General features: G+C 41.1%; 2 protein-coding genes across 2 annotated transcripts; one reads left to right on the top strand and one right to left on the bottom strand.

The window, feature by feature from the left end:
* The first annotated feature begins 12,637 nt into the window (after positions 1-12,637).
* Positions 12,638-13,567, top strand: LOC131238777 (uncharacterized). The gene has a single exon (XM_058236383.1). The coding sequence runs from the start codon at positions 12,653-12,655 to the stop codon at positions 13,355-13,357; it is 705 nt and encodes a 234-aa protein (XP_058092366.1). The 5' UTR covers positions 12,638-12,652; the 3' UTR covers positions 13,358-13,567.
* Positions 13,568-26,704: 13,137 nt separating this feature from the next.
* LOC131241335 (probable membrane-associated kinase regulator 2) lies at positions 26,705-28,630 on the bottom strand. The gene is made up of 2 exons (XM_058240142.1): positions 27,328-28,630; positions 26,705-27,179 (listed from the first exon to the last, which is right to left on the bottom strand). The coding sequence occupies exons 1-2, from the start codon at positions 28,520-28,522 to the stop codon at positions 27,073-27,075; spliced, it is 1,302 nt and encodes a 433-aa protein (XP_058096125.1). The 5' UTR covers positions 28,523-28,630; the 3' UTR covers positions 26,705-27,072.
* Between the last annotated feature and the right edge of the window lie 43,459 nt (positions 28,631-72,089).

Raw genomic sequence — 72,089 nt, 5'->3', positions numbered from 1 at the left:
TACGTTTCTTATCACATTACCATTTCCAATGATAAGATAATCATTATCTACATTGTCAGAATGGAGAGAGAGAGAGAGAGAGAGAGAGAGAGAGAGAGAGAGATTACTAAAATATGATGTAACATGGTTTGCAGCATCAATATCAATGAATTATAGTAGTCTCACCTTACTTAAAAGCATCCATTGCTTCAGGCTTATGGGGGGGCTGGAGTCCTTGAAATAAAAGGTCTAACCTATGGAAGCAACTAAGGAAGTGACCAACTCGGTTACATATTTGACACGCAAATGCATAAGTAGTCTTGAATTGATGATAGTGACCCAATTGTGTGGAAGGGAAGTTAGCTCATCCCCCTTAATTGTAACCCCATCCACGACCATGAAAGATGAATCAACCCTGAGATCCTCCATGTGGTGGAGAGGTCTTAGTTGTATATAGGGCAGTTGTTAGTAGCTATAAGGTAGGGCTAGAATGATGCTATTCTAACCGCATTTCAAAGGTAAGGAGTTAGCTAAATGAATCTTTGAAGCTAATCGGTACATCACAGTTGGTGAGTTATGTGTGGACTGAGTCATATTCATGGCTCAAGCCATTAAGAACTTAATTGCAAAGGTCATAATTTGTGACCGTTTAGCCAGTGACTTAAAGAGTATCATCATTATTTACTGATATGATTGATTCACATCATTGCTTCGATCGACCCTATTAAGTATATGCTTTGACGATCGATCCTAAGGGGGAGTATTGGAAAATATGTCCTTCTCAGTGTGTCATGCTTCAAAATTCAGAATTCGAGTAAGTACAGTGGCCCTGATCCTAAGTTATAAGGTTTGAACTTATGTTCCATGCATTGATGTTCCAAATCATCATTCAACCAAATCAAGCCATAATTAAGTTATTTAAACCATGATATCACAAACTTAAATATTAAATTAAACTTTATAAAACCCAAATTCAATTCATCTACTCCTAGTAAATCTCCTTCAACATTCTCTTCTTTTAGTTCAATAAAATTTCTCAATTAAACAAAATAATTAACTAAAAGATTCTAATTCATTGGAAGTATCCAACTAAGTATTCTTCATCTCCAACTCATCCCTCACCTTGTAAACCTGTAAAAGTAATTTATTAGGTGGAGCTAGAAGCCCAATGAGATCATATCGACCACAAGTTTAAGACAAATATGATGAAAGCAAGTAAAATGCAACCTAGATTGAATTAAAACAAGATATAAGAATGTCATGAATTTAAAACAGACATAATAGAAGCAAGTAAAACATATACAATGCAATGCTATGATACAAGATTCATAAAATAAGTATAACGTCATTCTGCATGAATCATCCAATGTATACAATGGAAGTCATCCCAGAGATGATCCTCTAGGGAACCCCCTCTCGATAATCCCACCAATGCATAAGATGCAAATTATCATAGAGATGATCCTCTAAAGAACCTCCGCTCGATAATCCCATCATGCATGAGATGTAAGTCATCCCGTAGATAATCATCTAGGGAACCCCCTCTACATAATCCCACCAATACAATCATCCTTACCATATAAGCGAAGGGAGCCTCGCTCGTTAATCTCACAAAAAAAAAAAAAAAATATCCTTGCCATATTGGTCAAGAAAACTCCCTCTCGATAATCAAACCAAAACAATCATCCTTATCACGTGTATAAGGGAATCCTCGCTCGCTAATCCCACCAAACAATCATCCTTGCCATATGACGTAGAGTGGGTGGCGGACACTTTCATGTCCAAGATGGACAAGAGAAGGCCCGATCGGAGGCAAAAGTAATCAGGACTATCAGAACCCTAAAACAAACATATCTTGCAAACCAGAATGTTTTATTCGATGTACCATATATGATTTTAGGGTAGGAGAAGCTACTTTAGACACCCAACCCCGCTATGCCGAATTTGTGAGATTCCATCAAATCGATAGTTGGAAATCCTTTTTAATTTCATTTTTAATATTTATAGTCATTTTAGTACGATCATAACTCTTTATCCTTTGAGCTTTAGGAGTCATGCCCAACATGAAAAGGGCTTAGAAAATTTAGCAGAATAATATAGTTAGGTCAAATTAAACACTTACTATTTTTGGCCGAAAACCATGAAGTCTAATAGAAATCATGACCATCTATAAATAGTAAGTTTATTATTTATAGTAAGTCACGAATTTTGGGGAGTTTGAATTTGAAAGTTCTTCCTATGTTTGGTATCACTATTTAAAGGGTTGTAATTCATTTTTATGATCAATCAAACTATTTTCAAATTTATTAGAATTTATTTTTATTTTTCTATTTTTCCTCATGGATTCAAGGAATCTCTGTGAGTATCTAGAGAAGCTCCATGGATTCAGAGTAATTATCCCCTTGAGGAAGATGACAATCGACCTCATCACGTCCATCCTTGCATCACCATATAGGTCAAGGGATCGATCACTCTCTCGATAATCTCACTAAACAAACATACTTGCCATATAGGCCAAGGAAACCCTCTCTTAATAAGCCAACCAAACAATCATTCTTGCCATATAGGCCAAGGGAACCCCCTCTTGATAATCCCATAAAAATAAGTAATTAAAATTAAATGCATTTCATGATAAGACATGCAATTCAATTATCAAGCACCGCATATTTTCAATGCAAGAGTTTAGCTAATCCAAGTATACATGTTCAAGCACTTACAATCATAATGCATGTAGACATAATTAGAATCAACCATATTATTAATAAATTTCAAGGAGATGACAATAGGCATATTATTAATAAATTACAACTATAAAAATATATCCAAACTCAAGAATTTAATAATTCAAAGTTGAGATAAAAGTCTTGGAGTCAAAATGAAGAAAATAGCTATTCCCAAACCACAAAAAGCAATCTTCAAAGCAAAAATAGTTAAACCTAAAGCAAGAGAGCTAAATCCGAGATAAAAGAGCTAAACTCAAAATAATAAAAATCTATTACAACTTTATGTACATGCGAATGCAATTCAAGAGTACAGGAGAATCCTTACATACGATTGCAAAATGCATGGTAAAGAAAGGATTTCAACAAAGGAGGTGAATGCAAGAACTTCAATTGAAACACAATGGAGTTGAATTGAAAAAGAAAATTGAAGATAGGAAATTCAAACAAGAGGAGAATCACTCACAATCTAATTAATGTTATTAATTTTCATCCAAAATCAGACCTGTATTCTTTGTGAATTGACCCAACTCGTCCAGACCAACAGTTGACTCTCTCTCTCTCTCTCTCTCTCTCTCTCTCTCTCTCTGTTTCTTCTTGTTTTTTTTCCTCTTTCTCCTTTTCTTTTCTTCTTTCTTCTCCTTTCTTTCCCTTTCTTCCTTCCTCTCTATCACATCTAAAAATAGGACTTCGGACTCGATTGCACAATGAGCCAACAAGTTACTCGTTGGCTCTCTCTCTCTCTCTCTCTCTCTCTCTCTCTCTCTCTCTCTCTCTTTCTCGTTCTTCTCTCTTTCTTTCTCACTCTTTCTCGAAGTCTCCATACTAGTGCCACAACCTCTTAAGAGTTCTTTTATAGAGCTCTATCAAAGTCTCTTGATGACTCCAAAAATCAAAATCTAATTCAGAGAAGGGTTCTTGTAATGGCTACGAAGGAAGGTTCTAGTGCCGATTTTCGACTTAAATCATTCGAATTTGTAGAGCTATGTGATGGTTTAGATTTTAGTCGAAACCTAGTGTCCGAACATCGATCATGTGGGTCTCACATCAATCAAATTGGCCTTAAATCACCAGCTTTAAAAATCCAATGGCTGACGTTCATTGGTGAAGAAAATGGTTGCGTCTTAATGACGATTTCTTGCTCGATCCTTGTTTCTTCATTCTAACTATTTTGAATAGTTTGGATTGATTGTATGATGGTTGTGGTCATTAAAAAAAATAAAAAAAATAGAGCTCTAATGAGCTTTCAATGATGGGTGCGCTTTGGGTGTTCTCACGCCGCCACCACACATGGAGAGGAAGACACGCATCGTGACTTATTTCTGATGATCTATTTTGGTCTCCGAAAGGTAGCAATGGGTCTCATTAATCAAATGGTCGAGATCCTTGATGATCTCGAGATTTTTGGATCTCATTTGAAGGAAAGATTCGGAGAAAATGGAAACTCTGTTTCTTGAAGGCTGTTGGTGACGTGTTCCTCATTCAAATGGGTGAGAGATGCTATTTGAACAACCTAGATTCATCAGAGAGGCTTCACACGAATCCTATTTTTTATAGTTTTAGGCCAATGGGCAAGTTGAGTCAACTAATAAAATTTTGAAGAACATGCTGAAGTGAATGACGAGAAGATAACCCATGGTTCTGAAATAAAACATCAGTTGAGGTTCTTTAGGCTTACAAAACATCTCAAAGGAAAAGCATAGGAGTCATGTCATTCACCCTAACGTATAGACATGACGTTGTGTTGCCCGTAGAGGTGAATATAATATCTCGACATTAGTTAACTCCATAAGAATTTACCGAGTCAATGATGATTAAACTAGAGAGGTTAGATCATGTCAGAATGCAAGCCCTGGACTAGTTGAAAGCTCATATGTCAAAGGTAGCAATCGCTTATAATAAGAAAGTTAAAGGAAAGTTGTTTGGTAAAGGACATCTGGTATGAAAAACCATACTTTTCATTGGTGTCAAAGTTCCCAAAATTAGAAAGTAGTCCCCAACTTGGCAAGGATCACTTATCATAAAGAAAGTATTATAGGGAGGTGCTTATCTATTGTAAGATTTAGATGACAATGAGAGCAAGAACCTCATCAACAATCATTATTTAAAGAAATATATACCTAGTTTGTGGGAATCCATGCAAATGTAGATTGAAACAGCTGAAGATCAGACTGAAAAGGTAGATGCTCGTCAAAAGAGCTGATGCTCAAAATCATACGCATGACCAGGACCTGAAAAGGCAACCATCTTTCTCGTGGCACATGACCGATGTATGCAAGACATGTGCAATCCATTACGTATTACGAAAGTTTCTAAAAAGATCTGTCATTGCCAGATTATCTGTAACCAGCATACGCACGACATGACCATCTTGAATAAACTCAAAAGGATTTTTTCTTTTTTCAAAGGGGAGTCCAAGATCTTCTTAGAAGTTGCAAGAAATTATGAGAAAATAATGGAAGGATATCCAAAAATCAAAGCAGATCGCATATGATAACATAACTTAATAAGGAATCCAAATCCTATTAGGATACGTCCATTGCATAATTAAAAGATTCATGCGTAACTCACGGAACCCTATGCATGACCACCGCCTCTTAGAAGTCCATAAAAACAACACTTGAAGCAGAGCGCATGGTCCTCGCCAACACAAATCAATCAATCAATCCTTCAAGCTCTATGTTACTTATCCCTTTTATCCTCCATTTATATTATTAATTTTAGATTCTTAGCTTAGTTCTTCAACTTTCGTCTAGTTATGTTGCAACAATTTCAGAGTTATTAGTTCTTAGCTTAGTTCGTTACTGTCCAGCGCATCATTGTAGTACACACGTAGGAGTAAGATAAATATCCACAACTCAATTGTCAGATGCTCAGATTATCAAGGTTTCTCTTGATATATCTTCAGTCAAATCCTGCTAACTTCACGTCATGACTATCTCATGACTGTCTAGTATTTGCGACGATTGTTTTACCAGCACAAGTCGTTGTAGGTATTTTATTCTTTCATCTACTTAGTTTATTTTCTTTTTTTGCTGACTGTACTACTTTGGCATTCAAATCAATAAAATAAGCAATCCAACTTTATTTTAATTTTGTCCAATCTTTATTGCTCCATTGAGAAATATTAAATGTTATCATTATTGGAAGAAAAGTCATTATTTTTAAGGCAAAAAGATCTCATTCAAAATGACTAAGCATCTCATTCTAAAATTGTCTAATCACTCTAACAATTGATGGCTGAACACAGAGGTCCTTACTCATGGCTCGGTTGATAGACTCACAAGAGAATCAACATGGAGGTTATGGGTTCGAGTACCCATTGTGGGGTGTATGTAAAAAAAATAAAAAATGATGGTTGATCCATCAAGCCAATCTAATCTGGCCCTAGTAAGGCTTCTTTGGTCCTTGGGGTCATGGTTGTTCAATCGATTTGAGTCAATTACGTATGACTCTAGCTAGCACACCTGACACTAAATCTAAATGCACATGTTTAACTGAATTTGGGCTGTTCGTCACATGTGTGGTCACATGTCTAGATTCAGCAGAAACATGGACCATATGATAAATGGCTAGAAGATGGACAATCAAGATCACTTATAAAAAGTAGCTTCAATATTATGAAGCATCTATTTGTAACAGCTTATCGAGAACCGCTTACCAAAGAATCACTTCTAACAGACCATTCTAAACATCCTGCCATGGCATGGAAAATGAATAGCCAGCCATTTTTTTTAAAAAGAAAAAAAGCAAAAAGGCCAGCTCAAAGATGGACCAGGTAATTCGATCGCATCTGATTTTTGCTAGGCTGCCCACGAAAAGTGCATTGCCTTTAATGGACAATTCAAAGTGATCCATTGGATTGCAAAAGAGTCGCCATGAGCACTTCCCACCTACGCAGCTTGTTGTTGAGAAAGGATTTGGTAGTCCATTTCTCCACAGAAATTGTAGTTCACCTGATTGGATGGTTCGATGCGTCCAGTTCATGGATTAAGGGCTACCATGGGAGAATATATTAGGAACACACATTTGCTACTTCCAGGATTCGAACACTTGATCTTCCTCTTTAATACAGGTTCAAATGACGAATTATTTTAAAAGCTTGGTGGCGTATGGATGGATTTTTACACAAGTGTAGTTTTCACTTGTCACTTTGCAAATGAGTTACAGTTTAGAATATTTTGCAAGGAACTCATCACCTACGAGCAACTTTACCACAACTTGTGGTACAGAGTCATCTTTTCCGCTAACACGCCATCCATTTAAAAAATTTGTACCGGGAAACTGATAAGCCCCACGATGAATATGATTTTCTAAAAAAGATGAGGCTGATTCATTCTCGGTGGGCCAAGCCTGTTTATTGAGTCATTGTCGGTTGCCTGTTGTTTCTAATGGTGCGGACCATCTGATGACAGAACCATGAAATTTTTTGTGTGTCAAGTCATTTTCAATTTGAAGCCTACCACTTCAATGATACAGATGTCCTGTACAAATAGTAGCATGCTACTTGGAAAAGATGGTATGGTGTCACCAGTTGTGGTACCTTCCCTCTAGGTGGACGGTTATCATGTTGATAAAAATCATGACTCTCTTTGTAAGAAACCTCTTGAACTAGGGATTGCGTGTAAATCCATTGTCCTAATGAGAAGGAACAAACAAAATCCTATCCGATCGCCTTTCCTTAGCGAAGGATATGCACCTGATGCATGTGACTAGGCATCATGGAAACGAGAGGAAGTGCACTCAACTACCCTTCACACCATTCATCCACTTAATGTCGATTATCTTGAAACTCACGACTACTCATCTCCATTGTTACTATTATTGTAATGGGAATTAAGATAGCTTTGCTACACACGGGGATTTGATCGTAATTTATATATTTTATCCACTCCGTCCATCCATTTTACAGATAATTTAGGATGCCTTTTGCCCAAAAATGAATTAAGTATATCCAAAGCTCAAGTGGACCAGATCACAGGAAACAGTGTGAATTAGATGTCTACCGTTGAATTTTTTTGGGCAGCAGAAGTTTTAGATCAACATGATATTTTTGTTTTTTCTCCATCCATGTATGTGTGATCTTATGAACATGAGTATCCATAGGTGGTGAAATTCCACTAGGCCATGGGTGTGTGGGGGTGTGTGTGTAAAAAAAAATAAAAATAAACATCATTGTAGGCCCTGGGAAGGTTTCTTTTTTTTGTTAGCTTGTTAGTACATCCATTGTAAGTTCACACTTCACTGTTAGCCACCCCCACTAGGGATCGATACCAAGACCTCAATGTTGAAACGAGGTATCTTTAACTCAGTCAACCACTTAAGCTATGGATCAGGGTGTCCCTGGGAAGGTTTCAACAGTGGAAATCATCATTCCCAATTATTCCCATGGTATGGTCCATTTGAGCTTTGGATATGCTTCAAAATCAACCCTAAAATGAGCTGGAAAAATGGATGGTTGGCAGCGTGGATGAACCACATACATTCATGGTGGGCCCTTCAATGTTTACTCGTATGCTCCCTACCGAATAAATTGTGCACTCCACGACACAAATTTTAACATGTGGAACTTCTTTAGCACACCATGGTTTATGTGTTATATCCACACTGTCCATCAACTTTTACAGGTCATTTTAGAGCATGAGCCCAAAAATAAAGCACATCCAAAGTTCAAGTAGACCACACCACAGAAAGCAGTGTGGATTGAAAAAACCATGGCTGAAACCTACCTAAGCCAACCATGATGTTTATTTGTCACTGTGAACGCTGGGAATTGGCGCCCACGCTGATCGGCATGTTTTTGGTTTTGATTTGTGGGGGTGATCAAGTTGATTTGCGGATGTTGGAGTCGCCACTAGCCAATTAATCTCAGAATCCCGCAGTCGGCTAGAACCCGCGGAATATGTAAGGTTGGAAAAATTCAAAGACTCTCCTACCTTAGATAAACTCCTGGTTTGCGATCCGGGATTCCGGGTAAGGTACATCAGTTATAAAGAGGGAAGGTGTTAGATACCCTCTCTGTCCGCACAGATGTACAATCTTTAATTTATGTGGTAAAACAATCTCAAAGAATGATGGATGCTGTGGTCAAGATAAGAATAGGCACACACGCAGATTTCTGATGTGGCAAGATCCGAGATTTCGGTAGGCCACAGAGCATATGTCTAACGGCGTGTCTAGAAGGCAGATGTAATAATACTTATGCAAAGAGATGAAAGAAATGGACTAGATATTAGGAATTTCTCATGTGACAGGATCCGATGGATGACAAGTCACAGAGCATACGTTCACTAGATATCTAGAGGAGAAGGGAATAAATATTATGATGAATGCTTGTATATGAGATGAATGAGTCTTTTGGCTTGAACTTGAATATGCTAAAATATGGACCGAACAATGGCCAATTTGGGCTAGGTCGAAGGGTTGAGATGGTTGAGGTGAGGCTAGAAGGTGGCTGAAAAAATCTGAAATTTAAGGCTTGGAAGCTCCTCCTCACCCTCACTCTCACTCTCTTCTCTTCTCTCCCTCTCTTTCTCTCACACTTGGAAAGTGGAAGTTGTTGTTGTTGTGAAAATGTGAAGAGGAGAGGGCTATTTATAGCCTTCTCCAATGGCAATGTAGTAATTGCTGAGTTTGAGAGGGGTAAATGCTGACATAGCAGCTTGGGATTGGTTGAGGAGAGAGGGACGCCACGTGACGTACCCCCATTGGCTCTTGGGGTTGGTAAAAAGGTAAATAATGTTGGTTGGAGGGGTAATTTCAAAAGAAAGTTGACTTTCGGGTGCACAGACAACTATTTCTTGGAGGACACAAGCGCCCCACAAGCGGAGGTAATCCGAGTACCGCCAGCGGTAGTCAAACTATCGCCTGGGCTGGGATCGGGCCGAGCTTTGTCTATTGGGCCTCGTTTGGCGCGCTAGTTCGTCTAATAGTCTACTTCTAGGCTTTTGGGTTCAAATAGGTGGGTTTCCATGCTTAATTGCATGTATATTCTAATTAGGTTTGGATTGGAATTCAGGTCAGGCTAGGTTTAGGGTCTAGGCTAAGGTTAGAAGTTCGGATTAAGGTTTCGGGGTGCAGATTAGGGTTTCGAGGTTCGGATAGGATCATGGTTCTCAGACTGTCTTAGCCTTCTCAAGATATTAGCTTGGGTGGGATGTCTACAGCCACCTAACCTCATTAAGGTTACAAAGACCCTGATGAAGGTAAAAACCAACTAGTAGCTTGATCAGATCCTTCCATGGCCCCATGAAGTTTTCAATGATGGGCATCGATTCCTATAGTTTCCTTTGGTAAGGTTTACTTGAGCTTTGAATTCGACCAGTTTTTTGGCTCATATTCTAGAATAATCTAAAAAATGGATGGGCGGTGTGGATCTAAGAAATACATCATTGTGGGGCCTATGGGACCATGGGAATTTCACGCATCAAGAAATTCAGTTGCTTTATGTGTGGTGCAGCCTATTCCCGGGAAAGATGAAAACCCCAAGTGTTGATATGCAGAACTTCCATGGCCCCATCATGGTGTACTTCTCAGATCCACACCGTCCATCCAATGTTCCATATTATTTGAGGGCATGAGACAAAAATGAGATAAATACAAGGCTCAAGTGGGGCCACACTATTGGAAGCAGTAGGAATTGAATACCTACCATTGAAAACATTTTAGGACCACAAAATTCTCTGATAAAGCTGATATTTGTTTTTCCCTTCATCCAGGTGTGTGTGACTTATGAAGAGGTTAGATGGCAAATAAACCTCAACGACAGTCATTCAACCCCACTACTTTCATTGGTGTGGTTCACTTGAGCTTTGGATATGCCTTATTTTTTAGCTCATGCTCTAAAATGATCTGGATGAATTGTTGGATGATGTGGATCTAACACATAAATTGTGATAGACTCAGAGAAGTTTCACACGTTAAAAGTTGTGTTGTCAGTAGAGAGAAAATTGATGTTTATTGTGATATGGTATCATGATATGGACCACTAAGAAGCGGCGCCCTAAAATTTACCTATACTTTCAATAGAGGATCACAGTCATTGAAATATCATATCTCGCAACCTTAGCCTTTGAATCCGTCTCATCCTCTAATGATCCAAACCATTGTATGTTGGCTAACAATAAATAAAAGTGTTCTTATATAGTTGCATTATTTCAAATCGTTATTGTTGCATATGTGGCCCTATGTGAAGCGACACACCTATTTTGACATAAAAGATCTCAACACTATGAGATCTTTGTTCGAAACATGCAGTTGTGTTTTGAAGATATCAATGAGTTTTGAAGATATAGTAGCTTCACTCTCTTCAGCTAGAAAAAGAAAAAAGAAAAAAGTGTTTTGAAGATATCAATGAGTATTAAAGGATGTACAATTTACTTGCGAAATGAGTAATCTACGAACAAAAAATTTGAACCACAAGGCCAAATCATTATTGTCGTACATGTGGCCTAGATGTGCAGCGATACACCAACGTCGAAGTAAAAGATCTTAGCACTCTGCTTTCATTCGGGACATGCGGCTACTTATTTTGAAGCTACTAATGAATACCACAAGATGTGCACTCCCACTTCTCAAAAGAAGTCTATAAACACCTCAAAAAATGGGCCACAAAATCATTATTAGTGCACAGTCACTCGGATGTGCAACAACATACCAACTTCGACATAAAAAATCTCAGCACTCTGATCTTCATCTTGGGTGAGTGACCCCTCATTTCGAAGGATTTAACAATTACGTTGATATTAATAGTTTACATATGTTATCAATCCTCATTAGATTGTCCAAAAATTGTTATCATATTTGAGAAGAGAAAGCGCATTGTTATTATTTTAAATTATTAATTGGAAGCACAATCACTTACTACATTCCATGTTAAGTGATAAGTTAAGAGAGATGAGATGATTTTTTTTAATGAAAATCAAAATTAACCATATGATTATATATTTGGATTTATGAAGTGTCCTAAATAATGGGAAATCAGTGAAAATATTAAAATTTAATAATAAGTGTTGAAAATAAGTTTGATCAAACTTGACCTAAATGAAAGAATTATTTTGAAATATTTAAAAATCATGTGAAACCCTGATTCTATAAAATCTCAATGAAAAGAACTAAATGCATGTATGCCACCTGAAAGATGGACCAAGTGGACCACACACGCTCAATGACGATGTTCATCCTTTTCAGAATATTGATTTATTCACCATAGGCCATGTACAGTGCGGCCCTCTGGATGGACAATCCAAAGTCACCCGAGAACATAGATTATGTGGATGTGGCACATAGAATGCACACGTGGAGGGGGGAGGAGTATTTGATACCTTTTTGGAGGTTGTGATTGTTGACGGTTGGGAACTTTGAAATTGTAGGTGTGGCATTCATTTGTCAGGCGAACGGTTTAAAATGTTGCAACCGTATTAAATAGGTTAGTTTTCAAAATTCAAATTGATTTTGAACATTTCTAGTCTTCCATTAATAAATATTTGGTTATTGAATTTGGTGCATTAAATGCTTTAATATTTATATATTAAGCCCTCCATTCAGGACCTGCCAACTAACTCAGCCTGGAAATGAAATAAATATATATAGTTTTCTATTTAATATCCATCAGAAATAAATTTGTATTTCCTGCCTACATGCCACTTGTATACGATATCAGTGCCATGAAGATCAAATTCATGCTGATCTGGGCTCGTGCTTGTGACATGCAAGTGGGGCATTGGGTGAAAAATAGGGTGTGGACAGTCTTATGTTCTTCTAGAACCGTCAGTCAGTCGTTAATTTTACACGTGTCTTTGCTGACAGATGATGATCAGCTTGATTTTATGGCATTGTAATTGATAGACGGATTGGATGTCATCCACACGTGTCTGGTTGAGAGCGAGTGCGTGGGGGCTACCAACCTCCATTACTATTTCCCGTACCTACCAAGCATGCATAATATAGAGGAAATGGAGTGCGCTTCTCAAACTCTCATCAAAGAAGAGGTGATGGGCGAAGGGGGGCAGGTCATACCATTGGCTCATGCCGCAGATCGATCCAGCAGTGATGAAGAGGATCCCAGGTGGAAATCATCATCCAACATGAGCAAGCGACGTTTGCTTCCCTGGTGTGCATGTTTCATTGGAACCATACTAATTCTTGCTCTTGTAATCTTGGTGCTTGCTCTTACCGTTTTCAAGATCAAAGAACCTGAGATGGCCATGAATTCTATTAAGATTGATCGGATGAACCTTAACGTCGCTGGTTTATCTTCAGCTCTGTCTCTTAACCTGACTTTAACAGCCGACGTCTCCGTTAAGAATCCGAATGCTGCATCATTCAAATTCGACAACTCAACCACGATTCTCACATACCGTGGAAAGACAGTAGGTGAAGCTCACACTCCAGCAGGGAAGGCATTAGCAAGGAGGACGCTACGAATGAATGTTACAGTGGATGTAAATGCAAATAAGCTGGTGGGGGATCAGAATCTTATAAGTGATGTTGCGTCGGGGGCTCTTACGGTAAGTAGCTACACCAAGATAAGCGGGCGAGTAAGCATAATTAAGATAATCAAGCGTGGTGTGGTAGTGGTGATGAACTGCACCGTCTCTGTGTCTGTGTCGAATCAGGAAATCCAAGATCAAGCTTGTGTTCGAATGGTAAAGCTGTGAGAGAGATATGGTAATTTTCGACTTGCTTTGGATTATAGTCTTGGTTATGTAAATTGAAATGTTTAGGCATAGCTGAATACAAGCTTTATATGTAAAAAAAAAAAAAAGAAGAAAAAAAAAAGAATGGGTATAGACCAACTTAATTTGGTTTTTAGTTATGTTTGTTTATGGTTGGAAGTGAGATGGTCGTGGTATCTCAGGAGCTCTCTCAGCTCGGATTTTTCTTTTTAAGTGTAATTTTCACAATGTATTGTTTGTTTCAGATAAATTTTTCTTTCTTTCTTTTATTTTATTTTTATTTTTATTTTTAATTTAAATTCCAGTTTTCATTTGATATATTTCTTTTTCATAATTTTATGCAGACGAACAAAATTAATGGATGAGAGTGTGGAAGGAATCATTAATCTGTGGAACCACCTTATATGTATTTTGTTTCTGGCGTTTGATAAAATGCTGGGCTCGGATCAGTACACCAACCATGATTGGCCTCGTTCCATCATTTGATGGGGGTGGCTTCGATGGATCCCTGACTGTGGGGCCCACCATCATCTATGTGTTTTACATCCACGCAGTCCATCCTTTTTAAAAGATCATTTTAGAGTGCGATCCCAGAAATGAAGCAGATCCAAATATCAGGTGGACCATAGCAAAGGAAACAGTGGTTATTGAATACTCACTATTAAAAACTTCTAGGGGCCACCCGAATTTTAATTTGCCATCCAACCCGTTGATAAGGTCAGAAAGACGTGGATGAACGGACCAAACAAAAGTCAGCTTGATCCAAAATATATTGTAGCCCATAAAGAAGTTTTTAATGGTGAATCACCACTTTCCTGTAGTGTGGTCCACCTGAGATTTGGATCTTCTTCATTTTTGGATCAAATACTAAAATGATCTTTCAAAACGAATGGACGGCATGAATTTAAAGTATATAGATCTTGGTGGGCCCCACAGTGAGGGATCCAACGAAGCCGTGCCCCATTTGATGGTACACATCTCAGAAGTCCAGACCCTTCATCAGGTAGTGGAGATTTTAAAAATGCGCTGGTATGTTGATCAGGCAGATACACTAGGATGAAAAAAAATAAAGCGGTTAGAAAGAAAGTCCATTAGTCCGAATTCAACGTACATGTGTCGCTCCCACGATGAGTATCGCGTATAATCTGTGGGGCCTACCGTAATGCATCTATCTTATCGACGCTGTCCATCCATGTTTCTAGCTCATTTTAGAGCATGAACCTAAAATTGAAGCATATCCAAAGCTCAATTAAACTACCCCACTGGAAATAGTGGAATTGAACGGCTGCCGTTGAAAACTTCTCCAGGGCCACATAACTTCTGAATCAAGCTGATATTTGTGTTTTCCTTTTAATCCATGTTTGTGTGTCCTTACGAACAGATTGGATGAAAAACAAGTATACTGTGAGAACTAGGAAGGTTTCAACGGTAGCTTATTGAGTTAGTAGGCAATCCGCATCCGAATATAACGTATGCTAAAAGTGTACAATATTTAAAGAACGGCACAGATGATTCACATATGTGCCATTGGACAGTGAGAAAGAGGCCCGCCTGGTAGCTGCCTGCGATTTAGGGCCAGGCATTCTCTCAAAACACTTTCTTTTTTTTTTTTCCCTTCCAAATTTTGATAAAACTGTCTTATAAAAGAAAGTATCCAAATGCTAAATGCTATTAAGTAAGTTATGATGTGGGATGCTCAAGATCTGAACGGTTCATCTACCATGGATAGCCATAGTGCAAAAATCACACCGTTCAAATGATGCTGGCCATTAAGGAGATTTTATTTTATTTTCTTCAATTAAACCTCAACCGCTGGTCATCAAGAATTCTCTGATCAGTGACTATGATTATAGGACCGGTGTGATTTTGAGGTACAACCCAACGATGATAGGAATGAATAAATAAAAGGTGGGGATCTCATACACGCATACTATAAATTTTCTTATTATTTTCCAATAATAAGTTTCGTACATGTTGTATAATGTTAGGTAAGGGAGGGAAGGTATTATTTTAAGGAGAGAGGGTGGGTTGTCTATTATTATTTCATTATCATAATCTCTGGATAAATATTTTAATAAGATATGGTTTCATGTGAGTCGTTGATTATTTTTGTTTATCATGCAAGGGTTGTTGATCATTTGTCCTCTTAAGTATTCGATGCTATAGACTTCATAAATTTTTATTTGTTTAGCTGGATTTATTGTTGTTGTGTTGTTGGAGGCCAGTTCCTCTACTAGTTTTTATATAGGATGTGCATATTTTAGAAGTACAGTGCTCGACCCACGAGTCCTGTATCTCCTCACCATGAAATTTTAGATTCCCAAAAAATCAGGCTGAGTCCACCGTCATGCAGCCCATGACGTTAATTTGAGGTTCGTGGAGGGCTGACCATTGTCTTCCTTTGGCATGGCCTACCAAGTGATTTCAAGGACTTGTTTTTTTTTTTTTTTTTGTTTGTTAATCCCATCATCATGGCGGGTCTCACGTGGTGATGTACGAATTCAACATCATACACACAACTACACAGAAATAAAATAATGGACAGCTATCAAGAAATTCCAAATTCACATGCTGGCGAACACTGGTGGACAGGTTGGATGTCATACATGCCCAATGGGCCCCACACGCAAGACTTGAAGAAATTCCAAATTCTCCTGTTGGCTTCCTTGCTTCTTGTTCTTCTTCTTCTTCTTTTTTCTGCCCAGGGTCTGGGTTTTATCATGGTCATCTCAAGCCTAAAGTGGTCAAATTATTTTATTAAATATCCTGTTTATTTATTATATGGACCTGAGTGGCAGGTTGTGGCCCAAACCATAACAGCCATAAATGGTCTAGAAAGATCCGGAATTGGGCTATTGAATTTAATAAAAGGTTTTCCACTCAAATCAGGCCCACCCCACAACAGGTATATTTATAGGCTCGGCCCCAACCCCATCCCACGACGCATTCTGCAGGCTATCAATGAAGTACAGTGGAATGGTGTGGGCCCATTTCTATCCCAATCAATACCCGTCTTAGTTATTGTCTTCCAATGCGTCCAATATGGTGCTGAGCAGATTGGGTTGTGGTAGTGATGGGCCACTATCATATTGAATTGGAGTTTTTTGTCCAATATTGAAGCGGTAATAACACAAGATTAGTTTCACATTGCAATTACCAATCTTTCAAGTAGGATAGCAGCTGCAATTTGAGGGATACTTGTCAGTATGAATACTAGGGATATGCCACTAATTTCTGTCTCCTTACATATCGATCAATTCCTGAATTGGTTCGACTCCTGCATCAAGCCAGACTGTCAGCGATTTTTGTTTTGCTCGACTAAGGTATTTAGATCCAAGAAAGAAAAGTCAATTTCTGTACATGTCAAAACCAAGTGCGCAGAAATTAGGTATATATGATGCTTCAGTTGAATGAGAAGTCTTATTATCTGCTCTCTATATGCACTTTAAATAAGTCCCTTTCCAGGTCTAGCAATGCAGGTTGTGGACGCCTACTCCCAAGTGGTTCCAACCAATAAATAATGACACTAGTATAATCAACAAGATTTTATATTTCAATAATCCCATCATAGTTTTTGAGACAAATCAATTATCAAAATGATGTTTTGGTAAGAATCACTACCAAATATGTGCCCCCATGATGGACAATTGAGATCATTTGTTGGACTTTCTATAATGAATTCAGGCATTATATTTCCTATCCAATGATTAGATAAAAGTTGGTCCACTTCATGGATCCTCAAATAAACTATTTGACCTTTTTCATTATAAATTAATTTGGACCATTTATTCTCCACTCTAGAGAGACCCACCATATATGGACCATGACGTAAAAACTCTCCAACGCTCTGATGGGCAATGCCAACAAAGTCTCCTAGGGAGAATATTTTTGGGGCCTGTTCCACCCAGGAAATCTTTGGATCAAAAGATCCTAGCGATATATAGTCACTAGCTAAAAGCATGTTTGGTTGCACAAAATTTCATGAAATATTATGAAAAATTGGCACAAAATTGGACTGATTAATCATGATATTTTGTACAACCAAACTCACCCCAAACAAGTTTAAAAATAATAATAATCTAAAACTGTGCAAAGTTCAAACCAGAAGCAGGGCAACAAAATATTCTATGATTTATTTAAATGTGAATAAATTACAGGTGCATTGCAATAATATGGAATAGTAAATTATAAAAATAATAATTTGACATCTAAACCTTTCTAGCAAGAAGGCCTTAGGTCTGGGACTATGCATTTTGGTCTGCCTAAATAGCAGAGCATGGTACGATTCCTCTGGAATAAGTGTTTTAAAAGGAAGCTGAGTGTTGTTTCCGTGGTGGCTAAGTGAAATTTTGGTCAATCCATAACAGTGATTGGACCTAATCATACAGAATATATTGCAAGAGAAGATTGTGATTTATGATAAACAAAAAATAATGACTGAGATTTTGTTGTGTTGCACCTTAATTAAGTGCTACAATACAAATGCCATGAACTAGAACCTATCTTAACCACCCATGAATAATATTGTATGAACCTTGAACTAATTAAGGACATGCACAATATCCTCCAACCTGAGGCCACCAGCTGCACTATCATACCATTACCCGAGGGACCCCAGCATCGATGATGAAAGAATTTCCCAAAAGATATCTGGGATCAAAAGACGTATACATTCAATCTTTCTATCTCCTAGCTTTTTAACCATCTATTTGCAAGTCCGCCCACGGAATGGTTAGGATTATTCTTACCTAGTTAGATAAAGAACATTCGAGCCATATGTCATGTTGGCTCCACTGCATATATTGACTTTTATAGATCGGGCGCACTTTCACTCACCAAGCAATGCAGTGTATAAAACAAACGGACAAGTTAAAGATGTTAGGTTTAGCTATTCGTTTTAGTTCGAGAACAGAACGGCCAACTTGATGAGTATTGGCCGAGGAATTTCCCACCATATGAATGGATAGGCATGCATGCAACAATGCCACATATTGAAGCTTTTGGGGCTTGGCTTAGCAAACCTCTGCTCATTCATTTTGTTGCTGACCATAGATAGTTTAAAGAAAATTTTTTGATACGATTGACAGAGGTGAATGATAGGTAGGAACTTAGAAATTACTTAAAAATTAAGTTCGTGGGGTACCTGTAAATCGAACTAAACTCTTCACATTATGGTTCCAATATGTACCATGAACAAAAAATAACCTTATTTTATTAGCTGACTATCAGATTGTTAGACATTTGCTCCACAATTTAGATGGTTTAACTTGAGTTAATAAATGCCACCTGTACAATTTTTAAATGGCTGCATGTGGAGCATTATAAGCAGCCCAACTTTCAAAAAAAAAAAAAAAAAAACACAAACACACACTTAGGGTTTGTTGAATGTTCGAACTTCATAAATAGTATTATGTATAGAGCTGGGCATCGAGTCCAGTCGGACCGAGTTAGGGCTGACCCAACTCGATCTGGTTTTGAAATAGGCCTGACTCGAACTCGACTCTCCTCGGTACCGAGTCTAGCATGCTTAAACCATTCCGAATCCGAGTTTGGCCTAGACTAATCCAGATCGAGTCCGACCCCGTAAAAAGTACCAAGTCGGTTTGAGTTGGCACCGATTTGGATTGAGAGAGAGAGAGAGAGGTGGTGGTAATGGTGGTGGGCTTGGAAGAGGAGGGTGGGAGGGAGTGGAGAAGAGAGAGAGAGGGGGGGGGGGGGGGGGGGGGGTTGCCTGGATTGGAAGAGGAGGAGGATGACGGAGGAAGAGAGAATTTGGGTCCAGGTCGGGGTTTTTTATTATATATATACCCGAATCTGAGTTGAGTCAGTTTCGGATCGAGTCGAGTCTATCCGGATCGAGTTTCGGGTCGAGTTGCTAGGTAACTGGAGCTCGACTTGGTTTGAGCTCAGATTGGGAGAAGCCTACTCGGTTCAGACCAACTCACCCATTCAGTTCGGGTCGAGTCGGATTTGAACGAGTTAGACAAGTCGAGCCGTCCCCTGCACAGCTCTAATTATGTATTCCAAATTAAGTTATAGTATGATTTTCTGTTATTGTTATTATTATTATTATTCCAATGAAAAGTCAACTACACATGGTGGGGCGTATCCAGCGATGAAATGGTGGCATAGGCAAGAACGTGGTACACTTACATGTGAGGTTTTCAGGCTACCTCGAAATATGCCTGGCCCAGAAATCGATTAGTCCCATTAAACAACTGGGGGACACATGCTCATTGAATATAGACTTCTTCTCTCTTTTCTTTTTTTTAAAGGGTCCAGTGTTTTCATACACCTGTTCCTCAACAATTGATGAGTAAACCAGGATTCCTCACATGTGTGCTACATTCATGTGTGAAGCCTATATTGAATCACCGAAGCTAGTTGTGAATGTTTTTACCAACCCAAGAGTAGAAAAGAAATAAGAGAGTGGAGACATGTTCCACATTGGAAAAGAAGCAAATAAACATTGCTGGAGAGAGATGCAGATAAACTGCCCATAGACAGATTCCTCAGCCATTGTATTCGCAAATGCCTAGGTTCTCTGCCCTCTATTAAGGTGCATGAATCCATCTCTCCATCATCAAAACCTCCATTATTTTTCTTCTTCTTTCTAGCTCAACACAAGGCGTTTTAGGTGCAAGAACATTTTGCCAAGGTCACGGAGTTCCCCGAGACATGGGCCGGGGTTCTAATGGGCTTTGGTTCTATGTTTCATTTCTCGGGCGTTGGGCAGACCTTGGCCCATTGCAGCCCTACTTTGATCATTGAAAGGGTTGACTAAACCATTTTTGTTTTTTAGAAGTCCATCCTGTTGTGTTTGATTTGGATACAAGTTTGGAATCAAGTATTACTGTTTACTTATTTAAGAAGCATCCAAGTTAAATAAATATGGCCCACTCCATCACTTGATTAACTCTGAAATATAAATTGTACATCATACATGATCAAATTGATGAGTAAATTGGATATTATGCATGGAAGCAAAGTTTGCACTTGTATTATCTGGGATGGCTAGGGAAATGACGATAGCTTGCACACGTAGATTGGATATTGTGCATGTATGATCCACAATGGCTAGGGAAATGATAGTAATATGGTATGATTATTGACCTAGATTGTCCATCATGTGGGTCTCGCTCTTATTGCCCATCCTATAAAAACACTAATTGGAAGATTCTAAACATGCATTCAATGGTTAGTAAACCGAACACTCTTATTGATCGTGCTACAAAAAATTCAATCATTGATGTGGACGATCCATCATATGGTTCAACCTTTGGTTGCCCATAACTATTAAATATTCACTTTCATCGAATGATCTTAACTTGTGTGGGTCTAATCATGAACCTAGACTATCCCTTGTGTGGGTCCATCCTTATTTCATCCCTCTCAAAAAAAAAAAAAAAAAAAAAAAAATCATTTCTATTGGATAATTGTAACTGTTGATTCAATGGTAGGGAAATTGGCACTCTATATTGACCATGTTATAAATTTTTCAATAATTGACCTTGACATTCATCAAGTAGCTCCAACCCTTAATTGTCCTTGTCTCTCAATAAAACTACAGTTGAATGACCCTAACCTCCAATGAATGCCTTGGAAAATGAATGATCTACATTATTGATCATACTAAAAAATGATTTAATAATTGATCTAGTAACCCTCAAATGGGTCCAACCTTTCATTGTTACTTCTCTCAAAAAATCACTTTGGACAGGTGATCCAAGCCTTACAATTAATGGCAAGCGAAATTGACAGTCTATACAACCATATTATAAATGGTGTCATCATTAATCTAGACCCTCCATTATTTAGGTCCCACATTTTAATTGTCCATACTTATGAAGAAATCACTTTTGCCCAATGCTGTTAAGGCAAGATTTGGAAAATCTTTTGTTAGTACTGAAGTCAAATTCCAAGCCGTCCATCCCTTTTTCTCATTTCATTTTAAGGTATGGGCTCAGAAGGGAGGCAGAACCAACGCTCCACAGTGGGTGGATCGTGCCATGAGCCATGATAAAAATCCTCTGTTGTACAAGCTTAACCCAGTCCACATGGTCCACACTCATACCTGTGAAAGAAAACATGCCTTTCTTGAAGTTGTAATTATAAATCTTTTTAATAAGCTGGTGTAAGGTAAACTTTCGGTTCAAGATCCACATAAAGTCACCTGGCCTATTTCATTTGGAATACGACTGCAATGTCCTTTTAGGTAGGTGGGCATGGCCCTCCTAGCTAGAAGCTCCTCAGGGCTCTTTTTCCCATTTAAGGTACAGCCCAGCTTACCATTTTCACCTCAAAGGTGACCTACCTTTGAGGTGAAAATGACAGGTAACTAGTGTTGTTCGCCGCACCATGAACATGAGCGAGTGGTGGTTTGTTGCCAAAGACCTACTTGTAGTGTTTTTCTTCAACTATGCAATGGCCGGAGCAAGGACGCTCTCAGACGTACTCCCCTTCTGTTGCGGCCAAGTACATATAAACCCTAGCTCCTTTTGGATTTGGAATCTACTACAAAGCTTTGCATGATAAAGCTTATCCTACAAAAATTTATCGGGCCCACTATGATGTTTTCATGATACCTAATCCATCCATCATGTATGCCTCCTCTTGTTCCCATTGGCAAAAAAAAAAAAAACAGGCTGATCCAAATCTCAGGTGGGTAGAATCATGCCTAAAACCTCTAAAATGATGTTTTCTGGCCCACCTAAGTTTGGAGTGGCCTGATTTTGGGTTTTCCATTCATTCTAGTTAGATACATCTTCTGAATGGATTGGAAGTCACGTACACTACATGGTGTGCCGCGCATGGTGATGACTGACGAGTATCCCCATCCCCACTGTTCCCTTTGGTTGTGGCCCACTTTAGTTTTGGATCGGCCAGAATTTTGGTGGCCAAGGAGAACACCAAGGGATGCACATAATTTATGGCTTGGATGTCATGAAAACATCATAGTGAACCCCACACAAAGTCTAACAGGATAATCTTTCAAGTCAATCCGGCCACCTTCTGTTGTTATGCATTTGCACGGTTTTACAACCCCCCCCACAGTAGTGTTTCTTAGCCGGCAAACACCAGAGATAACTGACTTGTTGGAATTGGACATGTGAGGTATCTAGCAATTGGATATGGGGTCATCCGCTCTCATTTAAATTGTTGTTTCACGAGATATTTTCAAGATTGGAAGATTTTAAACTTTGAATCAATGACCCACCCAAAAAAAAAAAAAAAGGTCAAAGTTCCATTAATGGTATGTGCCATCTATATATAGTGTGACCCATCATGTAAACCGTTTGGATCATCCAACATGGAGCCAGGTCTAATGGATATAGCCCCACGCCTATCCTATTCTAGCAAAATCCTTCATCAGCATGACAGCTAGAAATAAATTTCAACGACAAGCTTCCCCAACCAGCGAAGAAATGTAAATAATGTTGATGGTTAGGAGTGCTTTTTGTGGTCTACAGAGTCATTAATTTGGAGGAGTGAGGCAGATTGTCATCTTCAGCCATCAAGCTGTCAGTTGACTTTCAGAATCATCTAATAAATTTTTATGTATCCTGTTATGGTAATGGTTTTAGTTAGTAAAAATGACCCGATTCAATTGCTAAAGTCTTTCACGTTTCATCTTGCAATACATCCACACGTATTCCAGCGTGGTTTCTAATTCTCACCATCAGATGGCAAATGTGTCAGAGATTCAGGACATCTGTTAGGTAGTATATATGCTCTACAAGCCCTGTTCCAAGGAAGAGGATTAGGTGCAGCACTTACGATGAGGTTCACCTTGATCTATGTATTCTATATCCACTCCATCCATCGGTTTTAGCAGATCATTTTAGCACAAGATCCCTAAATGAAGCAGATCTAAATCTCAGGTGGACCATACTATAGGATACCATGGTGATTGAACGCCCCACCATTAAAAACTTCCTAGGGCCCACTGTAATGTTTCCATAAGGTCTATTTTCCATCCAACCAGTTGATAAGGTCCCGTAAACCTGGATGAATGGGAAAAACAAACATCAGCTTGTTTCAAAAATTTTGTGGCACACAAGAACTTTTTAAGGGTCAACCCATGATATGGTCCACCTGAGATTTGAATCTGTTTTATTTTTGGGCTCCTACTGAAAAATGATCTGAAAAAAAAAAAATGCGTAGATAAAGAATATATACATCAAGGTGGGGCCTGGCCCCGCTTCTCTGTTCCAAAGCCAAAGTTGGTCGGCAGATCATACTTGCATGAGAAGAAAGAGAACTCGGAGCTAATGGGAGCCGGCTGAACAAGGTAGGGAGAAGTAGCGGGGAAGCTATGGTAGACCTGGACCCGACTTGAGTTGCAGGAATCGTATGGTGTGGAGGAAGTTAGATCGGACATGAAGAGTGTCGGAATGGCACGGAGAAATAGAAATAGTGATGTTTGCTGTAGACTGACACGTGTTGTTGAGATGGTGGTCACACCACATGCAAAACGATAAAAACAAGTCGTGATATTTCGATGCTCGAGAAAGGCTGTTTAACTCCGCCGAAAGCCTTCCTCTCTACTTTGACGGCCAATCATTCTTCTCTCTCTATCCAATCCAATAGTTTTCTACCTTTTCCAAAATAAATCTGCGCGATCACGGTGCGCCGTTGGACCCACATGCAGACACATTCGGATGATCAAACCGTCCCTTCTTTTAGTGTTATCCAGCAGAGTCCATATGAACCTTATTTTCAATGGATGCGTGTAGCCGAATGAGGGCCATATCAAGATTTAGGATCTTTTTTTCAACTTGACTTATTTAGATGGGAGCCCAATCAGAATGTGTTTTATCCACACCGTTGAAACCTTCCTAGGACATGCCCTGATTTTTATTTTCCATCCTAACCTTGCCATAAGGTCACATAGACATGATTAGGGAAATCACACATATTAGCTCATCCAAAACTTATGTGTCCTTATAAATTTTCAATAATGGTAAATTTAATCCCCATTATGTGGTCTTTTTATTTTATTTTATTTTATTTTTTATTTTTTATTTTTAACACACGCACACACACCCCACCCACTCACGCTAGTGGAATTTCACCACCTATGGTCTACTTAAGCTTCGAATCTGCTTCATTTTCAACCTATGGCTCTGTGGTAGACATAGCGCATTTCAACATTGAGGTCATAGGATTAAGTGCTCGTGTGGATGTTAATGTGTATGTAAGTGCATGTATTTTTTTTAAAAAAAAAAACTTAATTTTAAACTCATTTACAAAAATGACAGGGCAAATTAAATGAATGTATAGTGGACCCTCCCTAGTCTGTGCGGAGCTCAAGCACGTAACCATGTGCAGACATGTAGCCACGTGTAGACACATCGCTCAACTCAATGATGCCATAAATGAAGTCATATATGTACTTGGCTACATGATACATAATCCATGGGTTGGGACGACATGGACCAAGTGTAGCATACCAACAGATTCGCACAAGTGAACTAAGTGCAACAACAGCACTAAGTGCTGGCAGCTGAGGTAGCATACATGAGAGCAAACAGTTATATGAGATAAAAGGTAGAAATCATAAGCTATTGTGGTGGGGAGGGCTTCTATGAGAAGTTGCCACTCATCATTCAGACTGTCACACTTGATGGCCCAGGACCTTATTAAGATCAGCATGATGGAGACATAGGAACCACACCACTAGAAGATTTTGGCAAGAGGACTGTATTGTATCTTCTATGCAAAGGATAGCGCTGTTGCATCTGTAACTGTGGTGAGTTGCAACATACACTCTCGAAGGCGACACATGATGCTATGTGAGCAGGGCATCCAGACCAAGAGCGAACATTACCCTTTCTTCAATGAAATTATTAATTCCAGAAAGTGAGAAAAAGAGGTATATGTGTACGTAAGAACATGTCTGATATGTTAGTAAGATAATAAGACGATGGCAGAAAACAGGCAGCTTACTTGAACCATCGGCTAACAAGAGAAGTCCCCATGGACTTCATCACTGGATTACCCAAGGTGAAGTCCTTTGCATCTTCTATCATGGTAGTGGTTAACAGGTTAACAAAGTATAAGACATTTATCCTTACTCAATTAAAACATGGGTGCATGGCTGAAGTAGCCGCACAGCTGTTCTTTAAGAACGTTGTAGATTACTAGGGGCCACTCCTGAGTATTGTCAGTAATCAAGAAACTCGGTTCACAGGGTATTTTGGATGATGTTGTTCAAGTTGCCTGATTAGGGCAGTAAAAGAGATTTTCCTTAGTGAGAAATCATAAGGTTGAGTTGGTGCCCGTAAAAATTGTATTACTTGTGTGTGATTTTGAGTTTCATTCATTCCTTAGCGCCTCTACGATGTTGTTGCTTGTACTTGGGGTTGAAATCAGCCAATTCAAGGGGCAGCCTTCCTTGTCTATTCTGTCCATGAGATGAGCAATAATGAAACTATATATGAGTATATGATGCATGAACCTTGTCCATAGGCGCATGATGAGAGAGACCACCGGACATGCGCGGCCCTTCTTAGAGGGTTGACCTGATTTGAGGGCTTGGGCCATGCTCCCAGGGAGGAACAGCTGAAAATGGCTTGGCACGCTCAACGTCCATTCATTTGGGTCAAGGTTCTCACCCATCTTATGAGCAGACCAGTCTGATTCTTTTATATGGTGCGCTTTTTATGGGGAGGCTATATTGCGCACCGGTCAGATATCCCCATCTTGTGTATTTCCATTTGTTAGCTACTTTGGAAAGGATATTAAATGGCCTTTTGTGCACAGATTCTGTATTGCACTCCTCTATTTGGGTCACGCACATGCCCATGGTTTATTCAAACAATTCATGAGGCGGGTTCATTAAAGTCCTAGCCAAGCAGTGAGAATGGTCAACGATTCCAAGTCCGCTTTTCAAATCAAATGGAAAGAAAAAAAAAAAAAAAAGCGAGGCGTAGGGGTGCTATTCCAATGATCCACATCGCCCAGATGGCCGACTACAATTTAACACGCATGAAGGTGCCATAGAAGAGAAAAAGTTGGTGCAGGTCGCGTCCTCGGAATATCTGGTAGACCATAAGGGAGATCCCACAAACAGACAAATCGCATCTCTCACATCTTTACTACGCGAGGAGAGAGAGAGAGGGAGGGAGCGTCCACATCGATGTCTTCACACTAAACGAGGACTCCCTGATACTCCTTTCGTTTTCTTCTTTTTTCTTTTGATTTTTTTTTTTTTTAGATTTATCACATTTTAGGGTCTTTGTCGTCACTTTCCAAACAGAGCATTTTCGTCGAGCAGTTGATTCGCAGAGAGAAAGAAAGAAAGAAAAAGACAAAGAAGACGAAAGCTACAGTGAGCTCAATAAGGAAGAGCATTTTTTTTCCAAGCCTCCTTTGAAGATTGCTGGTCTTAAGAGAAAGACCATGTTTTCATCCACACGATTCCTTTCTTCTCTTGCATTTTAAGTTCCTTAGATACTTACACATAACTACCTACCTCATCCTTCTTCTTCTTCTTCTTCTTCTTCTTCATTCATCTCTTCATTCCTTTACAAAACATAGAAATCCTAACTACTTACCTACTCTTTCAATGATTTTCTTCTTCTTCTTCTTGTTTTCTTTTACACGGACTTGTCTCGCTCCTACCATCTGGCTACAGGCGGACGAAAGCTCTAATTCGAAAAACTGATAAGCTTTTCATTATCTGAAAAAGGGGTTCAAATGCAAGCTTCTTTCCCTTTTCCTGAACTGGTCAAGCAGACATCGCCCGACTTATCAGCAGAGGTATCGCTCACTGACCGCGGCAACGAACGCTCCTCAACCTCTGCATAAAAGGAAGAGGATTGAAAACCAACAAGTCATGTGAACAGTCGTGAGACGAATACCATGACAAGAGAGGGCAAAAAAATGAATAATAATATTAATTTATAATATAAAAATAAAAATATAAAAAATTCTTCTGCTTGGGTTACCTTTATTAGAAGCATTGAAGGACCTCTTGCAGTGAGCAATGGCGCTTTGAATCCCATCCTGCTGCTGAAAAAGCGAATCGTCCCGCCTCTGCTGCGCCTGCAACGGTGATGGTGCCACTGCAGCCACTGCAGCTGATGCCGATCGGCTTTTTCCTAAGTGCTTGCAGACAACGCGTAAACCCGCCGGCAGGTTCCCTTGCTTCTGATTCTTACTAATGTTAGTAGGAGCAGCAGGAGGCGCCGGCGTTGTTGTTGATGTTGATGTTGATGTTGTTGTTGCTGCTGCTGCTGCTGCTGCTGCTGCTGGTGGCATGGATTCCACTTCTCCTTGAGCAGCTGCTACTCCCTCATTGTTCGCCGTTGGAGATGTCTTTCCTGAGCCTAAGCTCAGCTGCCCGGAAAATCTTAGCTTCTCTCCATACTTGCGAGAAACCTTAACGTAGAGCGGCTTTATCATCTTCAGATACTTGTGTACAACATCCTTTGCAAACCGCTTCGCGTCAGAAGCCGACATCCCTTCGTCGGAGACAACATCTTCCACCGTCTGCTGCTGCTGCTGCTGCTGCTGCTGGTTTTTACTGCCGGAGTTCCTAGAGCTGTTGTCTCTAGTAAAGAGAGACACGATTGGGACCTCGTCAACCTTGAATTTCACGGTAAAAAGCTTGCTCTGCTGCTGCTGCTGCTGCTGCTTGGGAGGTGGTGTAGCACCATTCGTCTCGGCGGTGGGTTTAGGCTTCTTAAACCCTAGCAAGAAGATGCGGAACTTGGTGGCTGATTTGAGCAAGGAGACGGGGAACTGGGGCTTGGAATTAGGCTCCGATGGATTAAAGGCAAGGGAGGACGGCTCAAGTGGCACGAGCCTTCCCTTGAAGAAGAGATCGTCCGAAGGAGAGAGAGTAAGATTCGGATCTGTCCGTTCTTGGCTCGTGCCAGACGACACCGCCAAGTCAAACTCTCTCTCTCCGTCTGTCTCCTCGGAACCGTCCCCTTGTTCGTCTGCGTCTCTGTTTTCTTGATCATCTTCATCTTCATCTTCATCGTCATCCTCATCGTCAGGCACTGCAAACTCCAGATCGAAGAAAGGGCCTTCATCGTCGTCATCGTCGTCCGTTTCCACTGTGATGGTGGTGGTTGGGTTGCGGACGTTAGCAGCGGGACTTGCTCTCCAGTACTTGAGCAAGCTGAGAGCTTCCATGGTTGGGAGAGCCAGAGCAAGAGAGCTGGAGAGGGTTTGTTTCTTCACCCTTTTTTTTTTTTTGAAGAAGGCCGTGGTTATATCTTGGAGAGAGAGAGAGAGAGAGAGAGAGAGATAAAGTCGGCAGGGGAAGGAAAAAGGGGCTATTTAAGAGAGAGAGAGAGAGAGAGGAGCAGGACTGGAAATAGTGTGACAGAAGCTAGCTTTTGAGGAGAGAGAGAGAGAGAGAACATTTCCTGCGCACTCCCTTTTATTTTAATTAATTAATCACGAGGTCTTCTCTCCTCTACTCTCCTCAGTCTAACCATAAGCTTTGGATTAAATGGGTAGTTTGAAATTAATCAACTTTGACAGTTGCTAAAATCCATTAAGATGAAAATAATTTTTTTTTATTTTTTTTTAAAAAAAACTAACTAACACATTTTGAGGACTATCAAACAAAATTGAGATTGATCTGATTATCGAATTCATCCTGGATTTATAGCCACCCTTTTTTGCAACCTATGGTGGGAGCTATTAGATAGACTGATCGAATCGTTGGTTAGACATTTTCTTTACAAATGATCTCGGCGGTCCATATTTGAGGCCACTGTTGAGATGGTTACGACCATCATGTCTATATGCCATTTGCATGGCAGCACATGCAGCGCATGCTAGACCCATCGGACAATCTAGATCAATCGACTAGGTTGTCTAAATGTCCCAATCCAACAAGGAACAATATAACGTTTAGTGCTGCGAGCACTCCTGAGCATCTCAATGATATTTATATTCTTTTTTTATTATTATTTATATCCACCTCACTATTGGTTCATTCCCTAACCCATCTAGGTCGTACCAATTTTACTACGAAAGATCCTTGAGGCCAGCACTATCTCCGGTAAAATCCGTTCCATCCAATAGTTTCACTACTTCGATTCAGTTGGAACATGAGCTCAAAAATAAATTAGATCCAAAACAAGTGAGCCACCCTACGGAAAATGGTAGGCACGAGGAGACATTACGGGATCAAACCTTCCCAACCAATATCTTGATGTTTATATAAGTTATTATCATCACAGTGAAGCGTAAATGTAAATATTGATGTACCATATTTTTGGCTATTATGGAAAAGCCATTAGGAGAGTAATACGTAGCATAGTATGAAAGTGAATAAAAAGATCTTCAAAATACTTGGACTACTTTTTGTGGGATTATAATTGGCATAAACACGGTCGAATTGTTTAAGCACACGTGGCATCGCATGAGTAAGAAGTGGATGAAAGAAGAAAGAAATGTAGTCCAACTGTTTAAGTACAAAAGCGGCCGAGATGAACAAAATCTTAGTTGAGAGAAAAGTAATTGTCATTAAAAAAAAATTTATAATCAAGGAAGGATTTAGATAAGAAAATGATCTAGAAAGGCTTTTCAACTATCGTAACCGTTGCAATAATAAAAGAAGAATCTAAAAGAAAAAATTGTAACAAAATTCTATAAATAGCAGATGAATTCAATAGAGAAAATCTCAACCAATCTAAAAAAAGAAAACAATGAATCAAGTCAAATTTATCAATTTATCTTTTATCTAGCTTATCTTAAGAGTAGCTGTAATTTTTAACTATTATATTTAATTGTAATCCAAATCTACACTCATATATTGGATTCAATCTTCATCCTATATTACATAGTTCTTTTAAGAGACGCATTCTTACAGTTATTCTTAATGGTTGATTACCGATTACTTCTTTTGTTTTATTGCATTGGTATTCTAAAAGTCCTTAGGGAAGGCACAAAGTAACCCTTCTTCAAAGAGAGAACCTCACCCTTTGATTATTGTGGAGGAAGAACCACACCCTTCAATTCTTGTGTGATCATTATCAAATTCTACAAGTGGCTGAGTAAGTAACTGATTTTTTTTAAAATCTAGTCATATGCGTTCATATTAGACATACCTGCTTAGTTTGATACTCGGGTCGAATTTTATCGAGCCGCTATATCAATTATGGCATAACTATGTACACTACGCATGATAGAAATCAAATCGAAGTGCCAACAAATATTAGCCTAATCCAAAATTTCATTCCTCAAGGGCTTCAATGACAAGCATTCAATTTCCCTAGTTACCTATTGCATGCCTCATTTGAGTTTTTTATATATATCATTTTTGGACTCCTCTACTAACATGAGCTGACAAAGCTGATGGATGGAGTGGATGCCACACAAAAATAGTTATAAATAAATAAATAGAAGCCAATTGCATTCTACCCTTGTCAAGATATATACTCGGTCCTATTAAGGGCTATGGATCCATTTTAACAAATTTTTTAAGCATGGGCCAAAAAAGGAGATAGATCGTGTAAATCCACTTGTCCCATCAAGGAAAAAACCTTATTTGTACAGCATATATAAAAGAATAACATAATAAATAAATAAATAAATAAAACTTCATGAACCTGGGAATAATTTAAAATTGTTTTTAAAACCTCCAGGTTCACCGAGTGTGGTTTGCTTGAGTTTTTTCTGTTTTTATCCCTTAGGGCCCGTTTGGCCGGGCGGATTGGAAGGGATTGAATGGTATTAGGGTGGATGGCATGGATTTCTAGGTAATGATGGTGTTGTCAGTGGATTGTCTGGAGATCCATGGGATTGATATATCCCTGGATTGCTATATCCAGTCTGTTTGGCACGCCCGGCCAATCCCGGTATTAAGGGGTCGTTTGGCACCTTGGATTGGAGGGGATTGGAGGGGATTAGAGGGGGTTTCAAATCCCCTTGGTTGTTTGGCAGCATAAAGCAACTGGGGATTGCCAATCCAGGGGGTTCCCAATCCCCTCTTTGAGGGGGTTTGTAATCCAAGGTGAGAGCTTGGATTACACCTAAAATCATTTCAATAGTTGCAGGTATAAATGTATGTCACTGTACACTATCATTCTACTGGGCACATGGCCCACTAACGATGATCAGCACCGTCCAAACATTGTTCATGTAGATCAGCACCATCCAAACATTGTTCATATTAATTAGCGGTTAAAAATCGTTGGTTAGTCACTCGGACATGATCTTGTGCTTGCGGTCCATCTGAGACTTGGAATTTCATCATTTTTAGGCAAAGCATATATTTTAGCGGGCTTATCACAACCATAGTGTCAAAAATTATATATCTCACTAATTGGGGATATTAAAGTTGATTTAGTAATTAAATTCAAACCCCCCATAAATATACCATGTATAGGTATTTTTGAATTAAAGTTGATTCACACTCCAGGGTGCCAAACACATTGAGAGGATTGCCAATCCAGGGGGTTTCCAATCCTGGGGGTTGCGAATCCAGGGGGTTCCAAATCCACGCTCCCAAACAGGCCCTGAACCTTCTCATCCCTTCTAATCCCTCGAACCAAACACGTCGCAAGCAAATTTGAAGGTCGCAGGCAAATTTGAAGGATTAGGGTGGATTGGATGGGATTTAAATGTAATGATGGTGTTGCCAGCGGCTTGTCTTGAGATACATGGGATTGGGATCAGATCACCGACTCTGTTACCCATGGCAATCCCTGTTGTTGCCATGGGATAAGATTAATGCCTGCTTTGTTGATAATACGGTGGTACAGTGATTGGATATACCCACCATCATTTGAAATTACTGAGAATAACACACATGTGTTATATCTAAACTGTTCATTTGTTTTGTAACCTCATTTTATGCCATGGGCCTAAAAATGAGTTAGATCCAAAACTTATGTGGCCCCAAAGAATTTTTCAACCGTAAGTATTCAATCCCCTTTGCTTTCTATGGTGGGTTCCACTTGAGCATTAGATTTACCTGATATTTTGGCCCATACTCTAAAATAATCTCGATAAATGGGTGGACGGTGTGGATATAGCCCACACATCATGGTGGGACCTACAACAACTTGCTAACATTGAGTGAAATTGGCACGGGATCCAATGTAATTCTATTTAATGTAATTCCAGGCTTTTCTATTCTTCCCCGACATGGAGTGGAATGGGCACAGGACCGATGAATCCCCTCCCACCTAATCCCTTCTAATCCCACCGCCCAAACTGACCCTTTTAGCTTCACCATGGTCAGTTACAGACCTGATTAGTTTGATGAAAGAAACACGCTATGAAGACCCCCACGTACAAACCAAAGGTTGGCGTCCAATTCCTACCATTCCCTTTGGTGTGGCAGGTGTTGGAGAGGATTCTGGTACCTCTAAGGGCCCAACATGTTTTATATGTAAAAATCACTCCGTCCACTGGCTGATAACCCTTATATTTTCACCATACATGTAAAGTGTGTAAGCCCGATGACAAACTTAGATGGGCCATGCGAATGGGTACAACAAAAAATTCCACCTGCAACTTGTATGTTCATGTGGTGGTCCATTCGATTCATAGATCAGGTTAATTTTTATATTTTCTTTTCATCATGGTGGGTAACGCTTGATCAATAGATTCTATGAAAGTTATCTCATAAACCTACGGTTCACATCATCCCCATTTCTCCCTGTAGTGTGACCCTTGGAGTTGTAGTACTGGCTAATTTTTTTGGCCCCAAAGATATCATCCACGAACTCACTGGATAAAGGGAGTGGATGTCAAACATACCACATGCGGGGCAGACACAGATTTATTGTTGTCAACTACTAGACTGTTTTGGGAGAGACCAACCAGACAAGGTATAAAAGGAGATTGTTTTAAGAAAATTAAAAGAAATCTTTAATCTATTTATTTTAACTGATTTTAAAAACTATTAAAGCTGGTTAAAATCCAATGGTTAGTAACTGGGGATCGATAGTGGTGTAGCCGAAGTTGGTGGGGAGACGTGAAGAGGTCATTATTTATTTTGAATGAGTAATACTTTTTTTTGGCGTCTTACAGGGGAGTGCAGAGAGTCATGTGAGGTCCGGTCTTCTCGCGTCAGAAGACTCAGAACTCAGAAAGAAAGAGCAGTCAAGGGTTAAATATACGGATAGATCAGGTACTGACCTCCTCCTCTACAATGCCTCTGTTACTTTTACAAACATAAAACATCCAACACTGCGGGACCCACCATGTTGTATAATGACAAATCCATCCCGTCTATCAGATTCTCTCTTCGATGCTAAGGGCCTGTTTGGGCGGTGGAATTAGAAGGGATTAGGTGGGATGGGATTCATCTGGTCCCGTGCCAATTCCACTCCATGTTTGGAAAAAATGGAAAAGCTTGGAATTACATTAAATGGAATTGCATTGGGTCCCATGCCAATTTCACTTAATGTTTAGCAAGTTGTGTAGGTCTCACCATGGTGTGTGGGCTATATCCACACCGTCTTCCCATTTATCGAGATTATTTTAGAGCATGGGCCAAAAAATCACGTAAATCTAAAGGTCAAGTGGACCCCACCATAGAAAGTAACAGGGATTGAATATTTACCATTGAAAACTTTTTTTGGGGCCACATAAGTTTTGGATCTACCTCATTTTTAAGCCCATGCCATAAAATGAGGTTACAAAACAAGTGAACAGTTTATATATAACACATGTGTGTTATTCTCAGTGATTTCAAATGATGGTGGGTATATCCATTCAATGTACCACCGTATTATCAACAAAGCATGGCATTAATTTTATCCTATGGCAACAGGACAATCCTTGCAATAGATAATAATTATGTTTTTTGAATCCCATCCCACCTAATCCCTTCTAGTCCCACCGCCCAAACAGACCCCAAGGATTCAGGCAAAAAGAATAATCAGTTAAATCCACAACTTAGATAATTAGATGGCTACGTCACGTTGGACAATGGGGATGAAATGCTAATTGTACATTTGTGTGAGGTCACTTATGGTGTTTGCCCATGAGGGCATGTTCGCTCCTGTGCAATTAAATGGTTTGGATTTGCATGTCAGGAAATACTTAAGTTATTTTGACCATCCAAATTCTTTTGGTTGGGATACAATTCTTACTATAGAAAAACCGTCACTTGTACACATGTAATTAGAATGTATGTTTAAAGGGTGTATATGGGAGGATGACACGGATAAAACACATGTATCAATGTGGGGCCTACATGTTGATAGATTTCAAAATCCACCAGAGATCCCATATGAGATCAAATGCAATTCTATTGCATGTAATCTCAACCCTGTCCTCCCTAAACATTATATGAAATTTACACATAACTAATAGAACCAAAGACAACTCCATCTCACCTGAGCCTCACTTATGTACAAATGGTCCAAGTAATGGTTCTCACCCGATGCATGGGGTGGATTCAACATGGGCATGGATTTAATTAAAATGGGATGTAACAGAGTTCCACCAGGTCTTCATGGTAGAGCTACCTTGATACATGCATTGTATATCCAGGTCTATTCAGTTTGTTAGGTCATTTTAAGGCAAGGGCCTAAAATTGCGTTCCATATCATAGGAAATATTGATGGATGACCATTAAAGTCTTTTCGTAGGCAACAAAAGTTTTGGATCAAGCTGGTATTTGTGTTGTCCCTCAATCTATTAGTGTGACCTTATCAACAGGTTTACGATGGACCTTATGAAAATTTTAATCATGGGTGTTGAACACTGATTCCTTGGTGTGGTCCACTTGAGATTTGAATTTGCTTTCTTTCTTAGTCGTGCCCTAAAATGAGTTAAAAACAAATAAACAGTATGGATATAGAATAAATACATCAAGGTAGGCCCATAGCTATTGAAATTGAGAAAGAGATTTCGTATCTCATTTCTATCTCTTATCCAAACATAATCCTTATCTTCTATCTTATCTCATATCTTATCTTTATTCCTAATTATTCTCCATTTTTATATTTCTAACTCTCTTATATTATAACGCCTCGGTTTTTAGAACCCGAATATACAACTCGAATTCCAAAAACCCAGGAATTAGTGAAAGATAATAGTGATCAACGAGTAAATTAAAGTGCAGATAGTGAGAAAAGAACATAACATATATCTGAACCAACATACGAACAATATTATGGCCCACTCAGCTGAGGGCTAATTATATCGCCTCATGTTTCTCAAGTTCCTAAATGTATTGAAAATAAAAATAAAGAGTTAATCTACTGGTTTAGCCCAAAGTAGGCGGCCGCCTCCTGCTGCGGCTCCTCGATACAGAACTCCTCCTCGACTGCCACCGCCTCCAAGTCAGTCGCGTATTCTTCAGATTTTATACCTGCGTCCTCTATACGGTTGAACATTGATGAACGAGTGGTTAGCTCAGTGTGATCTCCCCTCAAGATTACACACCGCCGCCCTAAACAATGAATATTATAAAAACACACAGGTAATCCAAAACACAGTAGATACGATCTTATTAACTGCATGGATGTATGGAATGCAATCATTGCCCCGGGGATGCTCATCCGTGTGGACAGTGGGCTCGTCACCCATGCAATCATATACCTGGGAAAAACATCCAATCGGACAAATACGTACATCACGTGCGATGGCAATAGATGCTGGTCTGTGCCATGTATGCATGATTAGTCAATCCGTCATTAGTCCAATTACATTTAGTCAATTTAATTAAGCTCACAGTCACTACAGGGAGCGCATGGCCAAGCGTAGGCCGACGGCTTAGGCATAATGTCCCATGACCACCAACTCCGGCCCATGAGGCTACCGTCTTAGGGTGTGTGTAGTACCCACCAACATGTGGTCAATCAACTCAATATAAGGGGGCCACCACCAATGCCGATTAGGAATGAAATGTTGAAATTACCAAATGTGGTAATTAAAACATGATGAATGGTTCAAGGACGAGTAAACAACGGTATTTAGAAAGGTTGTGAAGTTTATCCCGAGTTAGTTAGGTGAAACCACACATGGATGGTAAACTCCATGATCATATACCAACAACCAAAACCTCCATGTCAGGGGCCTACCCACATCACCACTCATCCGATTACACCCTAAGCACGGACTCTCCTTTGCTTAGAACTTCCCGTGAAGAGATTCCAACAGTATGTGTGTCATAGCAACATAGATTATAATATGAAAAGGGAATAAGGAACAATACATATATTTCTATCAATACCCACTAACTGAGTTAACATAAGATAAATAACATGAATGACTAGATTATTCACCTAGGCAGTTCAGAGAAATCAAGAATCTAAACGATAGTAAGCATGAGAATCATTATGTTAAACAGATAGCTCAAGTGAATATAATCTATTTCCACACACAGTTTATCATTAGTCTAGCTAGCCATTTACATTAATAAAGCTACTATTTTTGGTCTAGTTATGGATGAAAAGCTTAAGGGGAGGAAAATCATCACTTGTAGGGTCGTGGTTGCGTCCTTGATCCAAGTTCTCTTGTGGTCCAAAGTCACCCAAGGAATTTTCTAAAATCACGGTTTATGTCCGTTAGTATTCCCAGGGTTTGTCCAACTAACATGAGGGCCTGAAGGGACGATAACAAGGCCCTCTTAGGCCTTCGTTAGGGGGAATGGGTCCGCCATAATTTTATCCAGCAAGGTGGCCTCATGGATGGGCCCAAGTGAGAGCTTGGGTTACACAAAAATCATTTCAATAGTTGTATGTGTAATACATGTTTCATCGTACGCTATCCTCTGTTGGGGTATATGGCTCACTAATGATGGTTAGCATTGTCCCAACATAGCCTATGTAAATCAGTATTGTCCCAATATGGTTAACGTAAATCGGCATCGTCCAAATATGGTCCATGTGAAACGGCACCGTCCAAATATAAATCGGCACCGCCCAAACGTTGTTTACATAAATCGACACCGTTCAAACTTTGGACCTCGTGGATGCAACACATAGGCCATGGTACAGCAGCGGGGCCCCTGGTTGGATGATGTGGATATACAGTAATTACATCAAGGTGAGGCCCCATGTCCAGTGTTAGAAACAGATGAACGGCGTGAGAGTGAAGCGCATACATCACAGGTGGGCTCTCCAGCATACAGCGCTGGAGGCAGAGAAACACGTGCATCGTGTGGGCCCAAGAAACTGTTGATGTCCCTCCAACAGCCCACACGTGCAGGGTGGATGGTGAGGGTATACAACCCATCACAAGATGGCCTCATGTCCCTATAGTGGACAGACGGCCAGGATGTGACCCACGTATATCACATGGGTCCCACCGGACGGTGGATTTCATGGAAGAAATGTATATAGCAGAGGTGGGTCGACACATGTGGGACCCACCGGTTATAAATATAATATTATCTATTATAATAAAACTTTCATATATGCATTTTTTTTTCTTTTTAATGTCCAGGGCTGGACGTCCCTTGATGGACGGCCTGGATATGTGGCCCATCTAGGGAGCATGGACGGCTTGGATGAGCCCCATCATCAGGGGGGGAGGGGTCTCATACGTGGCTCACCATTTGATGCAAGGTGCTGCTCACCTGCGTTTGGTGATGCCCACAGCTAGCACAACCCACCTACATTTGGTGAGGCCCACAGCTGGTGTAGCCCACCTGCATTTGGTGAGGCCCACTAGGTGTGTTGCATATGGCCCAATAGGCCCATTCCCAGTCCATCTGAGAGCTGCGTCTGTGCATGTAAGACCCGTATCCTAGTCCGTACTATTCCGTCGAATTCCACGATCCTTCCTGTCAAATTTTAGCAACCTGTGACGTATAATCGACGTTTGCGATCGACCCTAAGTCTTATGCTGTAGATTTGAGATGGCTTAATTCAAGACTTGTACCATTGCGACCGCACCGTCGCCGCGGTTCCGACGCCGCGTCTCTCGCACCGATCCGATACCCTGATAGGAAGGTGTGAGCCAGCGTTTATTTCAAAGAAAACGCTGCGCATTTGCAATCCTAATAGAATCTCTATAATATGTCAAATCAATCCCATCAATCAATCCATCAATTAATCACATCATGTCAAGTACACATCACCTTTCACCCCATCCCCAAGCAACCACCAAGTCAACTCTCTCTCACCCTCTCTCTTATACACCCATACATGTCAAGTACAACATCACCTCACCCATCACTCACATCCATCACCCATCTCCCATCACTTCTCTCCTTACAACTCTCTCTCTCCCTCATTTTCCAAGCAACAAATCCTAAGCAAAGGAGCCTCACACGTCCAAGCTCTTCCATGAGAGAAAGTGAGTTGTGTGGCCCTCTTTTCCATTCCAAAATCCCTCATCCTAGCCATTCATTTCTTATCTTCCACCGTTAAAGTGAAGCACAAGGAGATTGGCATTCCAACGAACCGAGAAGATCAACGGTGGGTGCTTCTATAGGCTAGATTTTCATGTTCTTATGATGGGCCAAGTGAGGCCTACCGATCAATGGTATGGATCTCACTTTGGACCCTTGATGTGGCCAATGGCCCACCTTGATGCTTAAGATCATTCCATGATGGGGCCATTCTCCATGGACCCCATCATGATGTTTATTTTCTTGTATGAATAGGGTCATCTAGACCTTCTATTTTGGTGGAGAAAGGATCTCCACCGTTGATTTTCAATTTGGTGGGCCCATATGCAATGGGACCCACTTGATGTATGATTGGATGCTTGAAACGGAGGGCCCATAGTGCCGGGGTCCCTCCATCACACGTGTATATATCTCTCTCTCTCTCTCCCTCTCTTTCTTTTTATTCTTCTTTTCATGTGATGTTGGTGTGATTGTGTGGCCCACCCGAATAGACCCCACCATAAGGTGTGTATTTTATCCCAAACCATCTATAGGTGGGACCCACCTTATATGTATTATATCCACAACACCCACCATTTGGTGGCCCACCTAAACAGGGCCCACCTTATGGGTGTGATAGGCCCAGACCGTGTGATGGAAAACACAAATATAAGCTTGGTTCAGGAGCTTCTTGGTGGCCAACTCATATAGGCCCCACCTTGATGTATGCTTCAAATCCAAGCCGTCCATCTCATTCTCCAGATTATTTTAGGCGTTGAGCCGAAAAATGGGACTGATCCAACTTTCTTGCGGGCCACACCTTTGAAAATAGTGATTTTCACCATTGAAACTCACCTTAGTTTTTCTACACACCGAAAAATGCCCAATATTGGGCTTGATGGATTTGTTATGCATGGTAGAATCCATTGGCGGACCCGGATTCAGCAGATGTGGGCCCTACCTCTGAAAAACCACAAAATTTAAGTTTTTGAAAAAAAATAAAATATACAAACCAACAGCAACATTGCTGTTGTTGCTGTCAGACGCCAGCGCGTCAGGCGGGCGGGCGGACAGCAGAGTCCCACGGCCCCTAACGTGGGCCCCACCATGATGTATATTTGTCATCCGACTCGTTCATATGGTGGGCCACCTCCATCAATGGGCCCCCTCCAAATTTCAGCCTCATCCAAGACTCAGGTGGCCCACATCATAGGAAACAGTGGGATTGAACGTCTGCCCTTGAAGCTCCTTTTCTGGGCCACAGAAGTTTTGAATTAAGATGAAATTTGTTCTCCCTTTTCACCCAGGTACGTGTGACCTTATGAACGGATCAGATGGCATATAAGTATTATGGTGGGCCCCACGTGGGACCCACAGTGATGCATGTGCTTTATTGCCACCGTCCAGGTGGATGGTGGATCCCACGGTAATGTATGTGTTTTATTCAAACCATCCAGTCATTTTGTTGGCCGCTGGACGGATAGTGGACCCCATCCGGATGCATGTGTTGCATCCAAGCCTCCCAACCATTTGGAAAGCTCATTTTTTTTGGGCATGAGCTGAAGAATGAGGCAGATTTAGGATCAAGTGGACCACATTGCAAATAGTAGTGGGGATTGAGTCCTTGCCATTGAAATCCTTTGTTGTCACAAAAGTTTGGATTAATAGGAAATGTGTTTTCCTCTTAATCCAGGTTTGTGTGACCTTATGACCGGATTGGATAGAAAATAAATGTTAGGGTGGGCTTTGGGAACCTTAATGGTGGAAAAATCACTATCTCCACTTATATTTGGGTGTGACCCATTTGGTATGCATATGGGCCCAATTGGTGTGGTTCATTTGAGATACATAAAGCCCATGTGATTAGGCCCATTTTGATGTATTCTAAGGCCCATGGGTTATGGCCCATTGCAATGTACATAAGGCCTGTTGGTGAGGCCCATTAATGCGGCCCATTTGATGAATGTAAGGCCCATGTGATATGGCCCATTTGATGTACCTAAGGCTCATGGGTCGAGGCCCAATGGGTTGTCCTTAAGGTCCATTGCAATGCGTGATTTCTCCATAGTTTGTGGCAGGCTATGCCTTGGGAGCAATGTTGGTTTGACGTCCACATTGCAAGTATAATGTTGGTTAAATGTCCGCATTATGACTCTCCCTAGGGCCCATTGATAGGCCGTACTTGTGGTGTGTAGGCCTTCTAGGCCCATCTGCATTGTAGGGATAATTCATGACTTTATAACATGCTTAGTATAGCTCCATGATACATGCCCATACGCATCATATGTATGCTTGATATGAGGAATGTTTGATCATAGCATAAGCCGTTGGGCTGTGGCATTTACGGGACTCCTTATGAGACGAAGTGCCCTCACATAAGTGCGTGGTACGCACAGGATTACTGCATGATTTGACGATGTGACTCATGCATTCCGCATATGTGTGACTTGATCACTGCACGCCCTAGCGACATCAGGGCCGTGGCCTCCACAGACACATCGTAGATGGTCGTATCGGATACCAAAAATATTGGCTCTAGCATTGTGGGCACTTAGGATGTCCTTGGGTGAAAGTCCCAGAACCTTTTTGGTACCAGGAGATGCTCCAACGTCTAGACTAAGTGGATACATGAGCGCCCGAGTGTCGAATACCAATAGGCCGCGTCTCCCACTGTGTCGTGGTCGGTTGGAATGGGGTGCGGCCTTATTCGCCCGAGTGAGGGGGCTATAAGCTAGGCTGAGTTTGACCGGCTCGTAAATGAGTCCGCTATCGACCAGCCCGGTAGGTATTGACAGACTACTGGTCAGGTAGATAGTGAGGTCTATTCCACTTGCTCGACTGTGCAGCTAGGGAGGAGGCAGTCTGTGTGGAGTGTATTAGACCCCGGTGATATCCAGAGAAGAATTGTACTGATATGTGTACTTGATGAGGACTGGCATGCTTGCTTTGAATCTCGCATATGACATTTGGCTACATAGGCCTCACATCGCATGACCTTGGTATGACCGATAGCATTCATATCTTGCATCATATAGCTTTGGTACAACTGATAGCATTCATGGACTTATCGCATATTTCCGCATTACTCTGATACTGTACACTTGGCGCTGGCCTTGCACACATACTTACACCACCCTCTAAGCTTTTGTAAGCTTATGTACGACCGTTGCGTGCAGGTAGTGTTTGACAGCAGCAGCGCTGAGGCAGGAGTGCGCATCAGTTTATTTTGAAGCTTTTTGATCACCCTGTATTTCCCTTTCCGCATTATACTTAAAGTTTTTGATTTAGTGGATATGTGGTGATGTTGTTTTGTGACTTCGTTATGCTTGTGGTTATGCTCCATTACAAAAAAAATCATACTGAAAATCCTCCTTGTAGGATCCCAGGATTGGAATCTGGCATGAGAGTGCCGGAATCTGAGAATGGGGCACTACGGAGGCTGTCGGTACCGGATTTGGCTATCGGGAATTTTGTGAGCCTGTTTTTTGAGTTTAGGGCGTGACAGTGCAGCTTGCCCGATCACGGCCAGCAACGGCGTCCCAAGCTTCTGCTCGAATCGGCGCTGTGATGTTTTATTCAAACCAATATGATTTAAATGATTTTTAAACTCGCAAGTATACGAATCAGATGTAGATACGGTACGTATTACGAGATCGTTCCCACGAGGACTGGTCGTCACAATTCAAATCTATGATTTCTCCTTAATTAATCCAACAAATAATGGAATGAATTACTAAGCACAATTTTATGAAAAACAATTAATTAAGAACAGGGAAGAAAATTCAATCAGAGAGAGAGCACTAGGACTTTCGAATCCACCCCTAATTATCCTAACCCTTGTTTTGTCTGTTGATTCACCTTGATCTAGATTGATACCACTTATATAGAGAAAGCACAATCTGTGTCCTTAATCGGGCATACAGACTGTCTAATTCCTTTAAGCAATGCCATGAATGACATATCCCATGTCCTTGGTCGGGTACATGGAATGTACATTCATTAAAGCACCCTGTTTCTTCCTCTATAGGAAACTTGTTCTTGATCAGACACAAGCACTTATAATAAGCATCCAAACAACATCCATATATATACTTTAATCAAGTTCATAGATGGAGAAGTATAGAATTTAAACCCATAAAGCCCATTTAGAGAAAGAAACAAATTAATTGATATTCAAAGTAAATCAACCAAAACAAAAGCTAATCAAATTAGGGGCTTCATCTCAGCCCTAGCTGAGAGATTAGTGACCCATAAAATCCATAAAAATATTAAATAAAATTCATAAAAGAAACGTCAAACCAAACAATCTCTTTCTCTCTTCTTTCTTCTCTTTCTTCTCTCCCTTGCTCCAGATCTGGAATCCCCTGGTTCTGAATGCCTTTCCCACGTCCAAAACTCCCCTTTTATAGCTGCTGGATGGCTGGGGTCGGTGGCAGAGTCGTAGAAGGACTCGGAGTACAAATTTTCGCAGCCGTGATCGGTGGGCCTCACAGAGGTATTTTCTGAAAAATCCACCCCGTCCATTGGATTCAGAACGAAATTTCAGTCAAGAATGGGTGGATTCGAAGGTCCATTAGCGCGGCCCACAGAAGAAATCTCAAAAAAACTCGGTTTTGAACGTCCCGGGGCAGTCTACTTTTGGCCTCTGTACCGCACACGTGTGTACGCATGGGCGAGGAATATTAACACGGTTTTGAAGCTCTCGAAGCCCTCTACACGATGGACGGATCAGATCTTCCGGAAGGTTGACGAGTGGGGCCCACTAATTTCTGCAAAAACTGGCAGCGTCCGTGCGTTTCGCGGACGCCAAACCGACGCTGCGATGATGGTTGGGTCCATTATTGGACTTTTCACAGGAATCCACGCCGTCCATTGGATGCAGGACGGAATTTCGACCGCATATGGGTGGTTTTGAATTTGCGTGGACGCGGCCCAGAGAAGGAATCATGCTGAGATCTTTTTGAACGTTATAGGGCAGCCCGCTTGTGACCTCTGTAGCTCACACGTGTGCACGTATGGTCATAAACGGAAAACATGGTTTTGTAGATATTGAGCCCTTCTACACGATGAACGGTTTAGATTAACCGTACGTGCTACCGGTGGGGCCCACAGCTGTCCGTAAAAAAATGGATTTCCGTCCGTTACGCGCGCTGAAACGGAAACTTCCGTTTTTGAAATAAGAAAGTCGGGTCAGCGCTGCTGACCGACTTTAGTCCGTTCGGTGCTCAGGCAGTGCACATGTGCACTGTGTACACACGCTATAGATATAGGTCCACTGTAATGTTTTTGAGAAATCTGCACCGTCCATCCTTTTTCTCATATTATTTCCACCGTCAGGACCAAAATTGATGTATATCCAGATATCCAGCGGGCCCCACTTAATGAATTAAGGGGCTGATCTGGCCGTTAGACCACTTCCCGAGATCGTCAATGGCTGAAATTTAATATGTACGGTTAATTTATGGTCCCCATCACGTGTATGAAGTTTCGAGTTGATCGGATGGCGGGAAACATGTGATCTTGCATTCTGGACCCTTTTCGAGCCACTTTGCCTTGCTTTCCTCAATCCCAGGCGTGTAAAATCTTCACTATTGGTTTTCTGGAGTCCATCCCGTGCTCTGGTAATTTTGGAGCGCCAAATCCATGTTCTTAACATCATCTTTCAGTACACACTCCTGATTTCATCCTGTAATAAAAACACGATTAAAATATGGCATTAAACCTTATCATGTACGTAAAATCAGGCAATTACTGGGGTCTGAGATGCAACATTCGACACTCATCACGCTGCCTGGGGTTCGATCCCGACCCTTGATCATGGCCCACCGGAGTTGGTTTCGGTCCATCTCTTGGACCGACTCCCTGCTCGTGAGCTGTCCCGGTTTGAGACTGAATCCGGCCCGATTTCAGCTCAAAACAGAGCTTCGGTTCTACCTGGTTTTGGCTGACGCACCGCCATTATTTGGCCGAGTTCTAGCCCAAAATAGGTGCTGCAGTTGGGTTGATTTTCGGTCTGGTATAGAGTCATCGATCGGCTCAGCCTCGGTCCAAAACAGAGACCCATCCTAACAGGTTTCTCAGTCCACCACGCAGCTATTGATTGGCTCGGGTCTGAACTGAAATGGAGTCGTTTTCTAGCCTGATATAACCATTGCTTTGGCTTGTCTCCAGAGCCTGTTTCGAAGCTCTACTGAGAGCTCAAAACAAAGTCCAAATGGGGCTCGAAATGCGGTCTGAAGCGGGCCATTGTTTGGCTCGACCTAAACACCACTGTTGTTGGATCGAACTCAGCCATTACTTGGCCTGGTTTCGGTCCAGGCAAGTATCACCTTCACCTAGCTGAAGCTACAAGGAAAATGAAAAAAAAGTTTTACCCGAGACGGCTGCTGCCTGCCTCACTTAAGCTGAAACAGGGGATCGGTCTCCCTATTTTTTTTCTCTCTTTCTTTCCACTCTCTTTCCTCTTTTCTCTCTCTTTCCTTTGCGCTCATCCCAAGGGCCACAGGGTTCCATATATATAGCCATGGAGGAAGGGATTTCGTCGGTTGGATGAGGCTTATCAGACGGTCAGCAGCCGACTTCCGAAAAGGGAAAGGTTCCCTCGTTCTTTCCTTGCCACAGGTGAATGTCTGGCCATTTTTGGCAACGAATAAAACATCCATTCGACGGACAGATGGATGGGATTACTAGCTCATCCCGATCGTGGGCTAACACGGTGGTCGCAGATGGGCCCAACATCATGGATCTCTACCGCATGAGGGATTCTGAGCGGCCCTGCTCGATTTTCCACGCCCCTATGCACAAAACCAAACCGTTAAACGGTTATGGTCGGACGGGCCTTACTGTAAGACCCGTATCCTAGTCCATACTGTTCCGTCGAATCCCGCGATCCTTCCCGTCGAGTTCCGGCAACCTGCGATCGGTAATCGATGTTTGCGCACGACCCTAAGTTGTATGCAGTAGATTTGAGTTGGCTTAATTCAAGACTTGTACCATTGCGACCGCACCGTCGCAGCGGTTCCAACACAGCGTCTCTCGCACCGATCGGATACCCTGGCAGGAAGATGTGAGTCGGCATTTATTTCGAAGAAACACCGCGCGTTTGCAACCCTAAGAGAATCTCTACAACATGTTAAATCAATCCCATCAATCACCTCATGTCAAGTACAAAGCAACTCATGCTTTCTCTCTCCAAAGTCAACCCTTTCTCACCCTCTCTCTTACACACCCATGCTAGTCAAGTACACCATCACCTCACCCATCACTCACATCCATTACTCTCTCACTTTACATCCCATCTCCCTCTCTTATTTCTCAACTCAATCCCAAGCAACAAGAGAGCTCACGTCTAAGCTCTCTTCCATGTGAGAGAGTGCATGTGTGTGGCCCACTTTCCCATCTCAAATCCTCCATCCTAGCCATTCACTTCTCATCTTCCACCATCAAAGTGAAGCTTAAGGAGATCGGCATTTCAACGGACCGAGAAGATCGACCGGTGGGTGCTCCTATAGGCTAGTTTTTCATATTTTTTTATGATGGGCCAAGTGAGGCCTACCGATCAATGGTATGGATCTCACTTTGGACCCTTGATGTGGCCGATGGACCACTTTGATCCTCATGATCAGTCCTTGATGGGGCCATTCTCCATGGACCCCATCATGATGTTTATTTTCTTGTATAGATAGGGTCATCTAGACCTTTCATTTTGGTGGAGAAAGGATCTCCACCGTTGGATTTCAATTTAATGGGCCCACATGTAATGGGACCCACTTGATGTATGATTGATCTCATGGGAGGGCCCATAGTGTCGGGGTCCCTCCATCACACGTGTCCCACTCCTTTTCTCTTTCTCTCTCTCCCTCTCTTTTTATTTATTTATCTTTGTGTGTGATGATACGACTGTATGGCCCACTTGAATGGACCCCACCACGAAGCATGTATTGGATCCGAGTCATTTGTAGGTGAGGCCCACTTTTTATGTGTTGCTCCACACCACCTAGCCATGTGGTGGCCCATCGAGGCAGGGCCCACCTTAAGACGTTCTATGCGCCAGAACGTCCAGCATCCAGGGGACGCTGGACGTGAAACACAAATGTCAGCTTTGTTCACAAGCCTTTTTGGTGGCCCACTTGTTTAGGCCCCACCTTGATGAATGGATTCAATCCACGCCGTCCATCCTATTTACCAGCTCATTTTAGGCGTTGAGCCGACAAATGAGGTTAATCTGACTCTCAGGCGGGCCATAGTGTAGCAAACAGTGTGTCTGCCATTGAAATTCACCCTGACATTTTGATGCACCAAAATATATGCAATAGCGGACTCGTTTGGCTTGTCTTGAGCCATGGGGGCCAATGGACGGGGTGGATTCCCCTAATGCAGGCCCTATCACAGAAAAACCACAAAAAAATGATTTTTCAAAAAAAATAAAAATTCACACCAACAGCAGCTGACGCTGCTGCTGATGCAAGGACGCCCAGCAACGTCCAGGGGTGGGCCCACCGTGATGTATAGCTGTCATCCAAGCTGTTCATATGGTGGGCCCTTAGGGCAGCGGGCCGCCCTCAAAATTTCACCCTACATCATAGGAAACAATGCGGATTGAACGGCTACCTTTGGAGCGTCCAGAAGTTTTGGTTCAATCTGAAATTTATTTTTACCCTTCATCCAGGTCTATGCGACCTTATCGACGGTCTGGATGGAAAATAAATGTTATGGTGGGCCCCACGTGGGACCCACAGTGATTTATGTGTTTACTCCCATCGTCCAGTGGACGATGGAGCCCAAAGTGATGTACACTATCCACTGTCTGGACAGTGGACTCCACCATGATCTATTTGTTCTATCCGCATCGTCCACCCTGGACGGTGGGACCCACCCCTACAGTTGCCCTGTGTGTGCGTGCGTGTGTATGTGTGTGTGTATATATATTACATTGTATATATATTATATTTTATAATATACCTGATGGTGGGCCTTCATGTGGACCCCCACCATGATGCATGTGCTGCATCCAAGCTGTCCAATCTTTTTAAAAAGCCCATTTTAAGGCTTGAGACTAAAAATAAGATAGATCTGTAGTTCAAATGGACCCCACCTTGGCATATATCTAGGGCCCATCTTGATTTACTTATGACCGTCCATTGAGGCCCACCCTAGTATATATTTAGGGCCCATATGATGAGGCCCATTTGGTATGCATAAGGCCCATGTGATTAGGCCATCTTGATCTATTTGTGGCCCATATTTATGGCCCGTTGTTGAGGCCCACCTTGATGTGTACAAAGTCGTTGTTGAGGACCACTTTGATGTACACGAGGCCCATGTTACGAGGCCCATTGTGATGTTTTCAAAGGCCCATGGGACATGGCCCATTGCAATGTACATAAGGCCCATTGATGCGGCCCACTTGATTTATATAAGGCCCTTATGAGGCGGCCCATTTGATGTATCTAAGGCCCATGGGTCGAGGCCCAACGGGATGTCCTTAGGGTCCATTGCAATGTGTGATTTCCCCTTGGTTTATGAAATGATGTTTTATGGCGGGCCATGCCTAGGGAACAATGTTGGTTTGACGTCCACATTGTAAGAATAATGTTGGTTAAATGTCCGCATTATGACTCTCCTTAGGGCTCATTGATAGGCCCATACTTGTTGATAGTTCATTACTTTATAACATGCTTAGTGCACTTCCATGATTCATGCCTATACGCATCATATGTATGCTTGAGATGAGGAATGTTTGATCATAGCATTAGCCATTGGGCTGAGACATTTACGGGACTCCTTATGAGACGGAGTGCCCCACATGATCTCGTGGTACGTGCAGGATTACTGCATGACTGTACGGTGTGACTCATGCATCTCGCATTGTGTGTCGTGATCACTGCACGCCCTAGCGACATCAGGGCCGTGACTCCACAAACACATCGTGGATGGCCGTATCGGATACTGGAAATACTTGGTTCTAGCACTGTGGGCACTTAGGATGTCCTTGGGTAAAAGTCCCAGAACTTTTTTGGTACCAGGAGATGCTCCAACGTCTAGACTGAGTGGATACATGAACGCCCGAGTGTCGAATACCAGTAGGCCGCGTCTCCCACTGTGTCGTGGTCGGTTGAAAGGGGGTGTGGCCTTATCCGCCCGAGTGAGGAGGCTATAAGCTATGCTGAGTTTGACCAGCTCGTAAATGAGTCCGCTATCGACGAGCCGGGTAGGTATTGGCAGACTACTGGTCAGGCAGATAGTGTGGTCTCTTCCACTTGCTTGACTATGCAGCTAGGGAGGAGGCAGTCAGTGTAAGGTGTATTAGACCTCGGTGATATCTAGAGAGGAACTGTACTGATATGTGTACTTGATGAGTACTGGCACGCTTGCTTTGCATCTCGCATATAACATTTGGCTACATAGGCCTCGCATCGCATGGCCTTGGTATGGCCGATAGCATTCATGCCTTGCATCACATAGTTTTGGTGATAACATTCATGGACTTCCCGTATATTTCCGCATTACTTTGATATTGTACACTTGGCACTCGCCTTACACACACTTTCACCACCCTCTAAGCTTTCTATAAGCTTATGCACGATAGATGCGTGCAGGTGGCGTTAGGTTGCAGCAGCGTTGAGCTTGGAGCGTGCAACCGAGCTTCTGGAGTTTCTGTTACTTTCATTATATTGTATTTCTCTTTCATAAGCATTGTACTTAAAGTTTTTGATATAGTGGATATGTGGTGTTGTTGTTTTGTGACTTGGTTATGCTTGTGGCTATGTTCTATTACAAAAAAAAAAAATTCATACTGAAAATCCTCCTTGTAGGATCCCAGGATCGGAATCTAGTGTATGGGCGCTAGGAGCCGAGAATGGGGTACTACGGAGGCTGTCAGCACCGGATTCGGTGATCGAAAATTTTGTGAGCCCGTTTTCCGAGTTTGGGGCGTGACACTTACGATCCTGATGGACGGCTCGGATTGATCAGAAAGTGGCCTGGGTGGGCCACTTTGGAACTCAAAGGTGATCGGTTTAAATCTCCAAATGACGGGAGATCTTTTCATTCGCAAAGGGCTCGGTCAAAGCTTGTTTGATCGAGCCAGTGGTTTCAATGCACTTCACGCACAAATGTTCTCAGTGCACACTCATCATATAGGGGCCCACTGAAATTTTGGTATCGCAATCCACATCATCCATTCGCATTGGGGACCCTGCACAGGGATCCTGGCCCACTTTGGGCTGATGGTGAGGCCCAGGTGGGCCGTTACACACTTCTTTGGACTATTATCGGCCTATATGACGTGATCTATCGATTGGGTGGGCCCGATATTTGTTTTCAATGGTTAATATAAGGTACTGGTTATGATGAAGGCTTGGTTTGTCACTAACTAACTATCAAGTATTGTGACAAGTGTGTTGTTCTAATATCGATCAACACAATGGCTTAAATTTAGAGTGTTCGGATAGCCTCACCTTCTTGACTATCATAGGGCACGTTTTGGCTCATGGAGACCGTTGATGGATGGCCTTAATGTCGACTGGAATCTCCATCCTGTATATGTTGAGTTCAAGTTATTTGGTTAATCTAATCTAATTTAGGTTTATGTGGGTTTAAAGGGTAACACCCGTGTTTCAAGGGTATGAGGTGTTACATATATATCCATCAATCTGGTAAAAAGAGTTCTACTCCAACTCAGATATTAACAAAATGGCACCCTACGTACAACTGATAAAGGGAGAGCGATGGGATTTGGGAGAGCTTAGATTTGTTAAGTTCATTGTCCTTCTTATATTTTTCATTTAATATAATTTAACTCGATCTATGCAATGAACGGTGTGAATCGACCACATGTTCATTGCATTGATCTGTAAGTAGATACAATGTAAAGTTAATGGAAGTCTAAAATTTCATGCGAAGTTTATTGTCGCAGATATCGACTTGTATGCATTTGATCGAATCATATTAGATATGTACGGATTATATGATCCGTAAGGCCAAAATATAAAAGGGCCCTAACTTCTAAATCAATCTGATCATCGGATGAGCCACACTAGTTAGATCTGGTAGTGTTTAATAAGGAAATCTCATATTTCTGTGCACATGTTTGTATCACTTAGCATAGAAGGTCGAAAAGGGTCATTTGTGTATGTGTTTTTAGATTTATACCATTCATCTAATGTGCAGAGGCAAAATATGCCAATACTTCAAGAGTCTGTATGATTCAATCATCAGATGGGCCACCTTAATCAACCATTTGTCATTCAATTTCAGAATATAGATGTAAATAAGCATATGAATTGTTCAAATTAGCCAATCCCTGGGTCTTCTCTGGTGTTTGACCAAGGAGTAGGCAATGATGGGTATAAATCTGTCTAAATTGTTTAAATTTCGTCCAACGATCCGTATACTTTAAAATTTATTTTTTCTATTTGACGCCATCAATCAATAGTTGTTTGAATAGAATTTTTAAAAATATGAATTTAATGAACATATTATTTCAATTATTTGGTCATTTAGGTTTGGCGAACTAGCATGATAATCAAAGGCGGGCCCCATTGTATAATATAACTGGATGAATAATAATATTGTGAATATAATCAATATGATTTTTGAATTCAAATCAATTTGATTATCTTGTGGTATCTTCATTAGTAGACCCAGGTGAGTAACTCCATCATGTCTCATGTTCATTGGAATTAAAATAAATTGTTTGTGATGGTTTAATTAATTGATATACTGATTGGAGTGTTTTGTTACGATGTTGTTAATTTAATTATTGTAAATGTATACTATTGTAAATCACATGCTAATATGTGCCAAATTGCATGAATTATGATAATTGTACGTTAAATTCATATATAAATGTTATGATAAGGATAAATAACTATGACAGTTATAAAAATGAACCATTCATTCATCATCCATCATACAAACATATTGTTTATCGATCCTAGAGACCTTCTCTATAAGAAATGTCGATCCTGGTAAAGTGTTACCAAATGCGGGTTATGCTTAAGCCTACCGAAATATGGAAGCCTACCCAACGGGTGGATGCGAGTTGACTTATCTTCAATCCAAGCAGATGGATGATTATCACATCCAATGTATTTATACATCATTTGCATTCATATCATTGCGCATACTCTGTTTCTATTATATCTTAATTTTAATAAGTATGAACTATACTGGGTTTTCTCATTAAGTATGACCAGCTTACATTTTTATTGATAGAAAAATCGTACAGCTGGGCAATTAACTGATGAGTTGACGCATGAATAAAAGAGGTTAGGCAGAACTGGTGCACGACCCACGTGAGACGTAGCCGTATCTAACAAAAGAGGAACTAACCGCCTTTGGACCGTTTCTAATTATTTAATTAGAATTTTACTTATTAGAATAGTATGATTCATATATAATGAATGATGGTATTATTTGTAAGATTTTAAGCATTTGGTTGGTTTTATTTAATCAAATTGTTTTAAATTTATAGCAAGTACTTATTGGTAAGTTGTATTGATTGATGGATGATGCCTAATTTATTATGATCGAATGTTTATGGATGTTGAGAATAAATGAATGTTGGTGTTTAAATCATTTTATGTGAATGATTGTAAATAAATCTATTTGGAATGTAAAAATAAATATTGCTTTTTCCTCTTAATAATCGTATAATAAAATGAGTTAAGTATACAATGTATAAGTTACGACTCGAAACTTAGGTTCAAAGGTGTACGCTCTATACTCGAATTTCAAAGTATGACAAAGTTGATTGAATCCGAGCCCATTCAATATAGACAAGAATTGGGTGCCCAGCAAGAAATGGATAAGGGCACGGAGGGGCCATTGTGATGCATGAGTTTTATCCACACCATTCATCCATTTTGCCATATCATTTTTAGGGTAAAAGCACAATACTCGGGCGGTTCTAGTGCTCAAGTGAACCACACAGTAGGGATTAAACATCTACTGTTCAAATTTTTTTTTGGGTATAAAAAAATTGAATCAAGTTAATATTTATGTTTTTGGTCCATTCACGTAGTTGTAACCCTATGAACAAATTGGATGGCAATAAACTATCATGGTGGGACATAGGAAGGCTTTAACAGTGAGTTTCGTTATCACTCTGGTTCCTTCTACCGTAAAATAATATGGCAAATGGATGGACGGTGTTGGATAAAATCCACACTTCATGATAGGCCCTTATAGGCCCTCTCCGTTCCTAGCCATGGACAGGCGGGGTGGTACCCAATTCGTGCCCATTCAACCCAAGGAACCTGTGGATCGACGGAGCTTCCGGTGTTTTACACGCTGTGTAAATTTGGAGTTGCAGGAGATTCGGTTTGTGCATCGGGCTCATATATATATACGGTAGGTTCGTAGCCTGTCGGATTGCGACACGCGCATGTACATGGCTTGATTACGGAGTTCATCTTGCATCTGTCGTGACAGCAAAAGTCCCCCACTGGGGAGCGGATTGCGTGTGACTCTGTATGGGGTCAACAGAGAGTTCGTGATAAATCTACTCCATCCATATGTTTTAAAATACCACGATAGGCCATAATTGTGAAAATCAGGCAGATCCAACACTCAGGTGGGCCACACCAATAAAACAGTGGGAATAACAGCGTCCACCGTTAAAACCTCCTAGTACCTGACCATGATATTTATATGCCATCATTCATAGAATTATTACCACTCGAATAAACCGTAGGAACAAATATTATTCTGATACAAAACTTATGTCATCGCGCAGCATCCAATCCCATGAGTGTTGGATCTACGTGATTTTTTATATCCTGTCCTGCTGTAGTCTTTCAAAACAGATGAATGGCATGGATTCATCACGAACATCTTTATGGGCCCACACAACATCGGGCACATAAGGTCACCGGCAATCTGGTCCACATGCTGAGATGGTACGATGATGTAAACGTTGTATTATAACCGAAACGGATTGCATGGTGTGCCACACACCACTAACTTCCGTAGTGTATTGATGTCACCAAGTTATGTGTGCTTACCATTTTTTTTTTTATTTTATATTTTTTAACACACGTACACACACCCCCACACACTCACGCTGTAGTGGGATCTCTCCACCTATGTGGGCTCACCATGATGTATAAACAATACGGTCCATTCATTTTATGAGATTATTTTAGTCTCGGCGTCTAATGATAAAGTCGACCACACAAAAAAGTAGTAACTGAGTGTCTATCATTGAAGACTTCTTAGGCCTGATGGAAGTTTTGAATCAGTCTAATATTTATTTTTTATCTTCACTGACATCCTGATCAGGTTGGATGACAAATAAACATGGTGAGAATCATTGTCCCTACTGTTTTTTTTTTTTTTGGCGTTGTCTACTTTTAACATCAGATTTGCTTCATTTTGGAGCTAATGGCGTAAAATAATTTTGCCAAATGGATGGACAGTGTGGATATAGCACATAAATCATGGTGGGGCTCACAGAGCCTGGTGACGTCAACACACGATGGACTTGGGTGGTATGTGGCACACCACACAATCCGCTTACCGGTATAAAGAAGCCCTGGTCCACAGTCACGCTTCAGTGAAGATCCCGACCGTCCATTCCTTAAGTCGAATGTGATCACCAAAATCTTAAATTTAACTTTCTATATTCTTGTACACACAATGACCATCAAGAGTCATCCATCCGTTCAGCGTAAGTCTGCTACAGTGATCTGTGTGGCATAGATTCGATTTCAAAAAATGCACGGTCTCGATCAGTGAACCATTGCAGCATGTGGGCCCCAATCGGGCGATAGAGGCAGTTGCCTAGAAACGTCGTGCGAGGAAAGGAAGAAAGTAAAAAAGAGGAATGGAGTCTGCCACCCTTTCGCCCTTTCTTCTTTTTCACTGCCAGTCCCCCGCGCTCTCGGCGCGTCTTAGTTGGGACACCGGAACCAGCAATGTGGGTGGTGCACTGACCGTGGGGCCCACCTCAATGTATGGTTTTATATCTACGCCGTCGATCATTTTATGCATGTGTCCACAAATGTAGCAATATAAATCTCAGGTGGATGAATGACTATTTTAAAAATAAATTTGTGGGCTAAAGCTGATATTTGTGTTTTCCCTTCTTCCAGATGCATGTGTGTGACCTTGTCAACAGGTTGGATGGAAAATAAACGTTACAGTGGGCCCTACAATATTTTTAATGGTGAGCATTCAATGACTATTGTTTCCTGTGGTGTGGTCCACCTGAGATTTCAATCTACGTCATTTTCTGGGCAATTTCTATCAAATGAGTTTTTTTTTTTTTTTTTTTTTTGGGTTAGGTTGTTAGTACACACCGATTCAGGGTCCCAGGCAAGTCGCGCCTGCAGATACAATAACATCCTCACTCGTCACTTATCATTCGATATTGCCATTGTGCCAATGGGTGCACTTGAGTTCAACACGTGCCAACTTTGAAAGTCTGTGGAAGATCCAAGTCGTTCAACAGGTAAGCCCCCGCCATAAACGTGTCCTAACCAAAAATCCATGATGAGGACGGTTTAATACAAAGTTTAATAATAATTTTTTTTAAAAAAAACATAAATAGCATTTAAGTGCATCTCAGAACACTTAAACAAGCTTAGATGCACACATAATCAATGAGTCCGGCCGTTACACATTTCCCACCGATGGGAAGCCCCACCAGATGGATAATTTTGACTGTGTGCCGCATATCATGGAGATGGCTGTACAATATTCCAACCACCAGATCTACCATATATTTTCTTAACTAATCTGATTGTAGGGTCAGAAATTGATAGCATAAGGATGGTTTTATGTGATGGTCCACCTAACATTTCATCTTACAAATGAATTCTACATCAAAGGAGTACTTGGGTGGAATTACTTTCCATGAAGAGATGACATTTTCCCCCAGGTTTGGAGTTCACATTTTTGTGGAAAACATTTTCTGAAAATGTGTGTTTTTATAGAAGATATATAAAAATAAAAAAAATAAAATTGCCGGTACTTGGCAAGCAAGCTCTAAACGGCCAAGCATGTAGGCCATGGGAAGAATCAAGCAGCGGAGTATGTTGGTTACAAATTTTTATTTTTTTATTTTTTATTATTTTTTTTTTTAAATTGCTTTCCCATTATAATTTGGCTGGATACCTGTTCTACTTTCTGTAAAATATTGAAGACTGGTATGGTAACAAGATAAATATTGTAAGGGGATATGTACATACAACAGTAGGTAGATTCTTGTTTATCATAAAAAGAACATATATTTATTATTGACTATGCAATCCTTACATGTTAACATAGCTGTCTTAGTCATTGATCCATCAGTACTGTTCTACATTCTATGAAATGATAGATTGTTTTAGTCATCCATTTGTTTCTCTTGCATGCACACTCTAGGCCAGGTCACATGGAATATATAGGTAAAACAAAGGTGGCTTCAGCGTAAATTTGGAGTTAAAAAAGGGTGGTTTGTGTAACCATATGTCTTGTGAAATGGAGATATATATTACTTTGAATGAAGCAAAAGAAAAGAAAATCAAGGAAAATGGGGGTTTTTGTCCACTTCTCGGTAGGTGAGCTGCCTTTAATGGATGTCGATGCATTTCTCGCCCTTGACAAGATTCCAAGTGGACATCAATTCCAGGAAGAGCACGAGCAAGAGCACGAGGGAGGGCCTCTCTCTGCTTTTTCAAAAGGATTTAAGAAGAAATGACACTTTTTTATGGTGCTAATTAAAGAGCTCCTCCCTCTCTCTCTTTTTTTTATAACTTGAAAGCTTGTTTTTATGTGGGATCAACACATGCATGTACGTCTCCCTCTTTTTAGCTTTTTCTGCTTTCTTTCTTTTTTTTTCCCTTAATGGTCACAAGGGTTGTTTTCGTCATTTTTCTTTTTCTCATTTCTTTCAAATTATTCCGGACAAAGTTAGGATTCTCTTCCGTTGGAATATATATAAAATGTCCCCTCACTGCCCTTCAATTTATTCTAAGTGGGGCCTACTTATCAGTGATCTATACCGTTTTCCGATGGCAACCACCCTTAAGAAGAAACTCCTAGGCCCATGAGTCCGTACCAAAATTTAATCGTGCTTACTCCTTCACCGTACGTGGAAGTGAATCAAGACCGTCCAGATCATTGGTCTCATTGGTCAGATATTCTTAACCATCTAATGTAGATTGTACGTTAATAAGCATCAGTTGGATGAGTAGATCGGATACACTGTCCAGAACAGGGTTTGGACAGTCTAGATTGACTTCCGGGAAAAGAGCAGGTAGTTGCAACGACCTTATTGGCATTCTTGTGGTTGGGTTGGACACGTCCATGGCTAGCATGCATGCGAAACATGCACATTCAAGCCAGACCCTCCAAAATGCGGTACACACTGGAAATGGGTTATTATCCTAAAACCTCATTGACTCAGTGATCATCAAATTGACTATTTGAATGAAAGAAAGAAAAAAGTGAGCGGTTAAGATTTAATGGATATATACAAGTCCAATTTATAAATACGATTTTGCACCATCGACCTTCGATTAGATTTTATTCAACATGAATTCTAATATGCAGCCGATATTTCACAAGTCCCATGTGGCTGCTCCTGTTAGGGTTATTATTATTATTATTATTAAAAAAAAAAAAAACCAGAAACAAAAACTTTTCAAATACGTGTACTTTAATTACACAAACGGATTTTCATCTAAATACAATCAAATTCATAATTATAAATATAAACTATTCATACTTGTACCATTGATTGAAACATAAATTATTGTATGATGATGTTGATCTTTTAATGAGGAAGTTTATCCATGATTAATTCCCAATGAGAAGAAAAAAAAACCCTTCATGTGCATACACTCCTATATAAGACTAGAATTGCACCATAATAACTTAATACACGTGGATATGTGGACGAAATGGATTAAGAGACAAGTCACCTTTTCTCTTCATTTTTCTCATTTCTTTTCTAATTCCTTTTGCGTGATGACCAAGGAGGGAGGGGAATGTAAGGAATTAAGTTTTTGAGTGAGGCACCTAAGTAGGTGGCAATTCCATCACGCTGAATTTTTGCACTTAAGTGGAATTGGAAAAACGTCGTGTTTAGTGGTGTTTGTTAATGCATCATTAATGCAGACAAAGGAAAGCACTAGGAGGTTTTTCACTTAATTCTTTTAATGATAGAAGTCTGGCTTAATAATGAATGCGGAATACGCTCAATAAAATTTTTATTAAACAAAAAGTTTTGCTTTCAAAATTACCTACTTTTAAGTTACTATTTACTATGCTCTTTAAATTGTTTGTGGGGGAGCTGCAATTATTTTTAGCTTGAATTATTATTGGTGGGGCCACTTTATGGACGACTTGGATTTTGCATAAACTTTTTGCTTCGGCTTGTTTTGAATGTTCTTACACGTCCGGACGGTGAAATGCGTAGTCTCATGTTGGCCCAACTTATTCCATGGTTTTTCTTGCCACGGTGTACCTTTACCCAGGGTACACGTGGCACTTTAGAAAGGGAAGTGAGGTATCCGAATGAATGATGCATACTGTTGCCGTTCTAGAAAGATGAAAGGGCAGCGAAATTAAAGATAGTCCAGTGATGAGAGTAGGACAAGTGCATGTTGTTTCAACCATCCATTTGTAGTATCACGTGGGGTTGATCATCTGATTCTTAGAGCATCTTGGTTTGTTTTTCTCGTAATGTTCGTTTTCTATGTGGTTGAGAGATGGGAGCATGTACGTAAAATCAGGAAGGTCTAATCATCAGGCGGGTTACGAATGAGAGTTTGTTGAAAGTCCATTATTTTAAAACACCCAAGGACATGGATAATTACACCAACCTGATAATTACATGTCAACATCTTCACGGTCGGAGCCAGCTCACCGTTTCATATAAGCCACACCTTCAATATTTTGCATACTGAACGCATAACAAGGTACGTCCTAACGAGTACATTCTGGCTTGCTGGGATCCACCTTTGAACGGTTGCAAGTGGTGGTCCACACCAGATCAGAGTCACCACCAGATTATATTGGCTGGGTCCTCTCTCTCTCTCGCTGTAGAATGCAAACATTACCTTGGTAGCTTTCCGCACCAAGAATAGCAGCGGCCGGATCTACTAAACAGCAGTGTAGGCTAAGCTTAACTTACAATGCAATATACAGCGTCCATTTAGGGTCATTTTTGAAATCCAAACCGTTCATCATATTTATCCACCGGAATACTTGGGGAAAATAAATATTGCTGTAATCAGAATCTCAGGTGGGCCACATTAGATCCCGAAGCTTCCCCAGCACTCATTTATTTTCACGAGGGCACATGTGTCCAACTGAAAAGTATACGGGCTACTCCCGAAAGAGGGTACAAAACTCCATGCGCATGACAGCTCCTCATTTTACCCTGTCTACAACATGAATTACCGTATTGGCATGACAGCTCCTTTATTTTCCCCTTAATTAAAAACGCCCTCCAAGCGTAAAATGGGGCCACCTTCATCAACTTCAACGATCAACACCATGCATTCGTTTTCCCATTTTTTTTTTAATTTTTCTTTTATTATTTAAGTCAAGGGCCTAAAATTGAGACCGTTTTGAGTAGTAAGCTAGCCCTACAAAGTCTCGATAGTATATAATTTCTTGATCATTAAAAGAAATCCTGCCGGTGTGGTTCACATGATCATTCGATATGCTCTTTTAAAAAAATTTAAAAAAATAAAAATAAAATAAAATCCATGCCACGGTACAATCCTCCTAGCGAAATGGACGGTGTGTATCATCACAAAAAATAGTGGGCCTCACATACCTTAAAGCCAGCGACGTGACAACTCACAGGTAATAGCTGACAGGTACGTGGATTAGGTATCATCCGTAACAACTAGTCGTCCTTGTGGGCAGCATTGCGTCCAGACCCTGGTAATACCTCTAATCATCCTACCATATCTCTTTAATTAGGTGCCACCATGATGCATGTAACTCTTTATCCACGCCGTTCATTTCAAAGATCAGTTTAATGCATGGCCCAGAAACGAAGCAGATCCAAGGCTTTAGTGTACCATAAAAGAGCCTGCTCTTGCATTTAATGTAACCAAGCTTGCTATCTGGTGTGGTCAATTAGAGAGGGTTTGGCACATTATATTTCAGAGAGAATTAGGTGGTATTTGGTAGAATTGAGTAAAGAATTTATTCCAGACGGCATTTGATATTGTTAGGTTTCAAGGCTGTATTTCTTTGGAAACTGAGCTAGTGGTATAATAAAATTGGTGTGGGATTTTCCTAAGAGGTTGGATTTTGAAAATCCCTGCAGTTAGGATTTGGGTCCTCTGTCCCCTTGGAAGGAAGTGGATTGCATTTTCATCCCGCCCACCTCTGAAAAAACAGGGCCCACACCAAACTCTTCAACGCCTAACAAGTCTTATTTGAATTGAGCCTAGATGGGATGTTAATCAATTGTGTTACAGCCAGATAGGTCTTGCGGTTTGCAAAAGATTTGAATTATGTGCAACGGCCACAACAATAGGGATCGAGGAAATTGATTGGGGAAGGGATATAATGAATATGGTTGTGCAGATGGTTGCGGTGGTGACATGAGCAGAGACAATGACGGCCTGCCACAAAGACATGGGGACATTGTATAATAGTGGTGTTTGGGTGCAAGACATGTAAACCTATGAGATTAACCGTATACTTCATTTTCAGTACTTGCAAGTCCTAAATAGAACGGCTTAGTGAGCTTCGATCGTAACTTTACTTTAGTACCAAAATAATATGAGACTTGTATCCGGGCGACTGTGCAGGTGTTGTGATTTCAATGCCACTCAACATGTCCCATTGCAACACCCAAATTACAAGTTGTAGTTTTTTGCATAATCTGAAGTGAACCGACACATGTTTGATGTGAACCCCACTTACATAAATTCTAAGGGAGTCCAGTCAATCAATTCATCAATCATTCCCCTCTTCCTCCCCCCATTAGTCAAATAAGCCAATGCCCTTACCTATGTTAAGTCACTCACTTCTGTCTTTTCCTTTTTTCCATTCTACATCTTCATCTTTTCCTATTTATCTCTTTTATCCAATAAGTTCTACTAAAAAGCTTCTTACCTTGCTCATTTTCACAACTTTCATAGCAAGAAAAAAAATAAATTAGTGAGAAAGAAACAAAAGATTAGAGAAATTTTGAGAGAAATTAGAGAGGAAAAATAAAAAAATTAGAGACATTTAAAAGATATTAGAGAGAGAAGAGAGAGTGCTTAAGAGAAAGAAGTGTTGAAATGAAAGAGTTTGGAGAAAATTTGAGAGTGAGAGGAATATACGAGGAGCTAGGACAATCCAAGCCATCGATTCAACTCAATCCAACCATTCAAAATCATTGTGAGCACAAGGGAAGATAAACTCTCTATTTTTCTCACTTTCTTTCATTTTCATGGGCCTACAAGGGTGGGACCCACCTTATTTATGTGTTAGATATGTATAAAGGGCCCATAATGTCGAGGGCTCACCTGATGGCTAAATTTCCCTTGCTTCTTTTCCTTCCCTTTATTCCATTTCCTTTTTCTTTACTTGAATTGATGAGGAGCCCACAAGTGAGCCACACTATGAGATAGCATGCCCCATAGCATGGACCACCTTATGTGGCCCACCATAATATTTACTTTTCATTTAACCTCTTAATTCGATCACATAGATAAGGACAGAGAAAAATAAAATCTAGATATTAGCTTGATCCAAAGCTTTTTGGGGACCACCTTGAGAATGCCAAATTGATGTGTGAATTATATCATCCACATATGTACCCCACAACGTTGGAAATTAAAAATAAAACACACACACACACATATATATAGAGTCATGCTCCCCTGCGCACCTACGCACGTGTGCACCTTTGCACACGTGTCATGGGTGTCTAATCTGAACGGTCCATGTGATGCGGAATTCCATGAAACCCTATATGATAAACTTTCACCCTGATCTAAAATTCTATTGGGCCATAGCAAAAAGAAATGCAAATCAAGGGAGGAAAATGTTTTCATTTTTCATGGGCCATCAAAGTTTTAGATCAAAGTAAAACTTGGGCCTTGGGGGTTTCACTAGGTGCTGCTTCACATGAACGGTTCAGATTTTGGATCCACATCAGGTAGGATGGGTTCTCAAAAAAGTGCGTACGTAGTACGTACGAACTGGTTCGCAGGTGAGCGTTTCCGTGTATATATATATATATATATATATATATATATATATATATATATATATATATATATATAACGGATTGGCTACTACCCTGTCGCTGGTGGTCGGTTCTCTGTGGCCCCACTGTGATGTATGTGTTTCATCCATTCCTTTCATCCATTTTTACGGATCCTTGTAGGGCTTTATACCAAAAATAAGGGGGATATAAATCTAAGTTGGATCACACCAGAGGAAAACAATAGTGATTGGATATCCACCATTAAAATCATCCTAAGGCCCACTGTACTGTTTATTTGACATCCAATCTGTTGATTAGGTCATATAGACCCAGACGAAGGGATAAAACATATATTAGCATGATCCAAAACTTTTATGGGCCCCAAAAAGTTTTTAATGGTCGACGTTCATTAAACACTGTTTCTTAATGTGTTCCAGTTGAGATTTTTATATACCTCATTTTTTGTGTAATATGATAAAATGATCTAGAAAAATAGATGGAGGGCATGGATGAAACACATACATCATGGTGGGGCCCACAGAGCACTGACCACCAGCCAATGGCTGGTGGCAGGGGGAGTAGCCAATCCGTTTCCTATATACAAACCAGTGTCAGAGACACCGGTATTCACTGCGTAAGAGACGCTGGAACAACCAGCGTCAATGACGCTGTCTGGTTGACGGCGTTGGAGTGGGCCTCCACTCGTGGGATCCACAAAATATGTGTTTAATCCACACTGTCCATCTGTTATGATAAATCATTTTAAGGCTAGAGCCCAATTCTAACCCAGATTCAAATCGTAGGTGGGCCACACCATAGAAAACAGTGGTCACAATGACACCTACAGTTGAAATCTTCTTTGGTCCACCATGATATTTTATATGCCATCTAACCTATTTTCTTCACACCTAAGTGTGGGACTATCAGGAGCTGGCCAACCCGATGGACGGAGTGGATCTCTCATTTGAACCCATTTAAACAACAACAAAAAAACCAGACGCAGAACAGTCGGCGTCAAAGACGCCGTGACAATGACGCAGGGCGTGAGGAAGTGAGTGGGCCTCCACTCGTGGGGCCCAAAATCCAACATATATTTAATCCATGCCGTCCATCTATTTTTTTCAGGCCCTTTTAGGCACTGACCCAAAAATCAGCCAGATCCGTATCTCACGCGAGCCGCACTATAGGAAACAGTGGAAGCATTGGGATTGCTGTTGAAACCTTTCCAAGGCTCACTATAATGTTTATACACTACCTTTTTATCTTTTTGATCTTTATGGCCCCCTATGCGATGGCCAAGTTGATAGATGGAGTGGATCATCCACTCGTTGACCCCATTTTTCTTTTAAAAAAATAAAAATGCTGGAGCAAGACAACGTCCAAAGGACACTGCTGCTCAGCAGCGTAAGGCGCGGAAGCCCATTAGGCGTGAACAGGTGGGACCCACCATGATATGTATGTTTCATCCACGCCGTCTATCCACTTTTCCAATTCATTTTAGGGTATCTGATCCAAATATGAGGACGATCTGGATCCCAGGTAGGCCACCTACGGGGAATAGTGAGCTTGAACTGCTGAAACCTTTTAAGGGCCTATCATGATGTTTATTTTTCAGCTAACCTATTATTTGCAGAGTATTTTGACCCCATCCCAAGCTGGTCAACTCGATGGACGGAGCGGATCTCGCATGTGGACCCCACCTCGCTGGAACCACACAAAAATATATAGTAGAAAATAATAATATAATAATAACAGGTGCAGACGCTGGAAGAGCTAGTGTCCAGATTGACGATGCTGCCCACTGTCCGCGAGGTAGGCGAGGTCCTGTTTGGGCGTTAGCTTGGGTCTACACTCGTGGGACCCATGTTGATGCAGTTGTTTAATCCACACCGTCCATATCCTAAAAATGAGGCTGTTTCAGATCTCAGGTGGGCCACACCTCAGGAAACAGTGGGATAATAGTGTCCACCGATGAAACCTTTCTAGGGCCCATCTATCATGTTTATTTTCCATATAAGCTCTTCCTAAGGGAAAAACCCGGATATCAGCTTGGTCCCAAATGGCAAGGACGCCTACTCTGATGTTTGTGTTTTATACGCGCTGCCCATCTGGCAGCAGGACCCACCATGACTTATCTGTTTCATCCATGCCTTTCATCTATTTTTCCATATCATTTTAGGTCATAAACTCTTATAAGTGAGGCGGATCAGACCCTCTAGTGGGCCACACTTAGGAAACAGGGGCGATTGAGTGCCTACCATTGAAAACTCTCACGGGTTTATCATAATATTTGTTGCCATTCAAATTGTATTTAAGTCCTGCAGTTCACCCCACCATGGTGCATGCGTTTGTTTAGGCCATCCCAAATAGGTCCCACCTTGGTATATATCGTATATCCTCACTGGTAATCCATTTCACAGGATCATGTCACGTGCAAATGCCTAAGTCTGTAGCTGATTCTAGTCTCAAGTGTGCCATGTCATGCAGGCCCTTATATTTTTAGTGGGGACCACCGATTGGGTCCCACTCTCTATATTTCAAGCCATTCAAGGCCAAATATCTAGTTATATGTTTGATAACATACTAGTGCACTTAAAATGATAGCTCTACACTGACAATATGCTTAGTGTAAAGGATAACATCTCATCAATATACCCATATGCATCATCTATATACTTATTTTGAATGAAGATTGATTGTAGCATATGCCTTTTCAACATTGAGTAACTCAGGGGACCCATACAAGATAGGGTCGCCCTGCATTACCGTGCGTTACGCATAGTATTGATGCGTGACTTGGATAGTGTGATTTATGCATTATACATTATGTATGACATGTGTTGCATCTACTCCCTAGCGACATCAAGGATATATATAGTCCCGCAGCTTTGTTATGATTGACGAATAATTTTATGTATACTGAAATTTATTGAGGTTACGGGGTGCCACAAGCATCCTTAGGTGAAAGTCCATAAACCCTATAGTACCAGTATGATGCTCCAACGTCTAAACCGAGTGAATTCATGAGTGCATGATGGCTAGATACTACTATACAGGATCAATTGGAATGGGGTTTGACCTTACTCGCTTGAGTATAGAGGGTTATATGTTATGTTAAGTTTGACTAGCTCATGAAATGGGTTCGCTATCGATGAGCTGGGTTGGTTTCCAAGTACCATTGACGAGATGAATAGTGAGGTCTTTTGCACTCGCTTGGTCTTGCGAGCGATGGGGCGACAACCAGTGTTGGAAGTGTTTTGGACCCATGTGATGATCCAATTATGAACTATTCTGATGTGTGAACTACTGGATGATTAATATACTGCATTGCATCCTTAGCATATGACATTTAGACTACAGTCTTTTCAAACATATGCCAAACCCATTTATTGAACCACGAATGGATGCATATCTATTTTAGAAGACATTACGTCGGGGTACGGAGACTCTGATTACACTTGAACCTTAAATTGACCCACACCTAACCACTCCGACAACACTGTTCGACTCCGACTTACATTGCAGTCCTTTCGAACCCCCGTCAAACAACTTCACCAAACTCTGAATGGGTGTGTATCCACTTGAGAAGTTGTTAAGTCATGGTATGGAGACTTATGCACACTCGCACCCCACACCTGCACACACCGACTCACACTGAACTCCTTTGACAACACCGATCGAATCTGACTTGCACTGCAGCCCATTCGAATACACGTTGAACACCTCCGAACTAGGAATGAGTGCTATCCACTTAAGTAGATGTTATGTCAAGGTACATAGACTCCAGAGACACTTAAACCCCACACTGACACAGACCGACCCACATTTAACCCCTCCGACAACACCAACCGGCTCCGACTTTCATTACAACCCCTTCAAACCCACATCGAACTCCTTCATCGAACTATGAATGGGGTGTGTATTCACTTGGGAAGACATTAAGTCAGGGTACGGGGACTCCGAACATAATCGCACCCCACACCAACAAACATCGACCCACACAGAATCCCTCCAACAATACTAATTGATTCCGAGTTGCAGTACAATCCCTTCAAACGCACATCGAACTTCTTCACCGAACTAGGAATGAGTGTGTATCCACTTGAGAAGACGTTATCTTAGGGTAAGGAGATTCTCGAAAAACTCAAAACACACATCGACATAAAGAGATCGACATCGAACCCCTCCAACTACACCGATCAACTCCGAGTTGCACTGCAAAGTCTTCAAACACATGCCGAACTCCTTCACCGAAATAGGAATCAGTGTGTATCCACTTGAGAAGATGTTATTTCACGGTAAAGAGATTCTCAACTCATTCGAACCCCACACCGACACAGATCAACTGACATCAATCCACACTGACAACACCGATCGACTCCAAGTTGCGCTGCAGCCTTTTCGAACACCCGTCAAAATCCTTCACCGAACTAGCAATGGGTGTGTATCCACTTAAGAAAATGTTATCTTAGTGTGTAGAGACTCTAAACCCACTCAAACCTTACACCGACATAAACCGACCGAACCCCTCTAGCAACACCGATTAACTTTGAGTTGCATTGCATCCCCTTTGAACACATATCGAACTCCTTTACTAAACTAGGAATCAGTATGTATCCATTTGAGAAGATGATATCTCAGTGTAAATGGACTTTGGACACACTTGAACTCCACGTCGACAGAGACTGACCGACACCGAACTCCTCCAACAACATCGATCGACTCTAAGTTACACTACAGTCCATTCAAATATACGACGAACTCCTTCACCAAAATAGGAACCTGTGCATATCAACTTGAGAAGACATTATCTCAAGGTAAGGAGACTCCAAACATAGTCGAACCCCACACCAACACAAACCTACTGACACCGATCGACACCGACAATATCGATCAACTCTGAGTTGCACTGTAGTCCCTTCGAAGGCATGTCGAACTCCTTCAACGAACTAAGAATCGATGCATATCCACTTAAGAAGACGCTATCTCATGGTATGAAAATTTCCACCACACTTGAACCCCACACCAACACAAACCAACTGACACCAAACCCCTCCGACAACACCGATTAACTCGGAGTTGCACTACGACCCCTTTGAACACACGTTAAATTCTTTCATCAAACTTGGAATGGGTATGTATCTACTTAAGAAGACGTTATCTTATAGTACGGAGACTCTGAACACACTTGAACCCCACACCGACACCGAAACCCTCCAACTACACTGATCAACTCCAAGTTGCATTGTAGCCCCATTGAATGCACGTCGAACTCCTTCGCTAGACTAAGAATCGATGCGTATTTACTTGAGAAGACATTATCTCAGGGTAAGGAGACTCCAGACACACTCAAACCCCGCACTGATACAAACTGACTAACATGGATCCACACTGACAACACCGATCGACTCTGAGTTTCACTGCGGCCCATTTGAATGCACGTCGAACTCCTTCATCGAATTAGGAATGGGTGCGTATCCAATTGAGAAACGGTACGGAGACTCTAGACATGCTTGAAACCCCACACCAACACAGACCGACCAATACTGAACCCATTCGACGGCACCGATCAAATCTAAGTTGCATTGTAGCCCCTTCGAACGCACATCAAACTCCTTCACCAAACTACAAATCAATGCGTATCCACTTAAAAATAAGTTGCATTAAAATATCAAGACTCTAGAGCCACTCAAACCCCACATTGACCTACACTGAACCACACCACCTGAACCAAACCACACACATCGATCGACTCTAACTTGCATGGCAGCCCCTTTGAACACACGTTGAAATCCTTCACCGAACTAGGAATTGGTGTATATCTACTTGAGAAGACGTTATCTTTAGGTATGGAGACTTTGGACACACTTGAACCCCAATAGACTAACATATATTGAACCCCTCTAACAATATTGATCGACTCCAAGTTGCACTACAACTCCTTCAAATGCATGTTGAACTTCTTCACTGAACTAGGAATAGGTGCTTATCCAATTAAGAAGAAGTTGTCTCACGATACAAAGACTTTGGACATACTCGAACCTCACACCGACACAAACCGACCAACACCAAACCCCTTTGACAATACCAATCAACTTCGAATTACACTGTAGCCACCTCGAACACACGTCAAACTCCTTCACCGTACTAGAAATCGATGTGTATCCACTTAAGAAGACACTATCTTAGGGTATAGAGACTCTGGACACGCTCGAACCCCACACCAACACAGACCGACCGATACCTAACCCCTCTAACAACACCGATCGACTCCAAGTTATGGTGCAGCCTCTTCGAATGCACGTCGAACTCATTCACTGAACTAGGAATGGGTACATATCGACTTGAGAAGACGTTATCTCAGGGTACGGAGACTTCAGACATACTCGAACCCCATATCGACACAAACCAACCACTATCGATCCACACCGACAGCATCGATCTGCTGTGAGTTGCACTGTTGCCCCTTCGAAGTTCTGCGCCGAATTGGGAATCGGTGCATATTTACTTGAAAAGATGTTATCTTATGGTATGAAGACTTTGGACACAATCAAATCTCCCACCAACACTGATCCACACCGAATTGCATTACAATCCCTTTGAACGCACGTCGAACTCCTTCAACTGCCCACAGTGAATACATATGATTTATCCCTACCATCCATCCCGTTTTTCAGCTTGTTTTAGGGGTGTAAACCAAAATTGAAGCATATCCAATGCTCAAGTGGAACACACGATAGGAAACAATTGTAATAACAATTTCAGTGGTAGAAATTCAATGACACTTTTTATGGCTCACTTACAACTCAGATCTGCTTCGTTTTTTGTCCAATAGATTTTTATTTATTTATTTATTTTTAAGAGATGGAAAAAATTAATGCACGGCGTCGATCAGCAAAAATAAAGCAGGTGGGCCCCATTTCAACTCTCTAAATGCTTGGTCAAATTTAAGAAGTAAAGGTGTAAAAAACGAAGGGTTAGGGGCGTATATTAATTACCTACGTTATTGTAGACTCTCAAACAACCGGACACGGATTTCCTGCAAAAGCCTTTCGACGGAAGTTCCTGCGCAAGGAATCTGGGTGGGGCCCACTGCGATGTTTGTGAGAAAGCCACACCGTCCATCCGATTTTAGAAATCATTTTAGGATATGCAGCAAAAAATAAGGTATATTCAAAACTCGAATCGACCACACGAGAGGAAATAGTGGAGATTTAGTGACCACCGTTGAAACATTTATATGGCCACAAAGGTTTTGTCTCGGTCTAATTTTTGGTATTTTCACTTCATCCCAGTGCAAATGACCTTGTAAACGGCTTGGATGGAATATAAACATCAAGGTGGAGCCTAGGAAGGTTTCAACGGTGGACATTCCTTTCCACTGTTTCATCTCGTATGGCCCACTTGAGTCTTATATCCTCCTAATTTTTAATAACATGTACTAAAATGAGCTAAAAAAAACGGATGGACGGGTTGGATTTCTCGTAAACATCACGGTGGACCCCACCATGCATCCCAGCGCAGGATCTTACTGCGAAAGACTTTCGCAGGAAATCCTCGTCCCAAACAACCGGCTGCGATTAGGTTTTTTTCTTTTTTGGTCTTTATTACTAGTCTTTTTGTGAAAAGACCTAACTAACCCCGTGTAGGTTTACATTAGTCTACAATGTTGTGGAGTGGATACGGCGTCAAATAACAGAGGGTATTGTACTCAACTAATACAGAGAAATGATGTGGTGAGCCAAGTGTTCCGGAACCCTTTGATGCACATAGGTCCGACCCAAACATCATAGGTCTCCTTGAAATAAATAATAATAATTCACGCGCATTGGGTCCATTAAGATTTAAGTGTCATGCAAAAAATGGACCGCAATAACATTCATAAAAGCTGCGGACCATCCAATGGCACCTGTGGCCGTGCCAAGTATCTGGTTTTTCAACAAGAGGTAACAGGTTCGAGGACCCTTTGTGGTGCAAGTGCACGAGAGTGTGGGGTGGGTGTGAATACATGACTGCATAATTACTATTAAGTCATGAGTTGGGATCCGAGGAAGGAAAAATCACTCTTGCACCATCAATGGGAGGAAACAAGATCACTTTATGGTTGTTGTGGAGGGACCCGCTTTCTATATCAAAATCCTGAGGTCCAAAATGAAAAGGTCCACGGCATAATTACTGTTATCCTGACTTTGTGGTCCCCACTAACCGCAGGCTCACAACAAATGCTCCCAAAATCCCAAGCCTAAGTAATAATATCATTTACCTCACACAACTATAATAAAAAAACAAAAAAAGGTAAGGTAGCCTCAAAATGGGCACGCAGAGGTCATAACATCTACTTCATTTCCGATCACTACCTCCCCATTTAGGCCATGGCCTTAACATTCTTCCATCACTTTTTATGTCATGCCAATGCAACTAAGCACGCATGTGTGCCATCCAAGCGGACAGTGGGCCAATTCATTAGGTGGGTTAGGCAGTTATGAAAACAATGAACAGTTCTGAAAGTTGCCAATCATCCACATTCAGCATACATGTGTAGATCACCTTATCACAGGCCCACCTTCCCTTTTGATTAAGTGGTCCACACGTTGGGACCACCTGGTGCACGACCATGACATCTGCTGGAATATATGTTTCCAAAAGGTGACGCCGGGGTTCATGGTCCTCTCACTTAAATTGGTTTTCTGTATACATCATCGTACTGGTGTCAAGAGATGAGAAATTATCCTAGATAATGTGGATGAACCATTCCAACCTTTGGGTTTGTGGTCAATGGTCCCCATTCAACAACAAATTAACGAGTTCTAGATCTTTCAATTTGGGTGATTTTTGGGTGTCAGGATTAGAGAAGAATGGACCCCAGTTGTCAGAAATGAAAACTGATTAAAAACTAGGTGAATCTTGTTGATGTCCAATTTTGAAGTTGCTAGAAATGATGGTGGAATCACAAGTTTGGAATGTAGTGGTGGTGGGAGGACTCCTTTCCCGGTAAAGAGGGAGTAGGCCCACCTCTCATCATTTCTTTTCTCTTGCATTCTTGTTGTCATCTCAGGATGATGGGAGTATCGATTCCAAATCTCCTTTTCTACTTTATCTTTGAATTAAATAACAATTACCCAATTTCAAAAACCTTTACATATTCCTCTCTCGCTTCTACGTCCTAATCCACTAGTGGCTTAGTGGTGAGGACTCGTGGACCCTTGTTGTCCTGCAATCATAGGTTTTGGTTTTTTGGGCTCTCTCTCTCTCTCTCTCTCTCTCTCTCTCTTCATCTTCAGGCAAGAACATGGAGATCGGATGTTGACGCATTTGGGGGTTCATCCACACAGCGTAGATGAGCAGCTCAAAGTTCTAGACCGTTGAACATGGTACCGACTGGGGCTTTCAACTATTCCCAAAACGGGGATGGTCATCTCAGTGTTCTGGATTGGAGAACCATGGGCCCACCAGGCATTCCACTGAGCTAGGATGGCCCATTAGCCTTCCGGACCTAGCCCACAAGTGGTGAAGAGTATGAGGTTTATCCATTGGGATCACAGCGTGGAGCCTTCCGGACCTAGCCCAAAAAAAAAAAAAAAAAATTCCCTCTTATTGGAGGATCTCTCACCATTCCATCTTCCTTCCCATCACTGGGCTGATACCTTCTTTCTCCAAGAATAGATGGTTTCCCGCTCATGCAGCTCCACAAGTGAATTCTTTTATGTTGCACTAAGGGCCTCGAATGGGTTGGTCCATGAGCCGGCCCAGCAAGACAGGACCGCTTGAGGAAAGCATTTCAAAATATGGGCCCTAAATTCAAGCTCATCCTATTTATGGCCCCGCTTGCCATGCAATTCAAAGGCTATTCCAGCAGTCAGATAATTGATCTCAACTCTCCATTTGGCACTACGAATGGGCCACTCGAAAAAGATGAATGGATCAGACTATCAAAGGTTGGATGATCGGATTTGGCCAATGAGACATTTGAGCCTGAAATAATCCATTTCAGGGCGGACTGGAGGTGTTCTAACGACTATTAATTTAACCATCCGCCTACCCAATACATGTGAAAAAACCAATGGACAGTTCAATGGATCGATATTAATTGTTCCTTTAGTCCACAACACATTTCAAGGGTTAGTGCTGGACCTGATGGTTAAGATTTGTGATATCAGTGTGATGTGCATTGTAGCCCATTAAATGTGTGCTGGACCTGATGGACAGTCCAGATCAATTGATTAACATGTTTGACCCAATGAAACTAAGAGCACCATAACTTATATAAGAGCACTGGAGCATCTCAA

This window comes from Magnolia sinica, chromosome 3 (assembly GCF_029962835.1).
Source record: "Magnolia sinica isolate HGM2019 chromosome 3, MsV1, whole genome shotgun sequence".
NCBI classification, from domain to species: Eukaryota; Viridiplantae; Streptophyta; class Magnoliopsida; order Magnoliales; family Magnoliaceae; genus Magnolia; species Magnolia sinica.
The sequence above is the reverse complement of the archived record's forward strand: the minus strand, read 5'-3'. Positions and strand labels throughout refer to the sequence as shown.

What these genes read in the sequence shown, in the direction of transcription:
- LOC131238777 (XM_058236383.1), top strand. Translation starts at nt 12,653, where the DNA reads ATGGAGTGCGCTTCTCAAACTCTCATCAAAGAAGAGGTGATGGGCGAA.
- LOC131241335 (XM_058240142.1), bottom strand. Translation starts at nt 28,522, where the DNA reads ATGGAAGCTCTCAGCTTGCTCAAGTACTGGAGAGCAAGTCCCGCTGCT. An exon ending in CTTCAATGCTTCTAATAAAG is followed by an intron (nt 27,180 to 27,327) that starts GTAACCCAAGCA and finishes CCTTTTATGCAG; the next exon opens with AGGTTGAGGAGCGTTCGTTG.